We start from the raw sequence: 72,089 nt of genomic DNA on the forward strand, positions 1-72,089 counted from the left end.
GGTCCCGGAAGAACTATGGACAGAAGTTCGCAACGTTGTTCAGGAGGCTGCAACAAAATACATCCCAAAGAAAGAGAAAACCAAGAAGGCAAAATGGCTGTCTGCTGAGACACTAGAAGTAGCCCAAGAAAGAAGGAAAGCAAAAGGCAACAGTGATAGGGGGAGATATTCCCAATTAAATGCGAAATTCCAGAGGTTAGCCAGAAGAGATAAGGAATTATTTTTAAACAAGCAATGTGCGGAAGTGGAAGAAGACAATAGAATAGGAAGGACAAGAGACCTCTTCCAGAAAATTAGAAACATTGGAGGTAAATTCCAGGCAAAAATGGGTATGATCAAAAACAAAGATGGCAAGGACCTAACAGAAGAAGAAGAGATCAAGAAAAGGTGGCAAGAATATACAGAAGACCTGTATAGGAAGGATAACAATATCGGGGATAGCTTTGACGGTGTGGTCAGTGAGCTAGAGCCAGACATCCTGAAGAGTGAGGTTGAGTGGGCCTTAAGAAGCATTGCTAATAACAAGGCAGCAGGAGACGACGGCATCCCAGCTGAACTGTTCAAAATCTTGCAAGATGATGCTGTCAAGGTAATGCATGCTATATGCCAGCAAATTTGGAAAACACAAGAATGGCCATCAGATTGGAAAAAATCAACTTATATTCCCATACCAAAAAAGGGAAACACTAAAGACTGTTCAAACTATCGAACAGTGGCACTCATTTCACATGCCAGTAAGGTAATGCTCAAGATCCTGCAAGGTAGGCTTCAGCAGTTCATGGAGCGAGAATTGCCAGATGTACAAGCTGGGTTTAGAAAAGGCAGAGGAACTAGAGACCAAATTGCCAATATCCGCTGGATAATGGAAAAAGCCAGGGAGTTTCAGAAAAACATCTATTTCTGTTTTATTGACTATTCTAAAGCCTTTGACTGTGTGGACCATAACAAATTGTGGCAAGTTCTTAGTGGTATGGGGATACCAAGTCATCTTGTCTGCCTCCTGAAGAATCTGTATAACGACCAAGTAGCAACAGTAAGAACAGACCACGGAACAACGGACTGGTTTAAGATTGGGAAAGGAGTACGGCAGGGCTGTATACTCTCACCCTACCTATTCAACTTGTATGCAGAACACATCATGCGACAAGCTGGGCTTGAGGAATCCAAGGCTGGAGTTAAAATCGCTGGAAGAAACATTAACAATCTCAGATATGCAGATGATACCACTTTGATGGCTGAAAGCGAAGAGGAACTGAGGAGCCTTATGATGAAGGTGAAAGAAGAAAGTGCAAAAGCTGGTTTGCAGCTAAACCTCAAAAAAACCAAGATTATGGCAACCAGCTTGATTGATAACTGGCAAATAGAGGGAGAAAATGTAGAAGCAGTGAAAGACTTTGTATTCCTAGGTGCGAAGATTAGTGCAGATGCTGACTGCAGTCAGGAAATCAGAAGACGCTTAATCCTTGGGAGAAGAGCAATGACAAATCTCGATAAAATAGTTAAGAGCAGAGACATCACACTGACAACAAAGGTCCGCACAGTTAAAGCAATGGTGTTCCCCGTAGTAACATATGGCTGCGAGAGCTGGACCATAAGGAAGGCTGAGAGAAGGAAGATTGATGCTTTTGAACTGTGGTGTTGGAGGAAAATTCTGAGAGTGCCTTGGACTGCAAGAAGATCCAACCAGTCCATCCTCCAGGAAATAAAGCCAGACTGCTCACTTGAGGGAATGATATTAAAGGCAAAACTGAAATGCTTTGGCCACATAATGAGAAGACAGGACACCCTGGAGAAGATGCTGATGCTGATGCTAGGGAGAGTGGAAGGCAAAAGGAAGAGGGACCGCCCAAGGGCAAGGTGGATGGATGATATTCTAGAGGTGACGGACTCGTCCCTGGGGGAGCTGGGGATGTTGACGACCGACAGGAAGCTCTGGCATGGGCTGGTCCATGAAGTCACGAAGAGTCAGAAGCGACTAAACGAATAAACAACAACAACAATTTGCTGTCTTACTTTTTAAACCTGGAAAACTTTAGCAGTGCACTCCTGGGACATTTTGGTTAATGTGAGCCACTAAACTGCAATCATTACATTGATTCATGTCATTCGGTATTTATGTTGAAATGCATTGCATATCCAAGCAAGTGTGAAATGAATATTCAGCTTGGAAAATCAAAGAAAATATTTCGATTTTATGAATTGTTCAAACAACTGTCCATTAAATGCAGGAAGAGTTTTCTTTAAAATATTTTAGAATTTGTAGTACTTCTTCTTATATGAGAAAAGCTACAGTACAGAAGTGATAGAAACACTATGACACCTAGTGGTGTCAAGATATGTGTGCAAGAGCATATGATACTCATGTACCAACTATTGTATTTATTCAAAATTTTGTACGAATAAAGTTACAATATGGAAGTGATATCTATTTTTTTAAAATTGTTATTCTCTCACTTAATTCAGCCATTTCCTTTTCTACAAAAGTGCAACAAATACAAGTCAATTTTACCCAGAGTAATCAAATTAATTACTGTTTAGAACTTACTTGCACATTGTATGAATTATTTTGATAATGGAATTGCAATTGCAATCCAATTCTTGAAATAACTGTAAAACAAAAAGCCAGAAAAGATCTTCACTCTGTGGCTGGATTCCTACATCTCACTATGCCATGATGTTTTAATAATGGTTTATTGGCTAAGCCATATTGGCTGAGTTAACATACAATGCTAAACTACTGACTGGTTTAAAACACCAAATAGTTCAATTAACATTTCTTGCTCAGCCACAGGAAAACCACACTATGGCCTATAACTTTTCCTTATTTTAAAAAATGTATTTAATTCTTAAGTTGTGGAATGGGGAATATATAGGCAGTTGCAGGATGTGGGTGGTACTGTAGATACATTTAAAGAATAAATAAATATTACCACTCATTTAATCAGAAGCACAGCTGTGTTCACCTTCCAGTGTTCTAGGTAATGGCTGGGCTTTATAATAGACATAATACCCATGTATTTTTCTAGTTGTCCTTATCAATTATAGTAAAAGTGATTGTGGTTATCTTTTTTCAAGCTGTACTGACCAGTAGCTGGGTTCACACACTGCATCTGGAATTTTGAGAACACATGTTCTGACAAAATAACTGCTACAATGGCATGGCCAGTAATCAACCATCCGTGTACTAGGAGACAGAATAATGAGGTTGTTTCCCACCATTCCCTCTAATTGTCTAGGATGTTGTTTACCAAGTCAGTTTATCTTTTCCTTTTTACTGGGTGGGCAGTCAGTTTCAAAAAAACACCAGGCTGCATTATTTTTATTTTGTATGACTACCTCTAGATTATTTTGTGGGGAGAGGGTGAGAGGGCACAGAAGCATTTTTGCAAAGAAGGACTATACTTGAGATAGTCATTTTGCTTCCAGCAAGCTACAGTCCCTTTTTAAAACAAACAAATACATGGCTTTTAGTAAAGGATGAGCTCTGACCAACGACCTCCTTTGATGATGAGTCTCAGTTTCGTGTCACAGAATGACAGAAAAATAGCTGTGTGCTATAATTCATTTTATAGAAGCAGCCATGACTTGTCTCTCTTAAAGAGTTTGTAGTTGCTGACCATTATCACATTATTTTTTTTACAGAAAAATGCTTTTTTTGGGTCTCCATTTAAATAGTGTGGTATTTTAACATAAGATTTTACTTTGCATTTTGGAATTACTGTTAACTGTCTGATCCTGAGGAATAAAATACTTTTAAAAAACCAGTATTTTTTGAAAGCCTATTGTTCACTTAAATCAAAAACTTTCCTTAGTTGAGGCAATGGTATGAATCCTAAAATACTGATATCCTAAAATAATAGTATCAATCCTAAGAAAGCCAGTCTGCTCTCTTTTCTGTGATTGTGGGATACGATCATAGGCATTCATGTACAAGGAGGGAGGAGTAACAAGAGATTCATTTTGACATTATGATGCAGCTACTTGTGTTTGGTGTCATTTTCTTGTCATTGCAGTGAGCAGCAAATGCCAATAGATATCTTATAGTTGTGACAAGAAACTTTTATTCTGTTTTAAGTTCTAAGACCAACTTTAAGCAATACATCCCATAACAGCTCCTAGTGCACTTTTTGTAAGGGCTACTTGATCCTTTAAGGATGCTTTAGGGAGGAGGGAGGGGTTGCAAGGTGCAAAATTCAATAAAACTGTTTTTCCCCTGCTAACCACAATGACATGAAATAACAAAACATACATTGTGACATCAAAATGGTAACCTCGTTTTTGTACTTGCATCCTGACATCAGATGCAAGTCATAGGGTTTGCATTGTGATCACACAAATGTATGGACCTATTTCCTGGAATGTGCAAAGAATACATGTGGAACCTCAATTGCAAGATCATAGATATATTTAATAAAGGGATTTTTAAAGATGAATGTTTGACTTCCCATTTGGGATTCTGCCTGATTTGTCATCTGAAGGTTTATCCTCTGGCATAAGGTAGGTAAAGGTAAAGGTTTCCCTTGACGTAAAGTCCAGTCGTGTCCGACTCTAGGGGGTGGTGCTCATCTCCATTTCTAAGCCTTAGAGCCGGCGTTGTCCGTAGACACTTCCGGGTCATGTGGCCAGCATGACGACACGGAACGCCGTTACCTTCCCGCCAAAGCGGTACCTATTGATCTACTCACATTTGCATGTTTTCGAACTGCTAGGTGAGCAGGAGCTGGGACTAGCAATGGGAGCTCACCCCGCCGCGCGGTTTTGAACCGCCGACCTTCCGATCGGCAGCTCAGCAGTTTAACCCGCAGCGCCACCGCATAAGGTACTATACTTTATATTGTTGTTTATTCATTCAGTCGCTTCCGACTCTTCGTGACTTCATGGACCAGCCCACGCCAGAGCTTCCTGTTGGTCGTCAACACCCCCAGCTCCCCCAGGGATGAGTCCATCACCTCTAGAATATCATCCATCCATCTTGCCCTTGGTCGGCCCCTCTTCCTCTTGCCCTCCACTCTCCCTAGCATCAGCATCTTCTCCAAGGTGTCCTGTCTTCTCATTATGTGGCCAAAATACTTCAGTTTTGCCTTTAATATCATTCCCTCAAGTGAACAGTCTGGCTTTATTTCCTAGAGGATGGACTGGTTTGATCTTCTTGCAGTCCAAGGCACTCTCAGAATTTTCCTCCAACACCACAGTTCCAAAGCATCGATCTTCCTTCTCTCAGCCTTCCTTACGGTCCAGCTCTTGCAGCCATATGTTACTACTGGGAATACCATTGCTTTAACTATGCGGACCTTTGTTGTCAGTGTGATGTCTCTGCTCTTAACTATTTTATCGAGATTTGTCATTGCTCTTCTCCCAAGGATTAAGCGTCTTCTGATTTCCTGACTGCAGTCAGCATCTGCACTAATCTTCGCACCTAGAAATACAAAGTCTTTCACTGCTTCTACGTTTTCTCCCTCTATTTGCCAGTTATCAATCAAGCTGGTTGCCATAATCTTGGTTTTTTTGAGGTTTAGCTGCAAGCCAGCTTTTGCACTTTCTTCTTTCACCTTCATCATAAGGCTCCTCAGTTCCTCTTCGCTTTCAGCCATCAAAGTGGTATCATCTGCATATCTGAGATTGATACTTTATATTACATTTATTAATTACTCAACTTGTCTGCTATTGTATGAGATCTGCCTTATTTATTGCATTGGAAACCAGTTTGTCTAGTTTTTGGATATGTTTAGTTTCACCCAAGCCTGTCATTCTCACAGGACCTCACCCTGAATGCATATTAATATATGGTATGTTCAAAGCAATGCAAATATATTTCCACTGGAATTGCACATAGGTAAAACTATCTGGTTGCTTCAAAACTGATGGAAGCTGGGGCTCGCCCAAATAGTCTTTTTATATCTACGGTACATTAAACTGGCTCTCTGTACTTTTCTTTTACCTGTGGCTGTTTTGTATTTCAATAATACCAAAAGAACTTTTAATCTGAGTTCATACACAGCAAGCTAAACCACAGTTTATTTAATCATGGCTGAATGAATAAACTACATTTGCTAGGTTCTGGCACTAAGCCATGAAGTATGATTTACAAATCACCAAGGCTGGGTTCATATAACATATTAAGCTGGTAGAGGTTATTGCCATTTAAGAAGGGTCTTAAACCCTTTTCCCCCAGGCTTTCCAGTTTAGAAAGTCTGTGGGCCTGGTTTTTAATTGTTACTGAATTTTAGACAGTGTAAGCCTCCTAGAGCCAAGAATTCATTTGAATAAATAAACTTATAAAACAACCTCATCCACACGAAATCCACCTTTCCAATACATTGTTTTATTATTTTCTCTGATCATATATATAGTGAGTGCTTGATTGGTCTGATAAAACTCATACCTTAACAGGGGGTTTTTAAGTTCACTCTAGCCAAATCAGCTCTTTACTTTTTCTGGTTCTACAGAAGAGGCAGCAATTCAAACCTCTACACCAGTGTTTCTCAACTTTGGCTGATTTAAGATGTGTGGACTTCAATTCCCAGCAGCCCCCAGCCAGCCAGGGGAATTCTGGGAATTGAAGTCCACACATCTTAAAGTTACCAAGGGTGAGAAAGGCTGCTCTAACCCATCTGCAAAATTTCTGAACCTCAACTTCCAGCAGCCCCGGCAAGGAATGCTGGGAAGCTTAGTATATTGACTCTTGCCCGCTGTAGCTTCCCCACTTAGATCACCTGCCAGGCCACCCGTAAATGAAACTGGAATGTATACCGCCCCCTAAAGGGAAGCATCAGCAAAGCCGAACTCAGCTCGCCGGGATGTCCTTTTCTTTGGTCTCTGTGATTATCCAGCACTTCCGGGTTGCGAAAGAGACCAAAACAATTGCACCGCTGAGCTTCCCTCCAGGTGTGGAAGACTCCAGCTGAGTCATGTGACCCCAAGAGCTGGCGCCTTTAAAAAGAAGGCCGCCTTGATGGGCGGGGCGAGGTTGAGTGGAGTTTGCGCACTATGGAGGGGCGCGGGTGAGATTGTGGCGAGCGGAAGGGCGGGGGGTGCGACTGGAGACGGAAGCGATCTGGCAGGTAACGGTTGCGCTGCCTTCCCTCTCTTGGCCTCGGGGCGTCCGAATGGCAGGAGGGGTGATGCGGCGGGAGTGCGGCGCGCGGAGGAGCGTTCGCTCTTCTCCTCTCCCCTCCGCCGCGAGGCTGAGAGTTCTGGTCCCCCTTTGCTCGCGCCCCTCTGCTTCTCGTGGAAGAGCCTCGCCGCAGGGCTTTCCTTGTGGCGCTGCGAGGGTGTGCTTTAATCGTACTGAAAGAGGCATTGTTTCCGCCCCGAATACGCACTCGCTGTCCCGGTATTATGCTCGTGGCAGTGTATGTCGGAGGAGGGCCGTTACCCCCCCCCCACCCCCGATTTGGGAAAAACTGGAATGGATTTCAAAAGAGGGAAGGGCTCGGCGTTTCAAGAGGGAACGTTGAATAGTGCTTAACCTTTGCATGGCGCTTCCCCGTGTTCAGCGGGCATCTGGTGAATTAACCGGTGCTAACTTCAAATCCTGTAAGCCCCAGCTAGCGTGGCTATTTGTTGCAATCCAGTTTATGAAATCCAAACTATTGGGCAATGCCAGATTGCCTACCCCCGATTCTAAGTCGGTAAGTATGATTGTCTACCGTAATGCAAATCAGCCTTCCTTACCCGCCACCCTCCAGATATTTGGACTTAAGTTCCCAGAATTCACCACAATTTCCTGTAGGCAGTAAACTCAGAAGTGCAAGTCCACATTTTGTCAGCTGGAAAATGATTGAGTTGGGGAAAGCTAATGCAGATGTTGGGGAAGGGGAATTGAGGCCAAACAAGTGGCTTGCTTAATGTCCCCATATCAGTTGGTGTACCACGCTACTGAAATTTGGAGGCATATTTGGTGAACTTCAGCACAGTTTGGGGAATTGAGGTTGGGGATGGGAACTGTTTTCTTCTCAGATGCTTTCTGCGCCCAGTTCCCCTGTTAACCTCCCCCCAAAACAAGGAAAAGGGCTGAAACTTTTTTGTCCTTCTGTTTCCAGAATTGCACTGCCACTGGATGGCTTGTAGCTGCCTCTGAAAGGCCTAGAGGCTGTGTTTCAGCCCGACTTCCCAAAAGTCATCTACTGTAGCTCTACTTTCCAGTGTAGCTGGCTGTTCTGTTAAACAGTACTATATATCTAAAGGATTCTGTAAGACATTGATCAGTACCTCCAAAGTGTAGTTTTTAATTATCGTTCTGAATATGACTGATGATTTAGTGTCTCAATAATTAGGAACATCACTGTCAAATGTTACAGATAACACCTCCAAACATACAGTATTGCTTTTAGTAAGTTGAGTTTCCAATAACAGCTTTATGTTGCCATTTTTTGTTTGTTGATCTTCACCAGAGTTCAAGTACATTAAATTTTTTTAAAAAGCCATTTGTTTCTCTAGTTAAATCTATTTTCTCTTCTGAAATTGCTATTAATTTTTTTTTAATAAGCATGTTCCCTAAACTAGTGCCTAAACAACTTTTGAGGAGGCTGCTCACCAGCTGGGAAGGCACAGCTGGAAAAAAGGATTCACCCTCCTGCATATCCCAAATCTGCTTCAGAAAATTGAGAAATGATTTGGAACAGAATTGAAGGCAAGACAAGAAGAACAAATCCTGCTTGTGCTAGTGGAGCTCTGCTAGCATGCCATTGTATTATTATTATTATTATTATTTGCCATCGAGTAGTTTTCGACTCCTAGCAACCACATAGATTTTCTCCATGAATGTCATTGGAAGCTACCCATTATTAAGTCAAAGTGATCGCAATATATTTGAAGTCATAAATGATAGAGTTCAAAGGGAAAATGTTGGCCAGATCATGAAAACAAACAAACACGGAATTTAAATTAAATATAGTTTCAAAAGGCAAACAAGATTACTAAATAGATTATCAGCATAAGAACGAATGTATATTTAAATACATCAGAAACAGAAAACACCCAGACAATATAGTTTTAGATAACTTAGGCATCCTCAGATTGTTGTTACATTTATTTTGGTAAGCTGAATTTATTCTGTTTTAACCTCTTTATTGGAACAAGGAGTGTAAACTGGTCCTCTGATTTATGTGGCATAAATCTTGTTAGAGAGCCAGTTTGGTCTAGTGGTTAATGCAACAGGCTAGAAACCAGGAGACTTTGAGTTCTAGTCCCACCTTGGGCACGAAGCCAGCTGCTTTCTCTTAGCCCTAGGAAGCAGGTAATGGCAAACCATTTCCAAAATCTTGCCAAGAAAACTGCAGGGACTTGTCCAGGCAGTCTCTGAGAATTGGACACGATTAACAGAGTAAAAAAAAAATCTTAACTAAATAAATGTTTAATAACATAGAAGAATCCTAAGAAAATTGCAAAGGAGCTATAAATGAATTTTTATTTATCTTCAGTGCCAGAAGTATTGTAAGTCATATCTGAGCTATTTTTGCAGAGGGAGAACACCTGAGAAATTACGTGAAATTGATTCAGTTAATATATATCGCCTTCTAACCAATTTTCTGGGTATGGCTTACATAACAATAAAATACACAATCTAGTAATAGTAAAAGCAATAATTAAACCAATATGTCATGAAGCTTGGCAGAATAGAAGAGAGTTCCGCCCACATGAAAAGAACAACAGTGTAGGTGGCAGGTGTGCTTGGAGTGGAATTCCAAGAAAAATACCCTACAAAAAAATTTCTTTCGCTGGTTGCCACTCATCTTTCCTACAATAGTACACCATCTAGAAGTGACTTTTCAAAGGTGATCATGAATGGATAGGCAGGTTAAACTGGGAGTGGGATTCAGGAATATGCAACTACAATAGTTGTGATTAAATGATTAGCTGAAATTTGTTTCCCTGCAATTTCCAAACTCTAATTTGAGTACTGAGTACCTGAACAACTAAAAGTCAGTTTGCGCTGTCTAATACAATGCCCTATCATGTCTCTCTTTCATTGTGCAAACTGATTACTATAGTTTGTGGTAGCTAGAGATGTTTGGATCACAGTAAATACTTAAGTAAAAATAATTCTATCTACTCTGTTTGTGCGGGGGGTGGGGCACCAGTTTTGGAAACTCTTAAGAAAGTGGAACTTAGAAATAAAATGACCAACTTCAACTCAACCCTAGCAAGAAAGGGGTGGCTTTGGGGTTTTGTCCCCCCAGGGTCTGGGGTTATGTCATCCTTGACTTTGGATGGGGTTGCACTTCCTCAGATGGAGGTGATGTGCAATTTGGAGGTCTTCCTTGTCTCCTGGCTACTGCTCAATGAGCAGATGGCAGCTGAAGCTAGGGAATCCTTTGCAGAGATTCACTTGCGTGCTAGTTGCTCCCTTTCCTGGACCAGGAGGCCTTTCTCGTGGTCATTCCTTCACTTCCCATTTGGATCACTGCATTGCGCTCTACATGGAGCTGCCATTGAAGACCATTCAGAAGTTACAACTGGCCCAGAATGCAGCAGTGGGCACAGTGTTGGGAATCCTTAGGTTTGCCCATATTACACGCCTCTTGTGTGAGCTGCACTGGCTCCCAGTTTTCTTCTGGGTGCAATTCAAGGTGCTGGTTATTACTTGTAAAGCCCTACATGGCATGGGACCAGGTTATCTGCAGGACCAACTTTCCCTGAGGACACATGTCTGTTCCATCAGAGCCGAAAGGGTGGGCATTCTCCAGGTCTCTTCCCATAAACATTACTATCTTTGGGTCCTCGGAAGTGTGCCTTTTCTGTTGTAGCCCTTGCTGTCTGGAACACTCACCCCACTGAGATCTGACAGGCCCTCCCTTCTATCCTGGGCAACATTTAAAACTTGGTTCTTCCCCAAGGTGTTGGGATAGGGTGAGGTCAGGGTGGGATGAAGTGTGGGTGCATCAAGGAAGTGTGGTTGTGGCCCCAGCTTTTTCTGTTTTCAGTTTTATTGTGGTTGGTTTTATATTGTTTTATTGGTTGTAAGCAGTCCAGAGTTGTTTTAAGATGGGTGGCTATACAAATGTAATAAATAAAATAATGAACAGAAGGAAGCAATAGAAAAAGATTTTTTCCTTGTCTCTAACTATAAATCAAAATCACTTAATAAGCAGCTGATAGAGCAGACAACAGTACTTATTTCACGTAATGATTAATTTATGGAATTCCCTGACATAAAATGTTGTAATGATTATAAACATAGACAACTTTAAAGTAATTAACTGGGCTTCGATGTGCTAATGAGTCTTAGCCAGTTGCTAAGGGATGAGTAAAATAGCACGTCTCTTGCTTGTAACTTGGCTCTGTACCAGTTGGAAATAAGTTACTGATTTAGATGGATCATTAATCTGATCCCAAAGGCCTGAACATTTTTTTAAAAATTTGTAAATAAAGCCCTCATACTGGTCAGTTACAGGTTTGAGCTAAGATAAAAGCATGAAGTCATTTGGTGGTATACTGAGAATTTAGAATGGACTTGGCAAGCCACTCATCATTTAGAACAAATATACCTCTTTGGCTTTAAAAGAATTTTCAAATCTGTCCTGATTTTTATATACATACTTTTCCTGTGCAATTGTTCCTTCCCTCTCTTCCCTCTGTGCCGCCTTACTAAAACTGCTTTTTGTCCTCAAAGCTATCATTTGCTGAAACAGGAAAATGGCTTAGAAGAAAGACTGAAATCTCATCACTGCAGCACTTGGACTACATCTGGATAGGGTCACTTACACCTGTTGTTTTTAACTAAAGAAATCCAGAGCCTGGGTTATCTCTTCATAATGAATATCTTAGCACATTAGGAAGCTATTTAATGTGAAGACATTTAACACTTAACATTTAACACTTTTTCAGATAACTGTAATCTGACGATTCAAAACAGCAGAAATTCCTTATTTATGTGTTATGTAAACATACTAAAGGGGTAATATGATTCAGATAATCATGTGGGTTTAAAAGCCAAGTCCTTGTTTTTTTGTTTGTAGTGGTTTTTTTAAAGGAATAATTTAGCCTAGATGTGTTTCTGCACTTCCTGGAAGAATGACAGATGACAAAGATGTACTCAGAGATGTGTGGTTTGGACGAATACCAACCTGTTTTATGTTATATCAAGATGAGAGTACCGAAAGGGAAGCGGAACCGTACTATGTAAGTATTTAACTCCATGAAAGACCTATAGTTGAAGAACATCTTGGCAGGGTTCACACATCATACAAAGTCATAATGTGGCTTGGTTTTGGCTTAGTGTGATATATCAACCCAGGGAAATATTCAGTAACTTATGGTTCAGTAAACCATAATGTAACAAGATGTGCAAATCCAGTCACCATCTTGCATATTTGATTTTACTAAATGGTTGCTAATGCATCCCTTCGTTATATAAATCTTTTATGTTGATAAAGCGTTGGGTCCCTATTTCAGGCCAGCATTATTAACATTAAGTTTGGTAAAGGATTTGATTTCATTATAGGGCAGTCTGACTCTGCCGTTCTATCTGGCACATTGTCCCACTTTTCTGATACAAGGCCATATGTTCAATTTCTGTGAAGCTCTATGAATCAATCTTCGCCAAACAGGAAAGGGTAAAGTATAGTAGGCAACAAAAAAGGCTGAAGGAGTATCTTGGGATATTTACATTAAACAAAAATCCATGCTGTGTAATACCTTCTTAGATTAACTCAAGTTTCTGACTTCCTAAGAACTATTCATTTACCATCTTACTTGATGAAGAGTTCTGAGAAACCAAAATGCGTGCACACTGTTTGTACGTTTTGAGTTGGCCTGATAAAGTTATTGACTCTCTTTGTCTCTTCATTCTGTGCTACTTGCCTAGCTTTTCCTTTTCCCTTCCCTTCCCTTCCCTTTCCTTTTGAAATAGCAGTATGAAAATATGGGGTGACTTATTTCCTATTTTACTTACAAGAGTTCATTAATGACATGAAAATTAACCAATTTTCACTGGTGTCCTGCAACTGATGGTCATTGCAAGTAACATCCTTCTGCATGTGCATAGAATTCCATTTGTTCATAAAAGTATGTTTCTTACGCAATTATATTTTCTCTATGAGGCCTGAAGGTTTGCCTGAACCTTTAACTAGTATGCGTCTAACTATGCATTGTGGATTGTGTCCTTTAACATGTTTGCCCACAATTTTTAACTTAATTGCTTGAATGTGAGTCCCCTTAAACACAGTAGCTTACTTGCAGGTAACCATAAACAGATTCAGGCTGTTACTATGCAATTGATGCTCATACGTGTGACACAGCAGTATGTTATTTAAAATCATATAACATGCACTGGAATTAATGTTTAATTGGCTAGAATCAGAAGAAGTTTTGTTAAATAAATGCGCATTGCCAAAAACAGGGGGGGGCTTTACATGCAGACACTGCCCAGTAAAGTATAACATTTTTATTTGTACTGTAATTCCTCTGTCTTACATTTCTTTGCGGACTGAAGCACCAATAATGCCTTATTGTTTTAGCAACGTCTTATAATGGTAGAATAGGAAATGTTCCTCTCTCTTTGTCTTTCTCTTTCACTCTGTGGTAATCCCACGCAGTGCATTTTAATTTTTATAGTTTATATTTTAGCCTCCATTACAAATTCTGAATTAAACCCCTGCATTCTGTTTTAAATCAGACAAAATATGCAAAATCCATTTTTTCAAACTTCCTTTTTCAGCTGCTTTTACCCAGGATAAGCTACCTGACACTTGTAACAGACAAAGTGAAAAAACATTTTCAAAAGGTTATGAGACGAGAGGACATCGGAGAAATATGGTTTGAAAATGAAGGCACCCCTTTGAAATGGTGAGTTAGTTAAACTTTTGATGTGTGTCTGTATATCAAGTTGTATAAAGTTAGATCTGCCGGCAGCCATTTAAAAGTCAATATGCCAAAGAAACGGTTGTCATTTTCTTCTTCTCAGTCATGGTCTTAAAGGATTGCATATATCTAGAGATCATAAGTTAGTTCTTCTTTCTATTAAATAAAATTATAATTTAGGGATTTAAAGTTTTAGCATTTGTCTGTGGCATAGGAATAAAGTTGTTATAGTCTTCTACAGAGGTAATTCTCCCATTGCTTAATTCAGGAATGATTGATGAGATTATCTGCATCACCCTTTCTCTTTTTGGAACACATGGAACCTGCTTGAAGGAGCATAAATGTTATGCTGATGGTGATTTCTGGTTAAATGAATGTTTGCTTGTTTCAAATTTTGATTATGCTATCTTAGACATATATCCTGGTTAGTAAACCACTGGCACAGACTAAGGAAGAAATTGCATATAAGTATTTCTTCTGCTACTGCCTGCCCATACTTCTAGGGCATAAATAACCATAACCATATCCATAATTGAGTGGTAGTGATTGTGATTAAGCAAGAATCTTTGCTAATCTCAAATAGGATTTGAAAAGAGCTTGGAATTGTATAGCTTTATGCATACTTAAATATGGTACTTTATTAATGCACATGCCAAGTAATTAGCATTTTAGCAAGGAAGGGGTAGGGCGGAAAAGAAATCATGATCCTATGGTCTTTTCCTGACATAAAGCATTTGCATGCACCTTAATTACTATATTATACATTTGGCAAATAGGGAAGTAGTTACTAATGCAAGCTATCCTAAAATGTTGATTCCATCATATATAATAAGAACAATACAATAACATCTACATCTGCAGTCTTAATATTTTTCAACATTCTCACAGCATTTATGATTTCCTTTCCATCTGTTTCTCTCTGGACATTAACATTTATAGCATTCATTTCATAATTTTTTATTTTTAATTGTAATCACCCTGATAGATGCTCTATGCTTTTCACACACTTTAAATACAATTTTATATTTTCATCAAAATAACTTTCCAACTTCTCTTCCTATTTTAATTTTAACCGTTCCTTGCTCTCCTTGGCTATAATTTTGGCAACCATCTTTTTTTCTCTGTGCATGTTTTACATTCACTTTTGGGGTTCTCTCATACTCATTTTTGGGGTTACCAGTTTCTTACGCGCATTGTTTTACTTGTCCACTCCCTGTTTCACGTCATAAGTTCACTAAGTATCCGTGTTCATATTCCCTAATAGTCAAACTCCACACACTTCCAGGACACTCTGTAAAATATGTTTTTTCTCTCATGTTCCAAGCAGCTTCCACATCTTCTTTCCTTATATCAACTTCTATTCATGCTGTTGGGAAGTACTTCATACCTCCTTGTCCTGCACTCATTTTATTTTCATTCTAATTTTTTTTCTCTTCTTTTTTCTTCCATGTCTTTTTTAAAATCCATTTTGAATGCTATTATTTAAAATCTGTTCTTTTTTTATGCAAGCTTTATGAACTAAGATTAAAAACCTATGACTGATCCTGAAGTTTATTGTACCTCTTATATAAAATAATTTCATTGTATCATTTTCTTCAAAGCTCAGTGATTAAAATACTACTTTGATATATCTCTCCAACAGCTGCATAGATTATTTATGAAAGAGTAGATATCCTCCACGTGTTGAATCCATAGGATTTAAGGTCAGGAATATATTACAACTGCTGCTATGCCAGCTTTGTAAAATTTGTAGTTCCTAGAATCTGGGTCGATGGGGAAAAGAGGGAGATTTACCTTTCTTATCTCAATGTTCTGGGGCTTTACCCGTAGTTATGAATGGCAGCCTCCAACCACACAGTGCAGCTCTTCGGAACACTAGTAGGGAGACAGCCTGCTCTTGATAATCATACTTATTCCCACTTACATACTTACCCCTTTTTTCTCTTTAGCCTTTTGTGGGTCATCTTTTTGGGCTATGCTATTGTATACACATAGAGTTTTTTCTGTGAAGACAGTTCTGCTAACTATTTTTGATAAGTTTCTTGCAATTCTTCAGTTGCACAATACTGGTGTCTCAGAAATATTTCCTACTTGAAAGTAATGAAACTGAAAACTACTCTTTTTGTGGTGTTTTTTAGTTGGTTAATAAAGCTGTCCTACCATCTTAGGACATCTGTATTAAAATCCAGGTATGAGTTTGCTTATATTAATTTCTAGTAATCAATACTAGCATAGTATATTATTTGAAAAAATGGTGTGTTGCAACATCATATTGAAGCCTGACATTTTTGTGGCAATCATGGCTTATGCCACAATAAATCATTTAGTCTTCAAGGAGCTGAAACACTCTTCCAACTTTTTTTTTACTATTCTAGACTAGTACAGGTACCTTCCTTGAATTTGAAAACATTGTACTGTGGCTCAGAAAAGGCTGCATTAAGTACGTGAAGCTTAACACACACACACAAAAGCAAAAGCAAAAACCAGACTGTTGAAAGCATAGCTATTGGATGCGTGTGTTGATACCAGACTTTAGTTTATCATAGCCAGCAGATGGTGCTAAATAACTGCATATAGTACTTTTATCATATATGTCATGTTCAGCTTTTCCTGTGCGTAATAGGTCCCTTTGATCACACAAACAAGTCAAATGTATGAACTATTTTACTAGGCTGAAGTTGATAAATGATGTCTATGCTCCATGATTAATATTGGATCCCCAAATTAGAATGGAATTCTAGCTTGTGCTTTGTTATTGTAATTTTATATTCCTTCCATTTTAATGCTAATGTTCAGTTATTGTATTGTTAACAAGAATTTTATGGATGAATTGTGGGTTTTATAACACTCAATATATTTTTGAGGATATGACCAGAGGTGCAGATCTGTCTAGATCTCGGCCATTTTGTTATGGAAAGAACAATCTTTCATATCACTCTTGACTTCAGAGTCTGTTATGTGCATATTCATGCAATAATAGATCCATTTTGGTGAACGATACCATTCACTTTTTTAAAACTCCATGATGCATTCCTATTCTGATCATTGTTATTCTTTCTGCCTTACAAAAAGTTATTTGCCTCAGGTTTGACAAAGAGGGCTAGATTAATTAAGAAATCCCACAACTTTCAAAATTCCCCACAGTTAGTAGGGAGATCATGAAAAATATGCCTACCACAATAGTAGCAGTTTTACAACTATGAAATTACATGCAAAATATATGACCTTAGAAACTGTGTGTTGTCAGTTTTTTACTAAAGTAAAAGTTTCATTGTTTTATAATATTAAAATAGTATTACTTTATAATAATAGTACAAAAATATCTTTATTTTTGGAGGAGGTATTTGCACATCCTAACATTGCAGCCTTATGTGATTTCTTTTGTTAAGATATTTACAAGAGCAAAATTAAGGTCTTTGAATAGTAATAGGATTTCTGTTGCAAATCTTGTGTCTAATAGTGTATCTTGCAGCTTTAGAGAGTCCATCTCCCTACTTTTTCCGTTTAAGTATTTATCACTTTTGACTTCTGGTGGGGACAGGGCAGACTGAACAGCTGTGCCTGCAGGCTCAGCAGGCAGAACTGATAGTGCGGCAGGTTTTTACTGAAGCTCAGAAGTGTTTTTCTGTAAAAAGCAAAACACCTAGAATCACCCCATCTGTCTTCTGGACAGCTGCTTGCAGCCAGAAGATTGCAAACAGCGTTCGTGCTCAACTGGTAAGAGCTAGCTGGGAGGCTGGGACGTCACCATTTCCAAGCCGTGCTGTAGCCTTAAAGGGACACTAAGACTGGCCACCCCATTTCTAAATCACTAATTTGTTTTTGTTTTTTTAAGTATATGTAACCCCAAGAGAGTAAGGGGGCGTTGTGGCTCAATGGTTAAGACGCCAGGCTTGTCGACTGGAAGGTTGCAAGTTTGGCGGTTCGAGACCCGAGCGCTGCTTGACAGAGTGAGCTCCCGCACTCACCCCAGCTCTTGCCAACCTAGCAATTTGAAAGTGTGCAAATGCGAGTATATAAATAGGTACCGCTTTGGCAGGAAGGTAACAGCGTTCTGCGACTGTCATGCTGGCCACATGACCGTGGAAGTGTCTTCAGACAACGCTGGCTCTTTGGTCATGAAACGGAGATGAGCACTGTCCCCTAGTGTTGGACACAACTAAATGGGAACCTTTACCTTTTACCCCAAGAGAGGCTTTCTACAGCAAGGAGAAGCTGGTTCTCTTGGTGCTTATTGTTATTTTTTCGATCAATTTTTTAAAAAAAAATCTTTTTAAGTTTTGGACTTTGTTTTCCATCCAAATATTGAGGATTGAGAGTAAATAATTGTCTTCCTTTTATTACTAAATTTAAAGATATTAGTATTTTCCTACATGTTGAATCGGCTGTTTTGAACTTTCAGTTTTCTGCTTCTACTTTCCCTGGGGAACTGTCTGCATATCTCACTTTTGCTTGTGTAAACACATTCCGGAATTCTTTCATACCTTCGACTTTTGTTGGTTAAGCTCCTAGGGGGCACCATAATCTACTGCTTGAGACATGGAAGATTTTAAACAGACTTTCTCTGACTTCCACTGAGATTTTAAACAGATTCTTTCTGATTCCTACCAAGTTTTTATGGTAGGCATTATGGAAAATATGAGGTCTAAAATGTGTCATCTGGTTGGGGATGTCGTGGATGAAACTGAGGAATTTAACAGTGACAGAAATGTCTCTTCTAAGAATGAGATTGGGACTTCTGTTGAAATGCTGGATGAATATTGAATAGTCGAGTTGGAGAAATTAAAGGGAGAGATTGAGTTGTAAGCCATAAGTGAAATTGATCTTCTGATGGAATGCCATGGAAAAGAAGGGGTTATTGCGTATGGGAGGTCTGCTGAGGAGAAGTTGGAGTTCTTGAGCAGGGCAGTTGGGCTGTTTGATTTTTTTAAGAAAAAAGCTCTGTGCGCATTGTGGGGATATGTAAATGCTGTGGTTTATTTTGAAGCTGGTTAGGGGTTTAAGAATATTTATCTGGATTACTTTTAGGGTTTGGCTGATTTCATTTATCTTTAATGATTTGGATTAAGATTATTAAGGTATAATAAAAAGTAAATGTCTGGTTTTGGGTTTAATATGATTAAAATTATTAAAATTGTTGTATTAAGTACAATGGCAGACAATTTATTTGTTTTTTAGTTTGATTTTGATTATAGTAGACAATGTATAGAATAGTAGTAGGAAGGAAATAATTAAATGTTATCTTGGGGAAGTTGATTAGGAGGTTTATATATATTTTTTCTTTTAATATAAGAGGAGAGAGCAACTGTATTTAGTGGTTTTTATAATGTGCCAATGGAATGATTTATAGAAATAATGTGATTTTGGTTTAATATAGAATAAGGGATTGATTATGGAAAATTGTTGTTTATCCTTGCTGTTAAAAGTCGGAAGTCACCTCTTTTTGTAATTTGGAATAATTTTCTCTTGGGTTTCTACACTTTTTTAGTTTTTTCTTTCTTTTTTTTCTTTGTAGTTTTTTGTTTTTCTGTAGCTTTTATCTTTGCTTGAAACTTAAATACTTTTTTTATAAGAATTTTATTATCACTTTCAGTTCTGTCAGCATCAGCCTTGAAGTTTGACAAGAGCTACCAGTAAAACTTTCAGAACATGAGGTTAGACATGGGTTGGAATTTTTCATTTGACCACTTTCTGAAAAATCTAAATGACAGCATGACTCTTTGGAATTAAAGGTTAATTTAGAAGAAGCCTTTGATTTACTTTACTTTGTCTGTATATGTAGAGGAGTCAATTTTTTCTTTTTTTAAAAAACCTGGGTTCTTTTCTTCTATATAGCCATTACAAGTTTTCCTGTACCTGCAGGATTTTAGCTAATCTAGTAGTTTTTTTCTTTTTTATAGTGGTTGATAGAAGCCTAATAGGACACACATTTGTTCCACTTTTGCTTTACTGAAAACCGAAAGGACATAAGTAAAGAGACATAAGTAAAGAATTCTCTCTGATGAAATGGTGCTGTAAAATAAAGAAGTGGTTATTTTTACCAATCCAAATCTGATGCAGCCTTGTAGCATTGGTGGTGGTTTATGTATACAATTATGGATCTTGCATATTTTACTATGGCTGCTGTAAGTAACTTCAGATTCTTGACACCAGACCCCTGAGATTTCTCAGTAACTTACGATAGCTGTGCAGTTGTCACTGCTGCAAATCTTGACAAAAACAATTTTCTCACATAAGACAAGTGATGTAAAAGAATTTTCAAGGTGGTACAGTGAGCAGTGAGTTCTTCCCTCAGTGTGACGTGGATAGTCTTTGTTTCTGGGTTATTAATGTGTCATAGACTAAACTACCTTAGAAGATGGATGGTATGTGTACATCTGTAGCTGCTTTTGCTTGTGTTGCTACTTCCCCAAAGATTGCCACTAAAAAATATGAAAATGTTATTGCCTCAATTCATATTTAAAATATATATTGATGTGTGTTCATGCATATGTCAAATTTGCTAATTAAATTTTTATCTGGAGGTACCTATCAAGTCATTTTTTATCTCTTATCATTCAGCTTAATTCTGTGGTTAGGCCTATGATGTCAGTCTGTTTGAAGGTCTGACATCTTTGGAAATGATGGAGAGGAGGTGTGGTTATTTAGCACTTTATTAATATACCTAGTTTTCTGCAAGAGTGATGTCACTTTATCTGATTTAAGCAAATGAATTTTACTGCCAACTAAACAACAGAACGTAGCTTATATTCAGTTGAGAGGATGCATATGACCTTTCCTTTCTGTTCAAACTGCTTTTGTTTATTAAAATGATCAAACCAGGAATGTCAAAATATGTGTAAATATAGAATTTCTGGTGTGTCAGAGAAATGCATGCAAATTCTTCTTTTCATTTTTCACATAGCATACTTTTTTCATTATGACCAATTTGGATGAAAAGTGGTTAATTTTAAGTACACAATTACAGCACACTTTCTGAATCTGAATCCCTTCAGGAGTTTGTCAGCTATTATCAGAACTAGTTAGCAGGGCTGATGGTCAAGAATAGTATAGATCAAATAGCTGAAGGGACACAAATTGGAGAAAGATGATTTAAATCATGGTTTCTGATCCTGGATTATTGTCTTAAACCATAGAAAAAATTAAGCACAGCTCCAAGCTTGCAAATAATAAACAGTTGAAAATCAGAGCAGAAACTTCCAATTCATAGCTGTGCCAGAAGAGAATTCAACATTTATTGCTAAAATGAATTTGGCTAATGCCCTGGTTAGAATGGTTTTCCCAGAATCACTGGGGTAGCTGCCACTGGCAGCAGCCATGATACTGAATAGGTGAGCATTTGATCTTTAGTCCATAGTGGATCTAGGATGTGATTTGATCAGGATTCCATTCTGTGCACAATGATTATGTACTGGACTACAAAGTAGTTGATGAACATGGCTTTTAATTCAGGCTATTTGTTTTAAAGGTTTATGGAAAATGTTGAACTATTAATCTTTTTGTGATGGGATTGCACATTTTTAGCAGTTTTTTTCACTATCAGAGCATAGCATGATGGGGATTGTGATGACACAATGACTACAAAAGGAAATGGAGTCTAAGCATTCAGCCTTTTACACTGGAGGGGATTTTTTTAATAAATAAAATTAGTGTGCTAGGTCTGATTTGCTTGTCATTTTCAGGGGCTCCAGGCACCATAAAACATTGTACTGTTACAATTCTTGCAGTGCAGCTTATAATTATCATTGTTTTTTCTCCTTTTAGGCACTATCCCATTGGTTTACTATTTGATCTTCATGCTTCAAATGCAACCCTTCCATGGAATATCACAGTACATTTTAAGGTATATTTGCAATATATCTTTTTAATGTATACTTCAAAGCTATATATTAGAAGCAGGATTTGGGCTTTAATTTCTGGAATTATAGGGAAGTGGTAAATATCAATAGATAACAAGGAACATAAAGTAGTTGATGAACATTGCTTTTAATTCAGCCTATTTGTTTTAAAGGCTTATGGAAAGTGTTGAACTATTAATCTTTTTGTGATAACAAGTAAAAGTTTTGTATATTATTTGTTTTCAGAGTAGCATGTTTTTATTGCTCTCCAGTCTCACTATCATTTTAAAAAAATGTAGCTATAATAGCTATTTGGGGGACGGAAAAGAAGTGCATAAACATTTCTATTAAAATATTTTTGTCAGAACTTGCCTACCCATTTTCATGCATACCACATGTAGTTCAATTGCACTGAAATGAAGAATAATTAGGAAACCTTTCAGGCATACAGAAAGTTCCAAGAGTAACATGTGGAAGGAACAGAATAGTGGTACAAATTACGATGAAGTAAAAACATAGTTTGTTATGTAGGCAATAGTATGTGTGATCAGGACAACTTTGTATGCATATAGAATCCTACCATAAGGGAAATACTGAACAAGAGTGGTGTGCCTGAGAGGATACCAAACAGCAAACCGTTGTTCTCCAAAAGAACATTACACCTAGAGATCCAGCAGCCGATTGGAACAATGTTCTAAAGACAGATGAGATGAAGATGGAACTCCTGTTTGAAGAAAAAGAAATACTGTATTCCAACAAAATGATCTCATCTCAGCCATAAACTATGGTTTGGGGTGCGTGGCAGCCTCAGAACCCAGAAGATTGAGGGAATAATGAGGTCTGAATTATATCAAATTGTCAAGGAGAATGTCCACAAATTGACACTTTAACAAATGTGGGTCATGCAGCATGGCAGCAATCCTGAACATACAGATAATGGCTGAAGTGGAAAAAATTTTGTATTTTGCAATGGCAGAGTCAAAGCTTGATGTTAACCCAATTGAAAATTTGTAGCGTGACCTGAAATGAACAACTCTTGAAAGACAGCTCAAAATACTAATACACTAAAGCAATTCCATAAAGAGTAGTAGGCCAAAATACCTCCAGGCCAATATGGGATTGCTGAATAGGTATAGGAAATGTTTGCTTGAAATAATTGTTGCTAAAGGAATTGCCCACAGTTATTTAATCTAAAGCTTTACAAGCTTTTCCTGCCACAGATAGGGAATTTTGGTTCAGTTTGTTCAACAAGATAGTGTACTGTTTTGGGTGTTGTTTGTTTAAGAAGAGTATCTTTATTAATAGGGCTTAGATGAAGCTTAGCTGACATTTTAGGTCAGAGTATTGTAAAAGTATGGGTAGTTCTTAAAGGTACACAAACTTGCTCTCATCACTGCAGATAAGCTTTGAGATAGGAGAACCGTTAGCCAAGCTTAGCATGATATTCAACCATGAGATGGCTTCATCAGCTCAGCCAAGAAGAAAGCAGAGAATGGAATCCTTAACATACTAGGAGCAATTCATGGCTTTCTCTGATAAGCCATAGTCCTGCATACTGACTTCAGGATTGCATACTGAAAGTTGGCTCACCAATGAATGTATAGCTCATTAGCCATTCCTCCATGTTGGAGGCCAGTTGGTGTGAACCAGTGTGTTCATTGCTGAGTTGTAAGTCTGGTAAAGTATGACGTCTCCTCTCCCTCATTAAACATATTGTGTCTTAATATATTAAGCCAAATTTCCACTTCCCTAATAATGTTCTTTGCTCTCCCTTTGCTCCTCCAAATTACTTATTTTTGAATATCTTTTGAATTTTGATTATAATTTCATATTTCTAGAACTTTCCAGAAAAAGATCTTCTGCATTGTCCCTCTAAGGAAGTAATTGAAGCTCATTTCATGGCTTGTATAAAAGAAGCAGATGCCCTGAAGCATAAGAGTCAAGTAATTAATGAAATGCAAAAAAAGGATCATAAGCAACTTTGGATGGGGTTGCAGAATGGTAAGAGCCACTTCACATATTTGAATCTATGTTCAACCATTTAAAACACCTTGGGGCTAAGGGAATATTGTCAAGACATTTCCAGTTTCTGTTATGGGGATTGCTGGTGAAGAAGAGGGGGGCCCTCTTCTTCACCAGCAGTCTCCATAACAGTTTCTGCTTGTACTTCAGGAATTCAGGAAATTGGAATGTAAGATATTCATTTTATAATCAATGTCCTAATAAGTTATGCAGACATAACTTTATAACAAGGGATCCACAGGTTAACTGTTTGCTATCTTCTTTCAAGTCAACTTTTGATTAAGGAATGATAGATCATGGCAAATAAACTTTTCATCTCTAATACCAAAATGCCAATCAGATAGTGAGATGTTGGTAGATCTGGTAAAAAATCGAACTTGCAAAGCCTGATAGATCATATGCTACAGGAAGGCAGATTTTTTTTTAAATTGAGAGCTTTATTGAGCTCTATTGAGAGTCATTGAAAGTTGGGCAGCATAAAATAATTTCTCTTAGTGAAAGTATAGTATGTATGGGCTTATTTATCTAGGAATCAGGGATAGCAGTTACTTCCAGAAAGAGGGGATAATGGTGAGCAGAGAGAAGGAGACAGAAGTAGGTATGTGTGGCTTCACAGGCCCAATTGAAGGGCAGGCTGGTTATAGCATAGTTGCAAACTCCACAGTGTTTTGTGGTTGCACCACAAATTTTCAAACTCATCTGTGTTATCTGGCGAAGCAGTGGTTTGCGGAAACTTGGTGATGGGCTGCTGAGATGAATAAGAGTAACTGATGGTATTGATCACTTTGAAGCAACAATCAATCACACCAGGTTGCAGAGGACGGAGAAGACTGAATAGCAGGATGAGCAGAGAGGCCTTCTCAATTAGTAGTTCTGTTCTTCTGATTTTAATCTTTGATAATGGTCTAGGTGCTGTTTCTTATAAGACAATTTTTATTTCCAACCATGCATTATTTAATTTATTCTCATAAAATATCTCATATTCTCAGCAAAATTAGAATTGTTGGAATTAATAATAATCAGTATTTTTTTCATTAGAAAAGCTGTGTGGAGAGAGGGCACTTGAAAGTATTAATTAAATGAGTTGAACTGTTTAGGGTTTCAGTGCTGGCATTGTTTAATCAGTTTATCTAAGACTTTTGATACTAAAGGTTTGAAGCAGAAGTGTTGCTTGCCTTGTTTGGGAGAACTTTGTGGTAATCCAAGATAAGAGGTTGCCCAGAAATGTTGGTTTTATAGGTTTCAATGTGTGTCACTGGAAACTGCACCTGTAGAACCCAACAGATAATATTTTGAAAACTTTCAAAGGCTAATTTTGTATTTGAGCCATTAGTAAAAGAGAAATAAGAAAAACTTATGAAACCAAGATAACTTTTTAAAATACATGCTCTATCTTTCAGTATGGCTTTCATTATATATGGGATGATGTTAAACTCCTCTGTGAAACAATATTCATGACCACAAAAAAGAAAAGAAAGTAGCAGTTGTTACAACTGCCTGATGGTTAATGATACATCTGCAAGTTGCTTTTTCTATGAAACATTGTGCATTTGTCTTTCTACCTATACTGTTCTAGTACAACTCGTTGCTTGACATAACAAAAATTATGTCTAAAATTCCTTTTTATTTTACCATTTTCCTGAATTTGTAGAGAAACTCTTATAAGTGGTGGGAGTTTACACAGCAAAGACTGATGTAAGGAGACTGAAATGGCACTTCACGTTAATTGCTTTGCTGGTTTACTGTTCTGATAGAGTAAGATGTGAATGACATTAAAAACAAAAGGATTATAGTAATACATAGTAAGTTTCACCCTTGATAATAGAAACACCTACTACACTTACTTATTCTGGATCTTGTGTTGAATTACATTTTCTTCTCTTAAAAGAGCCTATTTGGAAGTATTTTAGAAAATATACATTGAGCAAACTGGTAGTATATAACGTGGAGCTTCAATCCTTTTCATATTACCATGGCAATAACCTCTCTGAAAATGAAATTTGTAGCATTACACTTCATCTCCTTCAACTAATGAGAAGACATCAATAAACTGAGGTGGCACTACTATAACATCTTTTTGATTTACAATAAATTGTGTTCTATATCGGTAGGAAGTTCAGGACCAGATATGTGGTGGTGGTACTGTATATATGTTTTTAAAAACATAAATGTGTATCAAAGCCATAATATTAAAATGCAAAAGGATGAAAGGTGATGAGATGGAGGCTTAGCTCCAGCTACCCATTGCTTCCCCTCTGCATTTTGTTCCCTGAGATTCTTTTTGCCTGTCAAAAATATTGTTACTGGAAGTCATTCTTGTAGGGAAAATGTCACTAACAGAACAGAAAAATAAAAGTACTATTCAGCACTACCATACACAGCCATTTTCACCTATATTACTTCTTTCTTCCACTTTATATAGGTTTTGGGCAAATATCATGTTTAAAGGCTACCTATCTACACCTGATGCTTTTAATTTAAATTATAAAGCTTTAACGTGCCTTGAAAAATATGAAGCCAGAATGATAGTAAAGTAGCATTAGATAATTTTTTAAATGAGCACATTACACAGTTAGGATGCCAATACTCATGAGGTCTAATCTCTGATTCTTAGCTGATTATCTCCAAAATTTGGGCATGTCTGGAAATATTAGTGGACAAGCCAATAGTCCTGTATGAAGTGACTAAAGTTTACTTATCAGAAGTTATTCAGGCCATGGAGGCAAATTATTCTCATTTTCTTTAACCAAGAGGCAATGTGACTTGTCTCAGTGAAGCTCTGGGTGGCCTCAATCTGCTTTGGGCTGGTGCTGCAGGAGAAGGCTCTTTCCACAGTCCCATCACTGACTGAAGTGTTTCCAATCTGAGCTGCTTCTCAATTGCCCACAACATGTCCAGAAGCTGCCCACTGTAGAAGAAAATGAGTGCAAAAGTGTTATAAGAGAGTGGGACCCTACCCACCTTCTCAACACACATGAGCCAAAGTTCCTCACCAAAAAGCAGAAACAGGTGGCACTATAAACTTGCCTCCCATGAGATTTGCTGGCCAGGAACTTAGGCTACCTGGTATGGGGAGGCACAAAGGTGGGGCCACTACCTTACCTTCCCCTGCATCTGTTGGCAAGCCTCTGGGAGCTCTGAGTAAGCTTCAGGCAGGTTGTTACCAGTGGAGACTGAAGCACACCCCCAGCCCACACTGGAGATACCTAGTGTGGGAATTCCCTTGGCCAGCACTGCAGAAGAAAGCTCCTGTCATCCTTTCAGAATGTGAGCTCTCCATTTGATTTTAGAAGCATGAGCTCTCTTGCTTTACAAAGCAGCTTCAAGGGAGTGCTTTCTTCAAAGCTTTGTTGAAGTGAAATAATCCTTTGAAGCTTCACACAATCTTGTAAGTCTGTGCACTTGTTATCAATGCACTTGTTATGTTATTTGTAATTTGAAGCACTGCCTGTTCTAAGTTAAGTAATGCATGCACTTCAATATACATTAACTAATGCAAAGTACATCAACTAAGTTAAGTAATGCACACATTTAATATATTTACATATATTACATATATGCAATACCTATAAGCCTCAGGGAAAGATTATGTCAGGGTATTTCTTTTGTTTGTGCTACTTCACCCCATAACAAAAATGTCTTGGGTGGACTACAGAGTTACTTGAAAAATTCTTAAGTTTCTGAAATACCTGCAATGGCGGAGTGGATTGTGAAGATGGTGGAATTTGCAGAAATGGCGAAACTGACTTGTTTCATCAGGGATAAAACAAGTATTTTTTTTATAAAAGTCTGGAAACCCTTTATGGAATTTTTGCTGAAAACGGAAAAAAATGAGTTGGTGATTTTTGGATTTTCTGATTAAAAAGGGTTGAATATGGGAAGGGAATTATGTAATATAATCTTAAAGGTGGACGAGAGACAATAAGTTTCTAATTGCTGTAAAGAATATCAGAAGTTGTTTCTTTAAATATCTTTTTCTTTTTTTTTCTATCTGTATTGTTGCTTACATGTTTTCTTTTATCTTTCTTAACTTTTCTTTATATATTTTTCATGTTTATCTTATTCATGTAAAAATCTCTAATAAAAAGTACATACATACACACACACACAAACTGTGTGTGTGTGTATATATAATGCATATATTTTATTTTTATATTTCAAATTTAGTCACTGCCCATCTCAAAGAGTGAATCTGGGCGGTTATTTATATTGTGTTCTGTTGTATTATATTAATTTTATATATGTATGTGTGTTATATATGTTATGATATATATGACACACACACTCAACACACACACATATATCTAAAAGAAAAATTCAAAGTTTCTAAAAACGTTTTTGAAAAACCAAAAAATAAAATGTAGTAAAAGAAAAAGTATCTCCTGATGGCAGGAAAAAATGGTTTGCAAAATGGCTGCTGGGAAGCAGTCTTGCCCATCCACAAAATAGCTGCCATCCTCTCATTCCTGCTTATCCTTTGCCTGGGCATGTGGGCACAGTTACTAACCATTGGGTTGCAGCCAGCCACCAAAGTTATGGAAATCATTTGGGGCCACGAAACATTCTTAGAAATAAAGGCAAAGCTGGATCCAGCACTTTGCTTTGCTGCATACCAGGTTCCTGGGCTTTTTAAAATAGGAGGAAGAAGAGTAATAAAATATGTGGTTGAAAGCTTGATGGGTACCAGAGAAGGTATTTATATGCAACTTGGCATCATGTTTGAAGCCACAGATTTAGTGTAAACTGATATAAATGCCTGTGAAAACAATTCCTTTTTAGGATGCTTAATTTGAGATTATTAAGGCTGCTAGAGACAAATTTTAACAATAAACGTATGAATTCACTATGCATGTTTAATGATTCATTCTTCTATTAACAGGTTCATTCAAATATTTTCATAGCTAAGTGTTAGGGCATCTTCGTCTTATTCAGAAGATAGGTTAGCCTAGAGAATTGACATAAATTTTGTGTTCCAGAACTTTCATTTTATTTCTCACTTTTCTATCTAAATAGAAAATATTTCTAATTTTTATTTATTTATTTATTTTTGCCACTGCCCATCTCCACCCAAAGCGGGGACTCTGGGCATTTTTCAATAAAGATAAAAACATTAAAATACCATAAATATAAATAAATATCAGATACAAATATAATGTAAGCATAATGTAAGCATAAATACAGTATAAAATCCAGATGACGATGATAGTTGTGGTACCGCTCATGTATATCTAAAGGGCCATTTTGGGCACCAGCCATCTCCAGGAGTGATTACTTCCCTTCTCACCCCAAGTGAGGTGGCAAAACCAGGTCTTGTTTTCAGAAGGCCACAAGAGATGGAATCTGTCTTATCTCTGGGGGAAGGATGTTCCAGGGGGCGGGAGCCGCTGCAGAGAAGGCCCACTTCCTGGACCCTGCCAGATGGAATTCTCTTATAGACGGGGTCTGTAACATGCCCTCTCTGCATGATTGGGTGGGACGGGTTGATACAGTGGGGATGAGACAGTCCCTCAGGTACCCTGGACCCATGCCATGAAGGGCTTTAAAGGTAATAACCAACACCTTGAATTGCACCTGGAAGCAGACTGGTACCCAGTGTAGCTCACGAAGCAACGGTGTAATATGTGCCGATTTAGGGGCACCAAGAATTGCCTGCGCGGCCACATTTTGGACCAGCTGTAGCTTCCAGATACTCTTCAAGGGTAACCCCATGTAGAGTGCATTGCAGTAGTCTATATGGGAGATGACCAGGGCATGAGTGACCATGTGAAGGGCCTCCCAGTCCAGGAAATTAAAATGTAAATTATTTTTTCTCATATCACCTGCATTATGAAAGTAGTACATACTGTTTTAAAAAAATAAAATAAAACAATCTTGGAGTGAATCCTAAGCATTGTTAAATATATATGAGGGAAACAACAACAAACCTGCCCAATAAACAGCTAATTATCGTAAGTTGAATCATACGAAGAATACAGAGGCAAATATGGCATCACAAAAAGTGGCATATTAACTGGCTACTCGAGGTAAATCGATCCCAACAACTTCTGTCAACCTCTGCAATTATTTACATATTTTATCAGCAACAATAGACTAGGACCACCACATTACATTTATCTATGAAAAGCTCTCTGAAGTGTTGTTCTAACTGGTTTTAAAGAACATATTTTAATATATTTGATGGCAGAAGGATAAAATCCTAAAATAATTCAATATGATCCTTCCATTCATAAGAATATGGATTTAATATGAAATAAATGAAACAATAGTGTAGTCAGATTGTTTATATCTGTTTCCCTTTATTTCTGTACATAGTTGTTCGGAGTTTTGTAGTTGTTTTTGCTAATCCTAGTACTCCCTGTTTATTTTCAGACAAATTTGAACAATTTTGGGCCATAAACCGGAAACTCATGGAGTATCCTGCAGAAGATAATGGATTTCGCTACATCCCATTTAGAATATACCAGGTAAGGAAATATATGAATATTGTTTTTAATAGAAGTGTTGCTCAGCCTTGCTGTTTATGATTTGCCGAACAGTATAGCCATTGAGCAAATTCCTATTACTTTGCTCTGCTTTGAAAAGCTTTATGAAAATGCATGGTGCTAAGAATTGTATGGAAGAGGAAACACTAACTTGCTCCCTCTGGATGTTCTTGGGAAGTGTGATATTGATGTGCCCCTGGTACAACTAAGTCCAACCCCAAATATGTTCTACACTGGTTTCATTGGCTGCAATGCTTTTTATTGACTTAAAATGTAATCATTTAGTTTTAAAGGATCATTTCCCCCACAACAGTTTGTTTTGGCTTTAAAATAGTGATAAGTTTAATTAAGGTGTTAATTTGCAACATTTTTATTCATTTATTCAAACTCATCTAAATGAGTTTCATTTAGATTATTATCTGAAGTTTAATGTCAAGTGCTCCTTCTGTAAGATTATAGCTTCTTACGGCTTCTTTCCTATCCCTTCCCAGATTTTTATACAAATCTGCACTGAATTGGATTTGAATTTATTTCTTGTAAAACCATTTTATACTATAGAACTACCATTTTTAACAAAGGAACCATTAAACAAAATTAACTGCTTATTTGTAAGAAAAAAATTATCATGCATTTAATCATTGTAGTACAACTATAGTGCAGATTTTGCAGTAGCAAAATATGCTTGCAATGATTGAAACTGAATTTTTTGACTCCTTGAGTTGTAATGCTGCTTTCCCCTTCATTATTCTATGTGCTCTCTTATGAACATATTTTTTAAGTGATAAAGTGCAGCCTGATTTCAAAACCAAGTTGTTGTGGCTCATAGCATTTGTCCCACTTGGTTGTAGGGTTCACTTGATTTGCGCTGTGCCTGCTCTCAGTTTCTTACAGCGAAGCTATCAGTGCATGATATGACAATCAGACATTTGTTGAATTCAGACAGAACATCACATAATGATAAGGAAAAGTTATCTTGAGTCTGTTTTGATAAAGTGTATACACAGCCATTTTCTTGACTCTAGAAGCTGATGCACTATAAAGAATAGAACCAAGCCACCAGAGTTCAGGGAGGTGGAGAGCCTTGAAGAGGGACCCCCATGGGTAGAGCAAAACTAATCTGGAATGCTTCCTGTCCCTTCCTCATTTGCTGTTCAGCCTCCTCTCTTATAAAGGCTTTCTTGCCAGAAAAGTAGAGGAACTAGGCTTGGAAAAAGTGTTACATGTGGGCTAGATTGCCAATTTATGAATGGCAGAAAAATCCCCCCCTTTTTTTGTTTTTTGTTTTTTGAGAGAGAGAAGACAAGGAGATTCAGGTGTCTCCTTGAATTATTTCAAACAGTTCTAGGAAAAAAATAAGGTGGGGGGGGATAGCCAATCACCCACTCTTGAAAATATAGAGAGAAATATAGGGAGAAAGAGAAATAGCATTTTACAGAATTCTGGAATTGATTTAAGTTGGTTAGGAGTGGGGTAGCCACCACGATGGCTGTAGCAGTCACCCACACATGCATTCACACTCATCAGCTCCCAATATGAAATCCACAGTCAGCTGTGTTTTGCTTTTCTTGTTCTCCTCCCAGTTCCTTTTGAACAGATAAAAAGGCAGTGGGGCTTAAAAATGTACTATTCCTTATTGAACTTTCAGTTCAAGAATTATCTGGCATTTAATTGGCTGTATCTGTGGGCAGCTGTCGGAGGCTCTTTCAGGTTGATTGAAAACATTTTCTCTCTGCTGCCCATATCCTGCTCCTCCCTCTTTTCGGGTGTGGATTATGCTTTGCTGAAGAGTCAGGTGTGTGTGTTGCGGGGGGGGGAGGTACGACAGGGAATTGCAAAAACAAAACAATATCGATAGTTTAGGGAAGAGACCAGAACGCCACACAATTTCCCAGTAATAATTTGAAGACCTGGGGTGCCATCTACAACTATCCCAAACCCCAAGTTGTATTTTGTTATGTCTCAGTTCTACATACTGTCTGATACAAGAAATGATAACTGTGTTTGAGGCTGGATTATGCAAGTGCAGTTGTCCTAATAGAATTCTTTCTAGAGTAACTGATACATTTTCCTTCAAGAGAGCAAAAGAATTCAAATTCTGCTCATAGGTGAAATATGGTTCATCTGCATATTTGTTGTAATGCTGTGCCTAAGGCAACTACACTGTTTTGGAAATGATGCAAACATTTAGGGAAAGAAACAGGCAACTTAAACTATAAATAAGGTTTTTGGGGGGTGGGTAGCACCATGAAGGAGGTTTAAGAGATTCACAAGCAGTCTGTGTGGGAGACTCAGTCTAAACAGTGGCCACAATTTTTTCCTCATTCCTGAAATAATGCTGCTCTTAATCATGTAGGAAATCAGGAAAGTTCCATTATTCCTTACAACATATCCTGCCAAATGAAAGGATGTGAGGAAGACATGGGTTGTTGCCCACATATGATTAGGAAAATTGTCCTTAACTATTTGTGACCAAAATCTTTGTCTATTGTCTAGACAAAATTGTAATAATCCTTACTATATAAAAATAAATAAGTCTAGCTCTTTCATTCCAGATGTGTGTGTAATTCTAATGGCTGCCCTTAATTTAACCACAGTCTCTGAGACATTCATATTATTTACCTTAAGTATCACTGACATTGCTTTGATACTGTTATAGACATAATGATAACATTTTACTAAATAACAGACCGTGGCAATTGAAGGTTTCCGTTACAGATGCACTACATGTGTATTTGTTTCAGATTCCTTTAGAACTGTATAATTATTAACTTTCAACAAGGAGTAGTGCTTCAAAGCTCCTTAGAACTAACTTTAAAGTATGTGTATATAAATAATTACATACACATACAACAAACTGACATAACATATGTAGCAAAGCCTTTATAGGTTGCATGAAGGCTGATAATTTCCAATTACGTGTAATATTGTAGGACAATTAAATTGACCAAGTTGTTGCCATAAGTTATGGTGATCACCACCTACTGAGATTCTTTTTTAAGCAGGAGATTATATAAATTCACAGAAAATAAAACTACTAATCGTGGTACTGTATAAATCTTCTATCTGTTTGGAATGAACAGTGTCATATGAAATCACTACTGCAGTACTATAGGATGCAAGAGTTTAACAGTACAGTTATAACATAAATTTAGTTTTACAATTTTATTTGCCATGATTTTTTTTTTGTCAAATAATAGTTGGTGAGCTGAGACAATAAGAAGCTGTTGAAAACGAAGAATTAGCATGAGATATAAATAGCTGCCAACATCAATTAGCCTGAAAATTAGCCACTACTTGGGAATTAAACTTTTTTTTTAAATACCTAAACGGTATTTTTTGGTTTCTTTCCTTCTTTGCCTAGTTATTTTTTCTCCTGACCTCATCGGTATGCAGTTTTGTTCCACTCTTTCCCTTCATGATAGTTATTCTTCCTCTTAACCCTATCACATCCTTTTGTAGTTGTTTTGCTGTTTCTGCTGGAAAAAAGGGGTAAATGGGAAATACATAGTATGTACAATGTTTTCTGGGTGTGAAGGAACATTGTGTATTAGTGGTTGCAATATGCAAATGGGAATCAGTTAATGTTGTGAAGAGGATGCCTTGTTTATAGGCAATTAATTTTAATTAATAATTAATTTAACTTAAATTGTCTTGACTCTGCCCGTTTTGGGGAGTGTGGCTTCTGGAAGGTAAATATAGACACCTACATTATTTTGCAAATACATAATATAGGTATATCATATTTATTCAATTCTTATTTTACCGCAATCTCATGACTCTTAGCAGTTACAAGTAAAAGTAAAACCAAAAGAATTAAAGCAATATAAATCCAACTTGCAAAAACAAAGTAGGAGAGAAAAAACAAGAAAGGCTCTTCAAAAAAGCATGTTTTTAATATCTTCCTAAAAGCTACCAAAGAGGGGTCCAGGCTGATCTCAGTGAAGCCCATTTCATAGCCTTGATGTGCTACAGAGAAGCAGTGTCTTCTGGCTTCAGCTCTCCTGACATCCTAGAAATGTGGGACTACAAGAAGCCCCTCCCTACATGATCTAACAGGCCAGGCTGAATCCAGTTAGACCTGTAGGTACCCAGGAGCCAAGCCACAAAGGGTTCAATAGGTTGATACTGGACCTTTAAATTTTACTTGAAACTGAACCAGCAACCAGTGCATGCCCACAGTATACTGTAGGTAGGATATGTTGCCATATTCTGGAGTAACTATAATTTTGGGGTAGTTTTTAAAGGCAGACCTATGTAAAGTACAATGGAGTAGTATATGGGGGTGGTGATGAGAGCATGAGTTACTGTTGCTAGATCCTCTTGCACCAAATAAGGATGCAACAGGCAATATTCAAGCAGGGGCCACAAGCCCAGAAGGATCCCCAAATCATGAACCTGCTCCTGCATGGGTAGTGCCTGTTGACTAGGAATAACAGTGGTAACAAAGGGGAACTCCAACATAAAAACAACTTTATTTTGCTTGGATTCTCTTTTGAGTCTGTTCTTTCCCATCCAGACCCTTCCAGCTTCCAGGCACCGGGATACAACATCAACAGCATCTCTCCCACAAACCAGGATAGCAATATGTAGTTAGGTATCATCAGTATACTGTTGGATGACCTCCCACAGGGTTTTATGTATATGTTAAAAAGCAGAGGGGCAAGGAATGATTCTTACAAGCGAGGGGACACTAGGCTAACCTCTTTTCTCTGACTAAAACAGACTGAAACCATGCACAAAGGAAGGAGTGGAGCCACTGTGAACCAGTATCTCAATCCCCAGCTCTCCAGAGAATACTGTAAGATGTCATGGGCAATAGTATCAAAAACCACTGAGGACAAGGAGAGCTGCACTATCCCCATTCAGATCCTGACATAGGTCAGTGTGAGAGAACAACAAGTGCCATCTCAGTCCCATATCCAAACCTAAACATATATTGAAAAGGTCCAGATAACCTGCTTCCTCTAGGGTGCTACATAGCTGATCTTCCATCACCATCTTAACAACTTTATCCCAGAAGGGAAGGTTGGAGACCAGAAGATAATTATCCAAGACCACAGGACTGAGAGACAACCTCCTCAGCAAGGGATGCACCGTGACATTCTTTAAGGCAGCCAGGAGCTGCCCCTTACGTAAAGAGCATTGACAATCTCACAGGTCCACATGATCATTCCTGCACCCATTCCCTGCAGCAGCAAGGATGGGCAGAGGTCCATCCTACATGTGGCAGAGGAAAGTCTGTACAGCACCCTCTCCACTTCCTTAGAGCTCAGAAGTCATAGAATCCCAGATAAGAGGGCAAGACAATGTTCTGGTCACCACTACAGATTCTGCCCATGTGTAGTCAAGACTGTGGCAAGTCTGGGCAACTAGGTCAGGAAATTGCTATGCAAAATGGTCATAGTGACCATTTATTTACTGCCAAGAGAACTGCAGAATTGATTTCAGTTGGACTGGCAATCCTGCATTTATATAGAATGGTGCTGCTAGGCATCACACAGAATTTTTTTGTGTGTTTATAACTTTTTCTGTCTACTCTTTTTCAAGTGAGACTTTACTTTTTTACATGACTTTGGGGGAGAGATTGTTCTGAATTCAAAACATCCTTCCTTTTGAATAGATAGGTTCTTATCTAGATTATTGCTAGTGGTTTTGTGTGGGTATATAATTGATTTAGGAAAGTAGCTGCCAAAGTGACAATATCATGTTTTAGATAGCTGCATTTAAATTTTTACAATTTGAAATGTAGAGTTTATAAACGTACACTAGATAAGATAAGCAGGCAGAATGTGGCTTCTATAATTCTTTCGAACCACTATATCAGCAGCAGCCAAACATTTGTGTGGCATAGAGAGATTTTCCAAGAAGTCGGATTGGGTTGAAAAAAATAACAGCAAGGTTATACAATCCTGCTTAGCACTCTTTGCGTTAATGGGAAGATAATTATTAATGAACAATATGTTTTAAGATACTTGCCTGTTTCTTATTCTATCTGGCTGTAATCATGGGAATTCGTCTGTTTGCTTAGTTGGCTCCACCTGCATCCTTAATGTAAATTTCACTATAAAGACATTGGTAGCAGCTTGAAGGGCATAGACTGGATTTAAAATCTTCTCTTTGTATCCTCATTCTTTACCTTTTGATAGCTTCCTATCCCAAGCTGCCAAATCTATAGTGAAATAGCTGGGTCTATTTTTATCTGTCAGTGGATTGATACTGCTGGGAGAATGTATGTATTTGAGAGGGGGAGAACGAAAGCAAGAGGTAGACATTGTTGAAGACTTAGTCAACCTGCTTGTTAGTATCTATCAGAAATTTGAGAATGCAAAACACATTGTGCTTGTAGGAGTTTTTGTGATAAACAGACTTGAATAATATAGTTATATTTTATTTCCAAGGTGCTAAGAGTGAAGTTAAATGTGAAACTGTGTTTAACTGAAAACCAAAGAAGCCTTAATTCTCAGTACAAGAAGGCAAATATGATGTAGTAGGTATGGAATATAGGAATTCAAGGATATAATTTACTAAAAAAAATAACAGAAAGGGCAGAAGAAAAGTACAGTTATCCACACTTGCTCAGAAATGCAAGTGAATAAATTTGGTAATGTTAATGAGAAACTTTGGGTTTAAAAAAATAACTAGAGAAAGGAATAAAAGCAATACTGTGATTAATGCTGTGATCAGGCATAGAGAAAATACTGTGTTCTGAAAGAAGGGCTTGGCAACACCGTAGCATAAATGAAGCCTCTCTCTTCCAGTGGCTAAAGGAGATCTGTTTTTTCAAGGCTTGTGGGATTGCTTTGAAAGCTATTCCCTGCTGTCTCCACATGCAGATGCAGGCACATCTACTTTAGTCTTTTCCCAGTACCACAAACTTATTAATATAGAGAGAGAAACACCTCTTCCAAATGCTTTTCACAGCCCTACTGGTCATTTTAGTTCCTGTTGACCATTCAACCAAAGAGAAGATATTTATGGTATTTTCTAAAATCATGTTTCTTTCAAGTAGACATGAAATTTTAAAGACATTTTTCCTGACATTGGTTGTGAGATAAGCTTTCCAGGAATATTAATCCTTAAAATTAAATCCCATTGGGGGAGAGGGGCAGTAATATAAATCTGATAAATAAATAAAATAAATAAATAGTCTTTCCAGGAAATTCCTTTTTCCTTAAAATCATTACACTGTCACTTTCTCTTGAAGTTTCAGTGCTTCTACTTCCTCAGCTAAGCCAGTTAAAGTTAAGTAATGGATGGTTTTGGAGAATGAGTGTAGTGCCTAATGATTATTGGAGGGAAAATATCCCAATATTTGGAAGGATAGGGAGAATCTGGGAAACTTTAAATTGGTCAGTCTGTCATTGATATCTGCGAAGAGACTAGAACTTTTCATAATGCAAGGGATCTGTAAGCATTTTGAAAACATGCAGTTATTATTTAAAAACCATCAGCCATCACATTTATTTGGTTGAGTAAGTTCCATAATAAATTATGGTAATGCTGTGGATATAGTGTATCTTGATTTCAGCCATGTTTTGGACAAAGTATTCCTCCACCTTTCATTTTTGAAACTCCTTAAGAGAGGGCTAGATGAAATGATTTTTGGATCTGCAGCTGGTTGTAAACGTATGGTCCTTTTCAAACTGGAGAGAGGTATTGAATGAAATGCTCTGGAATTTTGTAATGAGCTGCTACTCAACACTTTTGTTTATGATTTGAATGACAAGTTGGAAGAAATGCTTACAGTGAGAAAAGACAAACAAAAGTCAAAAGGTTCACAATAAATTAGAAAATGGTATGAGCATAACAGGTGAAATTTAAAAAGACTACTTCCTTTAAAGTTCTTTACTTGTAATAAGGAAGCTAGCTGCCCATGTAAAGGACGAGAATACCTAGCTCGGTGGTAATATGCATGAATAATAGTCATAGGCTGAATAAGATCCTGCATATGCAGATAGGCCACTTCTGCAGATATTCCTTTTATCTCCATTTTTTAAAAAGTCATTTTGCACGCCCTATTGTCTGGTATGTGAATAAGGCCTACCACAGCCTAGTAAAAGGATTAAATCAATCTGAGTTTCCAATTTAGTAGTTTTATTACTAAATTCATCAGAGAGAAGTTGATTTATTTATTTAAATATTTGTATCCCATTTTTATTCTAAAAAAATCTTAAACTGGATTGTGATAAAATCAATAATATGCAACACACATTAAACATACATTATAAATATAAAATATACAATTAAGATATAAAATAACAAAACAAGAAAAGCAGCAGCAATAGAAGTTTAAAAATAGCAGCAGCATTATTAAAAGACCTGGGAGAAAAAAATAGTCTGTGCCTGGCACCAGAAAGATTACCAAGATGGTAGCTGGAGAGAACATTCCAAACTCAGGGAAAAGGCCTGTTCCTGGGTAATCTCCTGCCGTACCTCAGCCTGGAAGGGGGCACCTCAAGACCTTCTGAAAATGGTCTCAAGGCACAAAAATGAACATATGGAAAGAGCCATGCTTAAGATACTGTGGTCCCAAGACATAAAGAGCTTTCGGGATTAAAATCAATATCTTGAATTGGGTTCAGAATCAAATAGGAACAAATGAAGATCATAAAGCAGTGGCATGATATGTTCATGTTGCTCTGTTCCAAATATTACTCTTGTTGCAGCATTTTATTCAAACTTGAAGTTTCCACTCTGTCTTCAAGGGCAATCCTATGCATAATATATTGCAATAATTTAATGTTACCAGAACAAGTAATCTTGTTGCAATGCTGCCTCTGTTCAGCTAGGGCTGTTGACAAAGTTGCTGGACTTTAGTGAATTCAGCTTCAGTTTGCTGGCTTTCATCAAGTCCATTACTGTGGGCGGGCATTACTTCAGCAGTTTCACTGCCTCACCTTGAGCCAATGAAAAGAAGGGTGTTGAGTGGTCACTGACAACGTTTTACATATCCAGATGATATCAATTTCATATAAAAGTTAAAAATCATGGGGGCTGAAATTAGAATGTAAAATGCCACAGCATAAATGCCATGACATTGAGCAAAACTCCCCAGCATGGTATGAGGGGAATCACTGTAAAGTTGTTTTATCCACAGCCTTCCCAGAAAGATACCATGCTTGTTGGCACTGAAAGCTGCTGAGAGATCTATGTTGGAAGGTGGGAGAAAAAGACAGGAATTTTACACACATACTCACACACACAGCATTCTTCTTTATTTAACATATATGCTATTTAATACATACAGTACAGTGGCCTTAGCTTAAAAAGCTATACTTTTACAGTTTTATACAGACAATTTCAAATGGAGTCTTAACCTGTTTCACTTTGTCCCATGTTCAGCTTCTATCCCAAGGAGGAGAACAGGAAGAGGGAAAAGAATTATTTTTAGGCTTCTTAGGTTCCAGCACCTTTGTCAAACTGTTCTTGCTGACTTTTTCTGAAAACTGCACTCCTTCCCACTAGCAGATTTCTCTCTTAGGTCCTACTTGTTCCTGCTGGGTCTCCAAATGCAGATTCCTCCTCCTTGCTACACACAGTATTGCTAGTCCACACTGTACAAAACCAACTCCAGAAATGCCAACAACCTTCCCCTCCGTTACTTAATGCTTCAGCCCTTTTATATGTTTACAGCTCTAATGCAGCTGTTTTAATTAGGCATGAAACTTCTTGGTGTCTGTGTGACACTGAGCCTGATTTTTGCCCATAGGAAAAACCCCATTAACCTTGAGACCTTTGCATCCTCCCAACTCCATCAGGGCAGCTCACCCTGCCATAATCCAGAACAATCAACACAGCGCACTCCCCATTTCACCTGCAAAGTTCATTCAACAGGACAACCACAGCCAAAATCCTATTTGCAGCTGATCTAGAAAATTTGTTTTATCCAAGTGCATATGAAAAATAGGAGGAGGAGGAAGTATTAGGTATGTTTGCCGCCTTGAGTTATTTATAGCAATAATAAAGGCAGGATAGAAAATGGATGGGTGGATGTTCATTCACCACATATTCAAGCACATTGCCCAAGATATGTCTGTTGGACTCTGGCTTATAGTTATTTAGACTCAGGAGTGGTCTCACTATAGCCTCCTTTAATGAGGTTGAGACCATTCCTTCTTGTACAGAGGAATTTGAAACCTCCTTAATCCTGGAAGAGCATCCCGTTCCAGATGTAATAACCCATAAGGGACAAACTGGTTGGCCAAACTTGCTGAAGCACCTTGTCCTATGTCATTGGGCTTTGAAACCTGGAATGCTTCCAAAGAAATCTGACCAAGCAGTGCCTTGGCCTATTGCACCCATTGACCTGCTGATACAATACAGTCTAATAATGTTGAATTCAATCACTTTTGTCCTTAAACAGTCCCAGATCTCTCCGAAAATCTCTGCTGGGCAACAGTGAAAAGACTCAATTGCTTCTTTTGCTTCAGGGTACATATGCTGATGAGCTCTTACTTGTGTTCACTCAGATTCAAAATGAGTTTTCTTCCCCCTGAATTCCAGTTGTCTGCCAACTTGCTTTATTGCTGTTAGATGAGATGTATGCCAAGGGGCTTTTGTGTCACAAGTGAGCATGTCAGTTGCCCCAGTCATCTCTGTATTCTACAGGGCAGCCAAATCATCAGCAGATAGAACAACCATGTTGTTGTTGTTAGTTGCTGTCAAGTTGTTTACAACTCATGGCGACCCTATGCATAACAACAAAATGCTGTTTGGTCTTGCACCATGTGCCTGACTGTTCCAATGTTTGCATCCATTGTTGCGGTAAGTGTATCAATCCATCTCATTGAAGGTCTTCCTCTTTTCTGCTGGCCCTCGACTTTACCAAACATGATGTCCTTTTCAAGTGATATGTCTTCCCTGACGATGTGCCCAAAGCATGAGAGTCTAAGCCTAGTTATCTTCACCTCTAGGGACCATTCTGGTTGTATTTCTTCTAAAACTGATTTGTTTGTTCTTCTGGCAGTCCATGCATCAATTCTTCTTCTATCTTCCTTTTTTAATGTTCAACTTTCACAGGCATATGTGGCAATTGAGAAGACCATGGCGTGAGTCAGACGCACCTTTGTTTTTAAACTGATGTCTTTACTTCTGAAAACTTTAGATAGGTATTTGATGGCAGATTTTCCCAGTGCGATACGTTGTTTGATTTCTTGATTACTACTTCCCTTGGCATTGATTATTGATCCAAGTAGACTGAAATTGTTGATGACTTCAATTTCCTCTCTATTTATTGTGACATTGTTTATTGGTCCATTTGTGAGTATCTTTGTCTTCTTCACATTCAGGTGTAGTCTGTATTGCTGACTACGATCTTTGATCTTCATCAGCAAGTACTTCAAGTCTTCTTCACTTCCAGCAAGCAAAGTTGTATCATCTGCATATCGCAGGTTGTTTGTGAGTCCTCCACCAATTCTGATACCCCGTTCTTCTTCGTACATTCCTGATTCTCGAATTATTTGTTCAGCGTACACACTGAATAAGTAGGGTGAAAGTACACAACCTTGCCACACACCTTTTCCAATTTTGAACCACTCAGTATCACCGTTTTCTGTTCTGACGACTGCCTCTAGATCTGTGTATAGGTTCCGCATAAGTACAATTAACTGCTCTGGAATTCCCATTCTTCGTAACATTAACCATAACTTGTTATGGTCCACACAGTCAAATGCCTTTGCGTAATCAATGAAACAGAGGTCAACATCTTTCTGGTATTCTTTACATTCAGCCAAGATCCATCTGACATCAGCAATATCTCCTGTACTGCGTCCTCTTCTAAATCCAGCTTGGACTTCTGGTAGTTCTCTGTCGATGTAAGGCTGCAAATGTTGTTGAATTATTTTCAGCAAAATTTTGCTAGCATGTGAAATTAATGAAATGGTTCGATAATTTCCACATTCTGTTTGATCTCCTTTCTTTGGAATGGATATGAATACGGATTTCTTCCAGTCAGTTGGCCAGGTCGTTGTCTTCCAAACTTCTTGACATAGAAGAGTAAGTTCTCCCACTGCTGCATCTGATTGTTGAAATATCTCAATTGGTAATCCATCAATTCTTGGAGCTTTGTTTTTTGCCAATGCCTTCAGTGCAGCTTGAACTTCCTTCAGTACCGATGGTTCTTGATCATATTCTACTTCCTTAAAAAGCTGAACATTGACTAACACTTTTTTATACAGTGATTCTGTATATTCCTTCCATCTTCTCTTAATACTGCCTGCATCACTTATTTATTTATTTATTCATTCATTCAAATTTCTGTTGCCACCCATCTCCCCTCAAAGAGGAGGGATTTAATGTATTGCCCATAGAATCTTTAAGGATAGCGACTTGGGGCTTGAATTTTCTCTTCAGCTCTTTCAGCTTGAGAAATGCTGATCATGTTCTTCCTCTCTGATTTTCTAACTCTAGGTCTCTGCATATTTCATCATAATATTTTTCCTTATCTTTTCGAGCTGCCCTTTGAAATTTTCTATTTATCTTTCTTACTACATTCTTTCTTCCATTAGCTTTAGCTACTTGGTGTTTAGAAGCAAGGTCCAGAGTCTCATCTGACATCTGTTTGGATCATTTTGCTTCCCTACCTTTTTAATGATCTTTCACTTCCTTTGCATGTTATGTTCTTAGTGTCTTCCCACAACTCTTCTGGTCTTCGGTCATCAGTGTTTAATGCATCAAATTTATTTTTGACGTGATCTCTAAATTTAGGTGGGATATTTTCTAGATCATACTTTGGCACTTTTGTAAAAGGTGAAAGGTCCCCTGTGCAAGCACTGAGTCATGTCTGACCCTTTGGGGGTCATGCCACATCAGCAAATGTAGGTCCCGGAGGCTTTACTCCATCCGCGTCATTGAGGTTGGCTCTACTTTGAGAAGCTCTTCCCCAGTAGCATATTGAGTGCCTTCTGACCTGGGGGGCTCATCTTCCAGCACTATATCGCAAAATGTTCTGTTGTAATCCATAGGGTTTTCATTGGCACGTTTTCAGGAGTAGATTGCCAGGCCTTGCTCCCTAGTCTGTTCTTTGTCTGGAAGCGCTGCTGAAACCGGTCCACCATAGGTGATCCTTTTGTTAGTAGAACTACTGGTGGCAGAGCTTCCAGCATCATAGCAACACACAAGCCACCACAGTACAACAGACTGACAGACAGGTGGTGGATAGAACAACCATACTAACTGGAAAATCCCCCCGAGCCTCTGGGGACAGATCATTCTAATAGGTTCCCCATCCCTATAGAGAGTAATCATTCCTGCAAGCCTTAATCTTAACCGGAAGTGATAGAATCATGGCAAGGGAAGAGATCTAAATTCTCCATTTTTAGACAACCATCCTACTGCTTAGTGGAAAAAACCAAATCCAGAGTGTGACTGTGTTGGGCCAATGTCAAGTTGAGTCAGACCTATGGTTTTAATGGTAGCCATGAAGTCCTAAGCAGCCCCATCTAAGGCAGTTGTGACATGGATGTTGAAATCCCTCAAAACTACATTCCAGAAGTCAGTACCAATTCCAAGATACTTACTTGATTTGCCACATTTCTAGGCCACCCACTTCCATACGATGGTGGGTGGCTTCACAAACTAAAAGCCCAAATACATAAAATGATACCCAGCATAAAGTAAAATAGGCATATAGAGGGAAACCATAAAAGATGCAAGATATCTCCACTTCCCCTACTGCTAAAAGGAGATCTGCCCAGACCACCTAGCCCAGACCTGGAGGTTTTTAAGATTGCTTAAAGGCAGGCTAGGTGTGGCCATGTGGATCACCGAGGAAGGGGGGTGCAGATGTTGAAGTAACCTCTCCCAGCTCGGATAAAAAAGTTACTGGACAGAGAGGTATGTGGTACACTAGCAGAATCCCTAGTCTGTCTCAGGTACCCAAACTACTAAGTGTTCTCCAGGTGAACCTTGAATGCCTAACCTCAACTTGGCCCTTGGGAGTTGTGTCTTGCATGTTTTTTGCTCAGATGTGTTCTGGCAAGGAAGGAGGTTGGGTTTTTCTTTCTGTAAATAAATAATACACACTTAATACATCAGTAATTCAATTTAAATAGCATTAAGTAGACCTGTTTTGTAAGAAATTGATAGTTTGCTCTTTTGAAAAGCTTGGAATAAAATTTAAACCATAGTGTAACAATGTTGAATGTTGTTGCTGTTGGATATTTTATTTATTTAGAAGCAACACAATAAGTGCTCATAATCTGATATTTTGGTACACTGAGGAGGTAATGGAAGAGGAACTTCAGTTTTTATATGGCTAAAATATTGACATGTGGAAATCATAAGGGTTATTGTGTGGGTTTAACATGTAAGGCAATTTGCTGTGGTTTAAATACAATTAGGAAATCCATTCTTTTATGTAGATGTAAAGACTAGTAAGTCTGTTGGCTCTCATTTCTTAAGAATTATAATTTGTGGTTTATGTTTTTTATGTTATGATTACATCCTGTATAAATTGTTTGGCTTATACATATTGCTTAAAAGCCAGTTAGCCAGTGTTCTTAGGAAGAAGACTAAGTCAACTTACCTATGGAAGAAGTTATTATGTAATGGTACATGTTACTTTGAAATAACAGTAGGGTTTTTTTTAATCTACTGTATCTGGCTGAAGTCTGAACTTTGCCTCTTTGATACTAGCTTTCAAAATAGATCAAGGCTCTTTTGTTAGGAAGCTTCAAAACAAGTAAAATTTCTCACACTAAATTTGTGAAGCTATTTTTGTTTGATGCTCCAAGTTTCCATTTTCAGGATTCTTAAGGTATTATCGGACAAAAACAATGACCTTCTGTCAAAAATAATATATATGCGATACCTAAAATAATTATCAAGCAACTCAAAAGATGTGGCCAAGTGCCCTGACTCCTTAAGAGCAAAAGGCTAGTAGCAACTCTAAGGGAGGCTTTCCATTGGGGATATGTATCAACCAAGATTCAGTTCAAATTTGATTTGAAGAGTTGAGTTGATATAAATCATTTATTCATATTAACGATCTAATCTTGCAACCACTTCAGAATTACCTAGTGTGATTTAACATATCAATGTATTGCACATTTGTGTTTGGATAATTTCACTGAATTGCCTTTCAATTAAAGCTTCACACAGCCATATTTCCCCCCCTCCTTTTTTTTTTTTTAATCAGACCATTTTAGGATCTTTTCTGTCAGTGGTTAGATGTACTCATACTGAATAGATGGTTCCTTAGATCAACGGCTTTCAAACTTAGTCTTTTGTGGGCAGGGTTTCTTGTTCCCTTAGTCCATTGTAGCCACTCAAGACTTCAATACCCAGTTTGAAAACCCCCACTATAGGATAATCAGGCCTTATATCACTTATGGCTTTAAAAGTTAAAATAGCACCTTCAAATTGCATTAAAAAAAACCTGGTGCTGTCTTTCAGCATAGGCATAATGCAATCTCTGTATCATGAACCAGCCAGCAGTATAGCTACTATATTCTACAATTATCAAAGCTTCTGGATGCTCTTAAAAGATATCCTAATATCAAGCTTGTTGATTTTTAATTATTGTGTAATTAAGGCATGGGTAACTTGCCAAACTCAATATTGTGTGATATGTAGTTGATAGATTACTTTGGGACCAAAATAAAGTTGATGTTGGAAAATTTCTTAAAACTACAGCCTTCTCCCCAACCCCCTTCCAACTGTTAAATGAAACATATTTCATGTTTAAAATTTCCACCCGATCTCCAAACAATTGTCTGGAAAGTGTGATAGTTATTGAAATTAAAGATTCGTGGTGTGGCTTAGCATGTCTAGATCATATGGAAACTTCATGAAGGTGAGGTTTTGAGGTGTTTTCTAACCTGCACAGGCACTTTTATTATACAATTTTGCAGTATTCTTTATTTTAAAAGCATATGCTATACAAAAATTTTTATTTTACCCCTCATGCTCTTGTGAAATAATTATATACAGCTATTCTAGTTATGCTTTTACTAATATTAACAATTTATTGCTAGACAACAACGGAGCGACCTTTTATACAGAAGCTCTTCCGTCCTGTTGCTGTAGATGGACAGCTGCATACACTGGGTGATCTCCTAAAAGAAGTTTGTCCTGGTGCAATTAACTCTGAAGGTATTCTGTTAAAAGATAAAATGGAATATGTTTTCTTGCTTGTAAAGTGGGCTTGGAAAAGATTTTTTGGGTTGTTGTTTTTTTTTACCACCTCTTGGTCTGGACAGCTGCAGTGTTAAACTTAACCTTTGAAGTGAAGCCAAAGCATAATGAAATACACATGATAAATAGCAGCAGCAATAGAATTGGATTTTGGATTTTTAATTGGGCAAGGATTGAGCTTTGCAGAGCCTATATAACCTTTGCTCCTTTTCTGTGTTTGGCAAGATCAGAATACATTGTTTAATTTGCAGGTTTCAAGATTTTGTTATATTTAAGGATGAGAGGGCAAATCAGGTTCAGGAGGATGTCTAGCAACAAGTAGAGAATACATTATTTACATTATTACCTTACTGTGTTTAGAGTCAATTGATTCAAACAATTTCACATTTATGAACTCTACCACAGTTTCTTGCGTGGAACTCAGGGATGGAATGCTTTAGCGATTATTGACATGGGCGTGGGGAGAAGAGTTTTCACTGATTTCCTTTTGTATCCCTGAAAATCTGTTCCTAAAGTTGCAGGGACATTTTGAAATGGTATGTATATGTGTTGGGTGATTACAAGAGGAATAAACAGCAGTAGCTTATGGTCATCTATGAATAGAAAGAATGCCTAAGACCCAAGTATATTTCCTGAAGAAGCATTACTTAATTTTTAGATTAATATCCTTTAATACAATTCAGAGTTTGTCATACAATCCACAATCTCTTGTGCATAATTTCGTATACCTGATTCAAGAATTACTGTGATGATTGTTGTTAGCTGGAGTTTTATTATTTTATTTTATTATTTTACAAATGTATGGAAGCACAACCAGGAAAAAAGAGCAGAAAAGAAATAGAAAAGAGATTTACAGGATATATAAAAGTGAATAAGGATTTTGGAAATAGCATAAGATTAGTGCAGTGTGCAGAGGCAGCTTATATCACTTTATCACTTTAAAATTATTATTAAAATAGGATCAATATTTGATAATTAAAAGAGGCAGCCAGTATAATCATCAGTCAGAACAAACAATAGGAGTTTCCATGTAACCTGAGAAAGTCTGTCATTATTATAACAAGTGTCAGGGAAACAGGCCAAGAACCACGCTGAGCCGATACCTCCTACTCTAGTTCTTTACTGTTCTTAACATACAGACAGAATCTTGCCAGACTGAAGGTGCTCTAACTAACCTAAGTGTAAATAATCAATGAGGCTCTAGGCTTGGAGCTTGGTATGGGAGGACAGATTTTTCCTTTCACTGTCATTGTACTTTCTGAGGTGTCCAACAAGAACTCAAGAATTCCTCCCAGTGTTACTGCTGGGGAACATAAGGATCCTTTCCTGTAATTGGGCCGTACGGCTGAGATTCAGAGAACTCCAAAATACAATACAGGTTATAGGGCCAAACTCTTTCTTCTTATGAATAGTAAAGTGGATGCGGTTTGGTCAAGTTGCACTTGCCAGAGGGCTATGGAACACATCCTGTGGATTGCTTGGGTAGTAAATAGGAAAAAAAAATGCCTTGCCACAGGCTGATGTGATTTAAAGTAATTATGGTGAGCTTTTCCTGTGGTTTCTGTGCTCATGAGCCAAGGTCCTCAGCCTGAAATGGCATGAACTCCACAGCAAAGTATGCTTTATTTCAGTATTGCTGCTACTTCTGTTTATCAGGAGTATCTTTGGCTTTATATTCTGAACGTTGCTGTTTGATTGCATCCACCTTTATTTAGCAATTAACTATCTTATGTTTTAAAGTAATGATTAGCATCCACCCAAAATGAGTTTTGGGTGCTGGAGTCTTGGTATCATATGTTGTCAGTTGACTGCAAGCATGGGAAGAAGTATTTGGGTTTGTAGTATTTGTATGAATAAAGCTTTCCTTCTTGTGATACAAGGCTTGTATATGCACATTTTTACTGCTGCATCATGTAGCGTGTTCTCAAGATTGAGATCTCATTCCCCAGGAAGTGTTTTTGCCTAAGATTAATTGCCCTTTTAAAGTTAGTGTTTGATGCATTCTCTCTGGCTGGCCATATCCTGACTCCGTTAACCCTCTGTGACCTGACTCCACTGACTGTCACCGACATGGCTGAGACAGACATCTTTTAGCATGTTCTATGCTGGACAGACTCTTAAGCCAGAGGCTTTTCACAGAGTGGATTCAATTAGGCAGATTTTTACTAATCCACAGAAAAGAAAAATGTGTTTGAACAGATTCCAAACTTATGAAAATACTTGAATGGCTCTTCACCTAGCTGTCAGCTGAAATAGTTAAAAATACTGTAGGAATGCATAGTTAGAATTGGCTAGAATAGTGGAAGGATGGATTATAAAGGAGAACTGTAATCAAACTTTCCAGCAATTATACCTCTCTTTGTTTTAGTGTACAAATATATAAACATTTAATTGTGCATTGCTGTTATTTATGTGAATTTCTTGAATTACCTAGATCTAATATAGGATTCTTAATAAAGTTAAGGATTTATGCTTAACTTCTTAGTTCAGATATCAGTTATTACCACTAGCACTGCTCTCTTTCCTTGTTAAAAATCTTAATCAGAATTGTTGCACACATGAGTGTGAATATTTGGAAAATAATGTGCTGTTGTTTAGTTAATGAAATAAGGCATTTCTGATGCAATAGCATTATATTGCTTTGTATTGCCTTACCCCTTCTTCTGCTTCTCCTACCCTTGCCAAGCATAGTCATTTTTTTCTTGTTATTATCTACTTGCTGCATATGCCCAAAGTAATTTTTATTATCCAGGTTAAATCAGTCCATGGTACTCTTAGCAACCATCTCCAAATCTATAATTTGAGGGTACCTATCTTATTTCTCTCATTGGTGTCAGCTTTTACAAGCGTGTGTTACCACTAGAAAAAATGGCTTTGACTATTCTGATCTTTGTTAACACAGAATATCCATTGTTATCATAAATATCCTTATCTCCCATGATCTTGTCTAAATTTGTCATTGCCTTCCTCCTAGAATTAATCTCTTGTTTACTTTTCCAGCACACTGTCCATCTTCATCTGTTCTTAAGTCCAAGAAAATAAAATTATCTGAATTTTTTGCTTCATTGCTATTAACTATGAGTTCACTAAGCTTGCTGGTCTTCTTAATATTTAATATTAACCCAGATTTTTCACTTTCCATTTTTACTTTCATAACAAGCTCTTCTAAGTTTTCTTTAGAAGTGGTATCGTTTGCTTATTTCTAACTGTTGGTGTTTCGACCTCCAATTTTGATTGAGTCCGCCACTCTGATAATACATTTCCTATGCAAGTTACACTAATATGAGGAAGATATACATACTTCTCTCTCAAGCACTTCTTATTCTGAACTATTCTGTTTCCCCAAATTCAGTTCTTATACTAGCTTCTTGTTCATCTAAAGTTTCCTTAGAAGAATATTCCTGTTTTCTGGTGTACTGCTTAGCTTTAATAAAGTATATGTTCTGGCATGATCCACACAGTCAGAGATCCTGTCATAGTTAATAAATGAAAGATAAATTTATCTCGTTCACTTTTATCATCCTTCATTACCTATCAGATATTGTATGTCTCTGTATTTTCTGAGACCTGCATTTAACATTTATCCCTTTATAACTCTTTAAAAGTTTATAAAAGTGGAGCCAGAAATACCTCCTTTTTAAAGGAATTTTATAAATAAGGGGAAGGAGAGAAGCACCACTGAAGTAATTGTTTTGGAAAAGCCCAAACAGATTTGTGAGGTATTGATAGGCTTTCAGCTATCTTCTTGCTACATCTAGGATCTTGACTTTGATATTTTGAAGGAGGGGAGGCATTGGCCTTCAAATGTCTACATGTGAGGTCTTTAAATATCAGTATTCCTTCTTTAAACTCTTTCAAGGCTTTAGAGGGTCTCCTGAAATAATGGGGACACTCTTGTTTGCTGGTCTGTAATGTTATTAATACTATTAAGGTTTGAGTACCTATTGCTGCCACATAGAACTGTTTAATACAATTGCGGACTTCCGGTGGGTACATGGCAGACTGAGCAGCTGTGCCCGTGGGCCCCGGGGGCGGAACTGATAGTATGGCAATTTTTCTCAGGCTCGGGCAGGTTTTCCTGAGGCCCAGGAGTGTTCTCTGGATGAAGGAAAACACCAGGAATCACCCCATCTGCCCTCCGGACTGCTGCTTGCAGCCAGAAGATCGCAAACAGCGTTTTGCGTTTGGCTGGTAAGAGCTAGCTGGGAGGCTGGGATGTCACCATTTTCCAAGCCACACTGCAGCCTTAAAGGGACACTAAGACCAGCCACCCCATTTCTAAATCACCATGTATGTATGTATGTATGTGTACCCTAAGAGAGGCTTTCTACAGTAAGGAGAAGCAGGTTCTCCTGGTGCTTATCGTTATTTTTGGGATTACTTTTTTTTTTAAAAAAAATTAAGTTTGGAATTCATTTCCCTTCCAAATATAAAGGAGGATTGAGAGTAAATAATTGTCTTCCTGTTGTTATTTTGGTATTAAATTTGAAGATATTAGCATTTTCCTACACGTTGAATTGGCTGATTTAAACCTTCAGCTTTCTGTTTCTACTTTCCCTTGGGAACTGTCTGCTTATCTCACTTTCACTTTGTGGAAACTTCAGAACTTTTTCATATCTTCGACTTTTGCTGATTAAGCTCCTAGGCGACGCCATAATCTACTGCGTGAGACATGGAGGATTTTAAACAGATTTTTTCTGACTTCCATCAAGATTTTAAACCTCTTTTCTGACTCCTATCAAGTATGTATACAAGACATTCAAGACATTGTGGAAAATATGAGCTCTAAAATGTGCCATCTGGTTGAGGATGTAGTGAATGAAATTAAGGAATTCCACAGTGATAGAAAGGTTTCTTCTAAGAATGAGATCAGGATTTCTGTTGAGATGCTGGATGAATATTGGATAGTGGAGTTGGAGAAATTTAACGGGAGAGGGATCTGCAAGCAATAAGTAAAATTGACTGATGAAATGCCATGAAAAAGAAGGGGTCATTCTGTATGGGAGGTTTTCTGAGGAGAAGTTGGAATTCTTGAGGGGGGCAGTTGGGCTGTTTGATTTTCTCAAGAGAAAAGCTCTGTGCACATTGTGGGGATATGTAAATGCTTTGGTTTATTTTGAAGTGGGATGAGGCTTGAATGTTTATCTAGATCACTTTTAGGGTTTGACGTTATTTGTTTTTAAGGATTTGGATTAAAATTATTAGGGTATAAAAATATTTATTTGGATGGTTTTAAGAATTTGATTTAAGGCCATTGTTTTGAATAGCTTTTCTTTTTCTGGGTTTATTAAGATTAAGATTAAAACTGTTGTATTATTTAGTATAATGGCAGACAATTTATGTGCTTATTAGTCTGAATTTTATTATTGTAGACAGAAATGTATAGAATAGTAGGAAGGGAATAATTAAATGAGTGTTATTTGGGGGGGAGTTGTTTAGGAGGTTTATATGAATTTTTTCCCTTTAATATAAGGGGAGGGAATAACTGTAGTGATTTTTTATAATGTGCTAAAGGGGAATGATTTATAGAAATAATGTGATTTTGGTTTAATATAGAGTAAGAGATTGATTATGGAAAAAATTTGTATATCCTTGCTGTTAAAAGTCAGAAGTCATATCTTTCTGTAATGTAAATATTTTTTCTTTGTGTTCTCACACTTTTGTAGTTCTTCTCTTTGTAGTTTTTGTTTTTTCATAGCTTTTATCTTTCTCTTTAAACTTAATAAAATTTATAAAAGAGTGAGAAGTGTTTAATACAATTGCATTTCAAACTTTTGATGAAAGTGCCCACAATTGTTAATTTTTCCCAGAATCTGAGGACTTTCTCCTCTTAAGGACCTCTCTTTGATGTGGGATGTTCATCTAAATTGTTCCAATAAAACAAATCCATCTTGAAACTCCCCAACTGTGAAGCTGCTCTTGGAAAAATTGTCTCCAGTTATCATCCTGAAACTCTATACATTATTTACTCAGGAGTGCCTCTGAAATATGTATGTAGGTGTACAGATTACTCACAGTCTTTTACAGCTTCACCCGAAATTACAAAAGCACTTTCATCCCCCCATATCATTCTGAAAATATTTTTAAAAATCATCCCCAGAAAGCAGAGCTGTGCAAATTCCATTTTTGAAAGATCCCAAGTACTGTAGTAATTTCTTCTCTTTTGCTAAACATGTTAATAAAAATTAAAAGACCCTTGCAGCTTTCATTTGGAAATTTGGTAGGCTTCATTTTGATAAAAATACAACTAGGTCTATACATTTCATCTAGATTTACATATACACACATCTATCATTTATTTATTTAACCAATTTATGGCTACCCATCTCACAAATATGACTCTGGGCTGCTAACAACACAGTAAAACAATTTTAAAAAATGACAGTTCTTTCTTTTTTCAGTAGCAATTTAAAGATACTTAGCACATTGTATTTAGTTGAAATATGACCTGTGATCTCAGGAAAGCAATTTAGCCTGCAAATCTCATTCATTTAGAGAAAGCATTACAATCAGTTGTTTTCTAATGCTGGTCAATGAGGGCAATGAGATTTGGGTTTTCTGCAATAAGATTTGAACCCAAATCAAATTTGCCAACTTTGGTATCTGCCCAAGCCAAATCAAGCTCGTTTTTGGAATCTCTGAACCTTGCATTGATATAGACCTCTATTATTTGTACACATTCCATTTCTATGATCTGTACAACATTGGACCTAGCTTAGTTGTATTCTATAGTAGATCCACTGAAATCTTGATGAACTGCTCCAAATGATTTCAGTGAGTCTACTCTAAGCATGGTTAATCTGGATCCAGTTAACGATATCATAATTCTGCACATACATTGTCCTTTTGTAAATTACTGCCACTCAAATGTATGTGCAGAATTATGGTATCAAACCTTTGAGAAATCATTTGAAGACTGTTATATTTACTTCAGTGTGCATAATGAGAGAAAAGTTAGTGTATTAAGATTACAGTGGTTTAAAAAAATAGCTTCTTGATAGTGCTATGAAACTTTTAATTTAATAGAACTTCCAAATACCTTTAAAACTTCATTTGAACAGTAGCAAGATAATCAGTAACAACAAAGCAAGGATTCTGTAGAACTTTACCATGAAACTGAGTATATATGCTTCTAAAATAGGTGTTGTTTCTTTTTAAATCTGACAAATGTTTGATTAGCAGCTTCTCTCTCTCTCCCTCTCTCTGTGAATTAGATGGTACAAAGAAGACTCAAGTGGTGATTCATGGAATAGAACCAATGTTGGAGACACCAATACAGTGGCTAAGTGAACACATGAGTTATCCTGATAACTTTCTACACGTCAGTATTATTCCACCATCTGCAGATTGAAGTGTCATCATGTTTGTCTGAGGATCAGCCTTTGATGGGGACAGCAAAATGTACAGCTAAGTACAATCAGGCTTGGTGGGGATGACCTGACCAAAAATCTTTGCTCCTGCAAGCTGAACAGGAAGAAAGATCCTTCATATGATAAGAACCGTTGAGCTGGCCAATTTTTGCATTAGCCATTTTTCCTCCACTGTCACCATTAACTCTGAATGTGACACATGAAGGCTCCTGCAAGTCGTCTTTTTTCTAATGATATATATGAAGTGGAGGGCATGAGGAGTAAGTGGAACTATATGCCACTTTGTATTTCTTACTAATCAATAAAAATGGGTATTTTCCAAAGTTGCAATGACTTACCTTTAAAATAAAAATCTGTTTTATTCTAGAAAATTAGGTGAATATCCTACTAAAATTAATGTTCAGTATCTCTTTAGAAAACCATGGCATGCTAAACTCCTTTCTCTGAGATTTCATATACAACATTTCTTTCAAATTTTATACTTGGCAACTGAATTTTTAAGCAACCACATGTTTTGTATTCCACAAATTACATTAGTGACCCTAAACACATTACTAGCATTAGTAATCTTACTGGCATTAGTATGCCTTCGTTCAAAATAATGCTGGTAAGTTCCTTGCATAATTTATATGTGCTGCGCTACTGAATGTGCCCAGATAAATGTCTTATTTAAAGCAAACTGCAAGACGGTAGGATTGGGTTCTCTCTCAGCAGAAGAGCACTACAGGTGGAAGGTTCTCTCCTTTCTCCCCAGCAGTTTCCTGTGCAACCCACCACCTGCTCTGGCAAGTCAAAGGACTAGATTTGGTATCAGGGTGGATGAATGAAGGGAGGAGGAGGAGGGGAAATCCTGTTCTATGACCAGATGTCTGGTGAGATGGCACTGAGTAGAGCCCCTTATTTACTAGACTTTTTTTTAAAAAGATCCAGAAGCGTATTGTTCTCAATTGAGGGGTTTCATATGCAACAAAAAAGTTTGACAAATATTCCTTCTAAATAGTTTGTAAGAACTTGGAAGTTTCAAGGGTTGGATTTTCTCAATTCCCAAAGTAATGGGATAGACAGCACTGATAACATCTCGAGTGAGCCCAGGCCCCAGCAGGAGGCAAGTGCAGGAGTCCTGCTGTTTCTGGCAGGACTCTTCTGCCAGCTTAGGACAACTTTAGCACATTCGTTCTGGGCATCTAACATGAAACAAGGCAGATAGATCAAATAATATCATACATAATCAACATTAAAAAAGCCTCCCAAGATCAAAGCAGCTCTTAAATTTTGATGCCACAAAAAAGCTATTTTTAATTTGTGTTCTGTGCCACTAGGCCTACTGGAGTTTGGGATTTTTTTTAATATAATCAATGACTTAAAATTGTATTTGGAAATATTAGAGATTCCTTCACACTTTGGCCAACACTTGTCCAGAACTTTTCAAGAGGAGCTGAGAGTCTTGCTACTAAACATACATGCTGACTATAATGGAGACTTACCAACAGTAGCAATTGCCCCCTTTGTTCCACTAGTAAATAAAAGAAGTAATGTTTGGTAATATGAATGTATGCTGAATTCTTGCCTAACTGCCTTGTATCATCATCTAAATAAGGTTTTTTTTCCAAGGCCATTAGCTATTATAAAATGCATAAAGTTTTCTTGAAATAAATTAAAGTTTGCCATTTCCTTCCTAGAATTGTTTGCTTTTTAAATATTTAACCTGTGTATAAAATATTGAAATAGCTTGGTCACAACTCAAACTGCACTGTGATGCTAAAATGACTTCATGGTGTTGATTAAATGGAGAAGTATTGCTTAAGCATTCTGTTCAAACATCAGCCTGATTTGCGCACCCACAATGCTTCAGATAACTGAGAGAACAATGTACTCTCCTGCATTTTGGAAGTACTTGTGTCTGATTCTTAAGCACAGAGTGATGTCCAACTTTGTGCAAATGAGGTTTGCTCAAACATTCTCCTTACATCTACATGTGCAGAACAGAGGAGAAAGAATCTGTTCTGCTGACACATAGTAAGAACATTGGCTTGTATCTCTCTGCTATCCCTCTGCCGATAGAACCCTTCATGATCAGTAGAACCAGGAGAGAGATCCTTTGGTGATGCTTCCTGCAACTTTTCATAAATGCCCAAATCTGTTGCCGGCTTCATAGATTATGCAAGGTGGTATGTGAGGTTACAGGGAAAAGCAGGGGAGTTGCTGAGTTGGCTTATTCTTTGTACAGCTGATAGTCTCTTCTCATTCAAGACATTCATACCAGCATGAATCAACTAATTCAAAATAAGCATACTGTAATACCTTTCACTCTTACATTTATGAGCAACATGTACATACAGGCATGGTCCAATTGTCATTATTATTTATTCCTAGAATTCAAATTATCAGTTCAGGGACATTGTCCTCTGGTATATGCAGTTTACACTAACAGACAAATAGCATAATAAAGACATCATTGTTAATCACATTTTAATAACCACACTTTAGAATATGAATGGGAACTTGCAGCACCAGTCTCCTGCAGTTTGGAGCTGCTGGAGTTCAGAAATAACATTAGAGGGACATCGGTTCCACAATCAAAGCCAGGAATGAACAACTAATGGACTGCTTTTATCCCTGGAACTCCCAAGATTGTGCTGCTAAAATTCAGACAGAAAATTCAGACAGCAAAATAATGATGTGCAGCTTTTGGCTGGAAACAAGTACTATAAGCCTCTGGTAAACTTAATTAATCTTATTAATGGTTTTTTTTTTTTTTAAAGATACATGTAATGATTGCCTAAACCCAAATACTCAGTCTCACAAGCTCGGGCTTAAAGATAACTGATTTATTAAAGGAATAGTATGCAAATACAAAGAAAGCTGAGAATGAGCAAAAGCGCGCCAAATACAAACTTAAAAGCCTTGCTTGTGGGCAGGTCCCGCCCCGTCGCCCGTCAGGACGCTCCCCCTCCCAGGTGCTGAATGCCGTTAGACGCGCCTGGGAAAGTAACCTTGAACAGGAGCGCAAACCCAAACATGCATTCCAAGCCCTCAAAACAAGGGAGGGCAACAGAATGGAAAAACCCCGGGTGAAGGGATAGGGAACAGAGAATGACATGTGAAACGTTACAATGTTAACCAGACATTAGAATGAGAACATGACATATTGCCCCCCCAAAAGAAATCAGGGAGCCGGTTTGTCAGGATAGGCAGAGTGAAATTGGGCTACGAGACGAGGAGAATGCACGTCTGGAGCAGCAACCCATTCAGGATGAGGGAAATGTTTCCAGCGAACGAGGTACTGGAGAGTAGAGCGCTGGCGTCTGGAATCGAGAATAGATGCCACTTCGAAGTGCTGCTGGTTGTCAATCATGAGGGGAGGTGGAGGGGTGGGTTGCGGATGCCAACGGTCCGATGACAGGCAGGGTTTGAGTAAGCTACAATGGAAAACAGGATGTAAACGTTTAAGGTTGTGAGGTAAATCAAGTTTAAACGTAACAGGGTTGAGCTGAGCAACAATTGAAAAAGGACCGACAAATTTAGGACCAAGTTTTTTAGAGGGCTGTGGGGACTTGATAAACTTAGTTGATAAGTAGACTTTATCCCCAACTGCAAAAGATGGTTCTGGGGAACGCTTTGCATCAGCATGGCGTTTATAGGTAGCTTGGGCATGGTGGAGAGCGAGTAGAATATTAGACCATGAGTCTTTGAGAGAGTCTGCCCAGCCAGCGAGGGTGGCTGGGAGTGGTTGAGGATGAGGAAGTTCAGGAATCGGAACGAATTCACGTCCAAAAACTGTTTTAAAGGGAACTTGACCAGTGGTTTGATGAATGGAATTGTTGTAAGCGACCTCAGCAAATGGGAGTAGGTCGACCCAGTTGTCTTGCTGGTAGTTAACAAAAGCTCTGAGGTATTGTTCTAATGTAGAATTAACCGCCTCTGTAGATCCGTCCGTCTCCGGATGCCAAGCAGTAGAAAGTGATTGTTTCGTACCCAAAAGCTTCAAAAATGCCCGCCAAAATTGTGACGTAAATTGTGTGCCTCTGTCACTCACCAAACGGGCGGGGATACCGTGGAGGCGGTACACGTGGATGAGGAAGAGGCGTGCCAGCTGTTGTGCGGTGGGGATAGAAGCGCATGGGATAAAGTGAGCTTGTTTGGAGAAAAAGTCTTTGACGACCCAAATGACAGTTTTGCGTTGACTAGGGGGTAGATCAACGATAAAATCCATGGAGATATCCTGCCAAGGGACAGATGGCGTGGCCACGGGTTGAAGGAGACCCTGGGGCTTGCCCGGTTTGCGCTTTATTGCCGCACATACAGGGCACGCAGTGACATATTCCTTTAAGTCTTTGAGTAAAGTTGGCCACCAGAATTGGCGGCGAACGAGGTGCAAAGTTTTGACGTAGCCGAAATGCCCCGCTAGCTTGTCATCGTGGCAGCGCTGGAGGATGGTTTTTCGCATTGCTTCGGGTACATAGAGACGATCGTTGCGCCAGGCAAGATCATCGGTGAAAGTCAACATGTGTCTGTTGGCTTGCAACCAAGTATCCGTTTTAAGGTGGGAGAGCAACTGTTGTTGCAAATCGGAGGGAATTGACAAGGGAGGCGGGCTGCTGGAAGGCTGAGCGGCTGGAGGCGGAGTCGATTGTGCTTGGGTCTGGCTGCGAGTCACTGCTGCCAGACTTAATTGTTTGTCGGTCCAGACGGTGCCTTGGACCGTTGGCCCTGGGCCAGCATCTTGGGGTCTGCGCGAGAGTGCATCAGCCAAAAAGTTTTTCTTTCCTGGTATAAATTTAAGAGTGAAGTCAAAGCGGCTGAAGAACTCAGCCCAGCGCAGCTGTTTGGGACTGAGTTTTCGGCTGGTGCTTAGAGCTTCCAGGTTTTTATGGTCAGTCCAGACCTCAAAAGGGTTGGAAGTACCTTCCAATAGGTGTCGCCATGTCTCTAAAGCCGTTTTTACAGCAAAAGCCTCCTTTTCCCAAACGTGCCATCGTCTCTCTGTTTCAGTGAATTTGCGAGAGAGGTAGGCACAGGGTTTTAAAGCGCCAGATTGGTCAGATTGTAACAAAATTGCGCCTATGGAAAAGTCAGAAGCATCGACTTGTACAACGAAGGGTTTAGAGGGGTTTGGATGCTGTAAAATTGGTTCTGTGGTAAAAAGTTGTTTGAGCGTTTCGAATGCTTCCTGACAGGCTGGAGTCCATTTAAGGAGCGCGCCTGGGTTCTTCGAACGTCGCGTATCCCCCTGTCCTTTGGTTTTCAACAGTTCAGTAAGGGGGAGGGCGATTTCTGCAAAATTTTGGGCGAATGCCCGATAGAAATTAGAAAATCCAAGGAAACTTTGTAATTGTCTCCTGGTACGGGGAGGCTCCCATGCCACAATAGCTTCTACTTTTGCAGGGTCCATTTCAATGCCCTGAGCTGAAATTCGGTAGCCTAGGTAATCAATTTGCGACTGATGAAACGCACATTTTGACAGTTTTGCGTACAACTCTGCTTTTTTCAATTTAGTCAATACCTGACGCACCAAGTGGATATGTTCTGACATGGTTTCAGTATAAATCAATACATCATCCAAATATACCAGTACCCCCTTAAATAGGTGGTCATGCAAGACCTCATTGATTAACTGCATAAAAACCCCGGGTGCCCCAGATAACCCGAATGGTAAGACTTTATATTGGAAAGCCCCAAGAGGACAGTTGAACGCCGTTTTCCACTCATCCCCCTCTCTTATGCGAATGCGAAAGTAAGCTTCTCTCAAATCCAGTTTTGAGAAAATTTTGCCTCTGGCCAGATGTGATAACATATCTTTGATCAGGGGCAAAGGATATTTATTTAATATTGAGACCGCATTGAGCCCGCGGAAATCGGTACAAAGCCTTAATGACCCATCCTTTTTTGGCCTGAATAGGACAGGAGCTCCTACCGGGGAATTAGCCGGCTCAATGAAACCCCTAGCCAGATTTTTGTCAATGAACTCCCTTAGCGTGGTAAGCTCTTTGGGAGACATGGGATATATTTTTGGGTGCGGCAATTTTACATTTGGTAAAAACTCAATGGCACAGTCCGTTTTTCGGTGGGGTGGCAAGCGATCTGCTTCCTTTTCCCCAAATACTTCAGCAAAATCTTGGTACTGATTGGGTAGCCCCTCAAGAGGTTGAAGCGTTTGCACAGTGGTATACGCTACCCCTCCACCCTCCATGTCCTCCAATAGGTCCTTTTCGGGTACTTTGTAAAATCCATCTGCAAACGTCACAGTTCTATGCAGCCAGTTGATGAAAGGGTTTTGTTGCACAAACCAAGGCATCCCCAAGATTACCAGAGGACCCCCCACTGGAGCTACCACAAATGGCAGTTTTTCCTGATGGGAGCCCATCTGCAAGGCGACCAGTCCCGTGGAAAGATTGACTGCTTTCCCTCCCGCCATAGTTCCATCCAACTGGGTGAAAATCATGGGTCTTGGCAAAGGGAACGTGGGCAGTTCTAGAGCCGCTACGACATCAGGGTGCATTAGGGAACGGGAGCAACCCGAGTCTAGCATGGCCCACACTTCCACCGTTTTGGTTTGTGAGCCCAGTTTAACTTTAACAGTCAGTGTGGGAAAGTTTCCACTCACCGAATCATGGTTACGCCCGGTTTCTTCCACCTGCCCTAGGGCGCCCTTCAGGGCAGGTGGTAGGCTTTTCCCGCCGGTTGCTCGAATTGCAACTCTTCCTCCTCTTCTCCGAAGGGTAGGTCTGGGGGGTCCAGTTCCGCGAGGGCTGCCTTCAGTTTTCGCGGTGGAGCAGGAGCAGGCGTCTTTATCGCGGGTTTCGTCTGTCGTTCCTCTGGACGGCGTCTCGGGCACGACGTGGCTCGATGCCCTTCTTTCCCACATCGGAGGCACTGACCCTTGGAGAACCGTTGCTCCCTCTCTTCTTCCCAGGGTTTCGGTTTGGGGCGGCTGGCAAGTCCAGATGTGCGCGCTCCTCTAGCGAGACGGGTTTGTCTAAGCTCTTTAGTATGGGCATAGGTTCGTAGGGCATTTTCTGCGCTTCCCGCCAACTGAATCCACCCATATAGCGTTTTGGGATCATCTCTGCCCAGAGCCCATCGAAGGATTTCGGGCTCAAGCCCCTGCTTGAACAATTCGATGATTGTTGGCTCGGACCAGTCTTCCACTTTTCCTGCCAAAGCTTTAAACTCCAACGCATATTTGGCAACTGAGAGGGACCCTTGGTAAAGTTTCCGCAGGTCATTTTTGGCCGTTTCTTGAGCTAGGGGGTCTTCGAAATGCTCTTTAAGTGCCCACAAGAATTCATCGAAGTCCTCTAACTCAGTGGCCTCAGCTTGGCATAGTTGCACATACCAATCCGCTGCCTTTCCTCTCAGCTTGTTGGCAATGAAATTGACCTTGCCATGTTCAGACCGAAAATTTCGACCCCAATCTTCTATGTAGTGCTTGGCATTAGTAATAAAGAAGGAGAGCGTGGTGGGATCCCCATCGAACTTCACTCCAAATGGTGGGAAGGGTCTTGCCGGCTCAGCTGGCTGTGGCGGTGCCGCTAATGTCAGCGTGCGCCGAGCCCCCATGGGTGGTCGATCCCTAGGAGGTCTTGCCTCTCGCTCCCCCCTTTGACGGGCTGATCGAGTCTTGCTTCTCCCCCGGGTCACCATGGTACTATGCCTGGGGTACTGTGACGGCTCTTCCTCCCAATCCTCCAGGGTGGGCTCTGCCTCTTCGGGTAGATCCTCTTTGGGTAGATCCTTGAGGATCGTCACTATTAAATCCATTTTATCTTCTAATGCCCTCATACGGGCCGGAGTGACCGGCTCCTCCGAGGGTTGGTTGGTTACCACCACCTTCGGTGACAAGGGGACTTCGTGCTCCCAGGTCAATTGTGGAGACCCCCTCCCCTGTGCTCTTTCCATGACAGTTCTATGTTCACTCCTGAGACTCTCCTGCATGGATATCAGCAGCTCGTCTAATTGGATATCTCGCAACTGCCGACGGGCTGCTCTTTGCGCTCTCGAAGTTAGCACTGGCCGGCTTTTGACCGCCTCCCGCTCTTCTTCGCTTCCCTCACTCGCGCGAAGTTGAGGTTCTGTCATCGCTAGCGTTCCCTCTTATCCAATGATTGGATGGGGCTAGCGGAAAATGGATAAAATGATTCTCAGCTTTATGTAATGATTGCCTAAACCCAAATACTCAGTCTCACAAGCTCGGGCTTAAAGATAACTGATTTATTAAAGGAATAGTATGCAAATACAAAGAAAGCTGAGAATGAGCAAAAGCGCGCCAAATACAAACTTAAAAGCCTTGCTTGTGGGCAGGTCCCGCCCCGTCGCCCGTCAGGACGCTCCCCCTCCCAGGTGCTGAATGCCGTTAGACGCGCCTGGGAAAGTAACCTTGAACAGGAGCGCAAACCCAAACATGCATTCCAAGCCCTCAAAACAAGGGAGGGCAACAGAATGGAAAAACCCCGGGTGAAGGGATAGGGAACAGAGAATGACATGTGAAACGTTACAATGTTAACCAGACATTAGAATGAGAACATGACAATACATTCAAACGGGACAGGCCAAAAATGCCATCCTTTTCCCCATAGATGCTGATATATCACTGCCAAGCCCTCTACAGTCTCAGTTCCCTTTCTGTTTTTTAAAAGTGTAACTGTTAGCTTTTAAAACACTGCATGTCCTGCCCTAAACGTTGATTTTGGGGTGAAAATCATGGCAATCATGGGTACAGATTGTTGGCCTTTATTTTCTTTGCATTTCCATTTTTATGGCTCATAATTGTGGTTTGCTGATTGCTTTATTCACTGAAACATACTGTCAATTGTCTCAACTAGTATACTATAGTCCAGTCTTCCACACGTTGGCTGGGGCTGATGGGGCCTTTGGTCCAGTGCATCTAGCAGTCTCCCATGCAAATATTATCAGGTCTAATGGAAGAGGTGAAAAAGGTTCACCTTTTTCAAAATTAGCCAAGGCTGGTTGTGTGACCAGCAGAGGTGTCTTAAAATAATACAACATAATTAAAGGCTGTTACATAAAAAAGAATAGAAAAAAAGTTCCATCATAAGAAAATGTAATTCTTATTCTGCTGTCCTAACAAAAATATTAGCTCAATGACATCTGATTTATTTCCATTCAGACAGTTCTTTTTATCAACATAACATGAGTATCTTCAAGTGGACAAATTACCTTTGTGATGCTTTCTGACATGTTTGTATGAATGATTGATGAAAATAGTCAAGCCAGTTCTCTAACTGAAAATAGCGGAAACAACTTTTTCCAATAGCTGTACTTATTCATATAGGGTTGTCTTAGATTCCTTAAGAACTGCCCAGTTAGTGAGACTTACTTTTGAGAGAGGTGAGTTTATGTGGGGCTGCCCTACTCACAGTTCAAGAATTTCCAGGTATGTGGAAGATGTCAAATAGTCGGCTTTTTGCTTTTTAGTACATTTGGAATTACTCAAGGCTAATTACATTAATTAATTTCAAGGTAATCTTTGAAGAACATGACCACTTCAGAAGTGTGCAATCTGCAGAATGTAATGTTGAGACTTGCAAGATTGATGTTAGCCCTTCAAAGTAGTCCAGGCAAGAAGCACAACCATGAGTATTAACTGTTATCTCTGTTGTAAGATTCAGTTAACAGAACCTTGCAAGTCTGAAAGTGCCCCTCCTGCCCCTTACTTTTATTCTCCCCAAACTAGGGAGGGTCCCTTCTGAAGATGCTTTCTCCACCCCTCCTCCTTTGGATTCAAATTTCGTTTATCAGACCATTGTCTAGGCTGCTGCTCTTCCTCCTGTCTCCCAAGGTCATTCCCACTGAGGGGCAACGTTCCCTTCATAAATGAATGCTTTTCCCAGTCAGTCAAGTGTTTGTTTTTTAAGCAGATGATATAACTGCAAATAGATTGTTGTCATGAGATACAGGTGTTAAAAGACAACTCTGTAAGAGGACCTTTGGTTTTAGAATGTTATAAAAGAAGTCACGAATGGTTCTTGACTAAAGATGAGTTTACTAGGTAAGGAAAGAAATGGTTAGTCTCTCTAAGGAAAATATTGTTACGTTTGTCATTTCTCAGAAGATCAGCGATAACAATGTTTTGTTTTCTGTAGACGAGGGCTCTAGAGTCTTACGTTTCTGTTTATATGTAGCATCTTGGAAACATACCTGACAAATCATACTTTCCAGTTTGGCTCCTTGGGGTTCAGGAACCCGATTGCCTTGTTTGTACTACACGCTCAGCCAGATTGTCCTTTCCTTAGTTTTGGTTCATTATTTGGTATGAACCCAAATATTTTTCAAATCACAGTTTATGATTGAGCATGTTGGGCAGGCCTAGCCAACTGTGGTTTGTTCAGTCCTGACTTTATGTAATAAACCATGCTTAAGTATAGCTCATGCAAAGTGATAACCCACCCAATGCATTTCTCTTACTACATTCAGTCACAATAAATCGCAATCATGATGTAGGAAAATATGAAAGTTGTACAACTGCAGGGAAACCAAAGCAGATTTTATCATAAATTTAGTAGTAAGCAAGATATTCAAATGAGGTCATATTTTGTATGGAAAAAATTAATCGTTAACCTGCAGGATGAGAGCTATCCATTTCATAATACTGAGTGATATATTCTACAGAGTAAGGTATTTAGAGCTACATTTTAAAAATACTTTGTTTCCCAGGCCCATAGCTGTTATTGAATAGAAGAATGGAAATGTTCCAATGAACTCAGAGAGTTTGGTCATATGTGAAGCTCTTTTAAAAGGTCAACAAAGTGTGTTTCTACTTTTGGATTCAGTACACACTTGATTTGGGGTTGTGGCCAGACTTTGCCCATCACTGTCTGATGTAATACAGCACACTGGACATCAGCAACAAGGGTAGTTGAATGTCTGCACTTGGTGTGGGCACCGGCTTGCTTCTCTGCTTAATCTGATCAATGTCAGAACAGTTTATTATACAGGGTTATCTTGTTCAAATGACTGTGTGTGGGTGAGAAATATATCCAGAAATGAAGTTGAAGTGCCAAATGTAAAGACAATGTCATGTCTTCATTGACTACTAATTTCCCTTCCTCACAAAAGCAAATATAATTGTGGTTTTCTTTCCTTGATATTCTCCAGTGTTACTTTGTCTTTGAAATAATTCCTATTCAGTTATTGAAAACGTTCAAGTCCAGCAGCACAGCAGAAAATAAGTATGGATAAGTAGAAAACACTGACTTTTAACTCCCTACATTCCAAGGAATGACATCTTGCTCCATCTTGATTTATAGATCATTTTAGTACAGTACAATGTACATAGTAGTTCAAAGGTTGATGGCATTACAGTATGTTTTAAATATACACAGATTTCTTTATTGACATGTAAGACTATCAGTTTGATCTTATTTTGAATTCCCTTTCATTTTCTGGTTCTCTGAAGCCAAACCTGTTATGCCAGCTGTTGTGCTAAGCAGCAGCTCATGGTTGTCTGACAAAAGCATGCAAGTGGTGTTTTCATGAAGAAAGGAATTCCCTTTTCTGCATTTTGTTTCTGGCATGCCTACCCAACATGAGGTAACTTCTCACAGCTCCCAAAACATTTTGAGAAGGTCTTCGGACACAAAAATTGGTCACTCCACATTTCCAGATGGTCAGCCCAGTTCAGATAAAAGCTGAGGTTGAGAGCAGAGGAATGGTTTTCAACTGTGAAACTGCACTACTCCTTGCTGAGCTGGTAAATGGTTGTGGCAGACAAGTGGTCTTCCTTAAATAAAGGGGCAAGTGAATCATGCACAGTTGGATTAGAACATTATTGTTAATTGTTATTTTAAAGTCAATATAGCTGCCCACTTCCATAGACCCTGGGAAGACGTGCAAATGATTTAATGAACAGAAGGATTCTAGGAGAACTCATCATGAGAGAACATGGAGGCACTTTGTAAATGTAGGATATGGAAACCTAGAGCACCCTCTTTGGCGAGATGTGTCAGTGCCACCACTAGACTGAAGAAAGATTTATTTTAGGTTAATAGCCATCCTTGAAGTAGCTTCTCAGAAAATGTCTGCCTAGACATGTTTGCTTTATAGGTTTTGAGGAGAGAACTGAAATAAAAGCATGGGGAAGGGCCCATAGGAACCTGAGATTAATCAGGGTTTGAATCATTCTTCTGAAGAACAGATGAGAGGAAGAAAAGGGAAAGATCTAACTGCAGAGGAAGTGGAGGATAGGGGAAGAATATATGATTCATCAATCTGATACAATAGAAAGTGGAGTGATTGTAATTAGGGTGGCACTGAAATGCAGTGCTCTTGCTCACCGGGTTGAAAAGCGCTTTAGCTTTTCGTAAAAATGCCATGGAAGGAATACATCCTGGCACATCTTTTATGTGAGGAAAAAAAACATTTTGGCCAACAGTTCCAAATGGTTTGTAGTTTTGCTTACATAATAACACACACACACACACACGAGCTTGCTGTCAGAAAAGGATGGGAAAACATGAAAAAGCTTTTTTTCCGGGACACTTGATTCACTATTCCAAACCAGGCTCCCACCTCCTTCCATAACAGTTCTACTTTGTGCAAGCTGGTGAGACGTCCCTGTTAAGTACAACCTCCCGTGGCTGCCAGCACATATGAACAGGGCTCTTTTGATGCAGCGTAAGAAAATAAACATAAGTGTTGCTCATATTGCTCCTACATTCATTGTGGGCTCTGACTGTACAGGGTTCATGATAACTGTCTTACTTTCTCTGTCTTGTATCATCTTGCCTAGAAAGGTATCTTGGATTTGAAAACTTGTATATTTGTCTGAGCTTTGTTTTATGGTCCAATACAGATTTTGGCATTACATCACCTATTGTCTCAAAATGTGGACAGGAGTGTGCTAAATAACCACACCCTTTACGTTGTGAGACTGGCTCTTCTCTTTGTGTTAATATGCACAACTCGGATGGGGCTTTCATGAAACCTGGAACCTGTACAGTCAGGTTCCAGAAGGTGTAGAAATCCTCAGGAATATAACTGAAAGGGTGGCAACTTTACCCCAGCAATTCTTTGTGCTGCACACCTAAATTTCAAGGTAGGGATATTCAGTGTGTGTAATGTTTGGAATGTGGCTTCTTTTCCAATTCTCTTGTATTAGGATGGCATGTAAGGTTCACATTTTCAATTGTTGGATGCACTTACCCCAAAATAAATCATTTTAAATTAAATGGATACCATTTAAAAAAAGCTTTGGAATGAGCAAGGTGGGGCCTACATCTGATTAAACATGCATTAATCAAATGATATGAATCTGGTTTGAGGCTTCTTTATTCTCATTTCTCCCAAAGTATATGTGTATCTTCATAAGAGAAATAGCTAAGCAGGTTATTTCTGTTTTCTCTGCTGCTGGCTTACCTTTCTGATTTAAGTTTTTATTACTTTGGGTGTATGCGTTAACAAACGTAAATTAATTTTCAAACAAAATACCCACTTAAGTATTTTTGTATCCTTTCTTGAGCAGAATGAAACCTGAAGTAAACAATACGTAATTCTATCAGCACTAAAATAAAGTTGGATAAACACTTAACTCACATGGCAGCAAATGAAGAATGAAGCCATGAGATTCTGCTGCTCCACGGCTTCATTCCTGAATGGCTTTTATCTTAAACAAGAATATGCTGAGAAGGGGGTGCGGCTGGGCATTTGAGGGGAGAGGCTTCCAAACACTGCAGCAGAAGTGTAGTGATGCCCAGTGGGAGGCCTCTTAAGAAGTGAGTGTGGGCAATGATCCAATGTGGGCTACACAGCAACTGTCTTATCTATATACAGTCAGGACCAGAAATTTGGAACAAGGATAACTGTTTTGGCATTTGGCCCCTGTACACCACCACATTGAAGTTGAAAGGAAGCACACCCAGATGGGAGCAAAGTCAGGACTTTCAGCTGTAATTAAAGGGTTAGTACTTCCTGAATGGTTAGTGCCCCACTTTTGTCAAACCCCTTGAATTACAGCTGGAAGTCCTGACTTCGCTCCCATCTGGGTGTGTTTCCTTTCAACTTCAATGTGGTGGTGTACAGGGGCCAAATGCCAAAACAGTTATCCTTGTTCCAATATTTCTGGTCCTGACTATATAGACCACCCTTTGATATTATTGCTTTCAAGGAGTCTTGTAAGCAAATAATACATATTAGTGATATTTTTATATATCTGATTCTTTTAGTTTAGTATTGCTATCCAATTAATAGCAGGTGAAGACTTTGGAGCAATTCCTGGAGATCTCATGAATTGGAACTGGGGCCTTGTCCATGTAACACCTACCCTCTTACTGCTCAGCACTCGGGTTAGATGACATCAGCATTCAGGCAGGCTCTGGGCAAAAGCGCCCCTTCAGGGATCTGAAGCCCTGGTTCTACAAAACTTCAAAAAGGTAGGATCTGCATCTTGAATGATGCATAAATCATGGATGATACTGTTGCAGAGCTGATGAAACTTAGTACTATGGACCCAGAGACAAGGAGAAACCTAAGTGAGTCAAGCTCTTCCTCCTCCGCCTTAATTCTATATTATAATTTATGAATCAGAATTAATGTGAGAAGAGATTGGCTTGAAATCATTTTTCAGTAGACTTTTGAAATTCAAAGTTATATCAGCTAACGTGAAGATTGTGTGTTCTGAAAAGAGTTCTTTTAAGTAAAATTTAAATTATTGACCAATTCTGCATTAAATTCTGTATTTAAAATGTGAGATTCTGGGATTTTCACTGTGGTGCTAGCATTATCATTCCCATCCATCTAGTACTGTTTTGCCTCGGAATAAAAATGTGCCATTATTAACTATGGACAAAACCAAAATATTCTGAGCATTTCTTGTTTTGAATGAAGAGCAGATACAACAACATTCATTTTAGTTTCACTTTATTCTTCTTTGGTCAGATCTTACCGTATTATGTCCAGTTCTGGATATCACACTCTATGGAGGATTCAGAGAAATTGGAAAAGAGTCAGAGAAGGACAACAAGGAGGTTCTGAGGTTTAGGCATCAATTTGTATGAAGAAGCTGAAGCAGCTGGCAGTGTTTAACACTGAGAAAAGGTTATTGGTGGGGAGGGATAAGTGATAACACTCTTCAGATTCCTGAAAGGATGTCATATAGAAAAAGGTCAAGGCTTATTCTCCTTCATTCCAGAGTGCAGGACATAGAATAATGGATTTAAAGATGGCTGGTTCTGATTGTTTAAACATTAAGAGCAGTTCAACGTGGCTAAGGGACAGAGAGCACCCCTTCACTGGATACTGTCAAGCACAGACTTAAATAAGGATCCTATGCTGTGTAGAGGTTGGAGTCAATAGCCTAAATCGCCCCTTCCAATTGTGTAATTCTCTGTCTACCTGTAGTAACACAGCTGAACCTGTGGACTGAGAGGCTGTAAGTCTCAAACTTCATTTTCCAGAAGCCCTCTGGTTCTAGATACCTTGTACCCACATCCTTGCCTTGGTATAGCTGCTCGGCAGGTCCTGCTGTTATCATCTACTGTGTATTCTGGGGTCACCTAGGCTGGTGTCCTCCCCCTAACCCCAGTCTGAGAGAGAGAGGGCTCCCACAACCTGGCAAATAAATGTTTTTTTTTAAAGGAAATAATTCTGTAATGCAACCTCCTGATCCTGCAGCATAAATGTATGTGTCTTTTAGCCCTTCCTTCTCCCTTTCAGAGAGAAGACATTCTCACAAGAGATAAAATCAAGCTTTGTTTTTTTAAAAAAACCCTCAAAAGGTATATAAACCCAATTTATAATAATATATGTGATGCTCTTGGCAGACCACAAGATAGGTTTGTTATAAATAGTGATCTCAGTAGAGAGATGACTTTCTCGTTACATCAACTTCCAAGACATTAATAAAAAGAAAAGTACATCATGAACTCAGTCTGAAATTACACAGAATGCCCTACTTGAACGCAGAATTACGAATGAGACAATGTTTGTAATATAGGGAGAAAAAAAATAAATTTAGCATCTAATAAGAGTAGTTAACTTAGACATAACCTGAATCCTGAAGCAAAGACCCCTGCTTCTTTGATCAGGACCTCCGCTGGCTTAGGATAATTCCGGCCATTCATCAGAGCTGTGGGATGATGGTACATCTGACCTCAGGCACAGTATCTTTTCGTTCCGTATTTCCAGAGAACTGTTTGCAGTCTGCTCAGAGTACCAACACTCCTATTCCTGGAGAAGGACATGGAGATATTGGGGAATATCTATCTTTCGCTTAGGTGCAAAAGCCCATGCCCAAGACGGGAGGAGCATTTGGTCTGTCTGAGTCGGTCTGCCCAAGAGGCTGTGAATGTCGAGCTTGAAGCTGCCTAGGACTATACCACCAAATGTTAGTGCTATTGTTTATTACCCTGCGTCAAAAGTAGGGGAGTCTGATACTAGTTAGTTAGGTATAGTAGCTTGTCTATAGATTTCAGCAGTGCTTAACTGCAAAAATTTTAGCTAGACCTGAGGTTTCTTTATATTTACAAGCTTAACAAGCACTTAGTGACTGTAAACATAAAATCTCCAAATTAAGTTTGACTCCTGATCGCTACAGAAACACAATCATGCTGTTTTTTCAGATCAGTTAAGGTTACCTAGCTAGAGTCACCTACTATGACTTGATTTTGTGGCCACATTCCTGTTGCCTACAGACCTAATATGGCCTGGTGGTCTCCCATTCAATTACTTAATCAGACCTTAGCCCTGCTTAGCTTCAAGCCCAGTCGACCAGGTGCCTCCACCTGTTGAAATGAGAGAATATAAGAAATTCTTTAAAATAACCCCCCTCCCCAAAGGAGCAGAATGTAATTGGGTAGAATTATGCCTCAGTTGAAAACAAAACACAAAAGTGAATTAGTGACAGCCTATTTATTTAAAAAAATTTTTTTTCAATATTTACATGGAATTAGGAAATTTACAGTGCAATCTTGTACTTGAAATAAGTCCCATTAAGTTCAATTGGTTTAGATTGATTGATTGATTGATTTGATTATGTGCTAGTTGGTGTTGACTCTTAGAGATCACATAGATAGATTTTCTCCATGATGATCTGTCCCTGGTCTTTCAAGTCTTCCAATGGTGCACCCATTGCCACTGTAACTGAGTCCATCCACCTGGAATGCTTAGATAGTGGATTGCAATCAATAACATCCATCCATTGACTGAAAGGCTTCCCCCAGTGGAATGGTCACCCCTCTATATGCCTTTGCTCATCTTCTATATTTGGCTGAAGGGAATAGATTTATGGGGTCTATGGGGAGTATAAAGGAGAAGCAAACATGGGGAAGTCTGCTTATGGAGTACTGGATGTATGTCATAGAATTCCATTATTAAATTTATTTCTTGGGTTGCAGATTTGTGTGGATGACAGAACGAGAATTAATGTGTGTGTGTGTCCATGTGTTGAAAAGGATATGATACAAAGAAAAATGAATCATGATCATGACTAAAAGAAACTGGATTACTTTATTACAACCTTTAGTGACTTAGCACCTTTATATGTTGATAGAACTTCATTTTTAATTGGTGGGAAGGAAATAACACCTTATTGAAGGTATCCAATGGTCCTTGAAACTTGATGTGATAGTTTGTCTGGTCTTATTGCTAGTATTTCATACTTCTGTATATATCTCAACTGTAATGCACAAAAATCAGATGGAGTGTAACTCCTCTCTAAAGAAATCAGCTGTATCAGGTAGACAAGCAAGATGGACATGTTGCACTTGAGAAGTTAAAAATCAGGCAGAGAAAATGGGAAAGGAATGAAAAAATAAAAGCAATAGAGATGGAAAAGGAAGCAATATTCAAAGAGACATAAATCTTGGTATGTCCAATGGGGCTTATGCTCAAGTACCTTATCCTTTATCTGCTAAGTAAAATTTATCTCTGTAATGGTAAGGCTGGATCTGTAAATTGAAAGATTGGAGGTCTCAACCCTCCTGACCCAGAAGCTCTTTGGATCACCAGATACTGAACTTATTTTCCTTCCTAGGTGTAACTGGCATCTTCCCACTTAACCCCCGCATGTGATAGATGTAGACTCCCATATCCTAAGTGCCTAACTGGCAAGAAAAAGGAAAATGTTGATCAAAAGGACATAATTGTATTTCCTGGCCCTATAGCATTAGGCATGTGACAAGAAGAATCAACCTCTCTAGTCTCCTTTGGAAGTTAGATCAATCTCACAAGGTATAAACAAAATTACCTTTATTTTTAAAGATGAAGAAGAGTAAAAAAATAAAAATCACTTTTCAACTTAAGTAGTCACATGCAAACTAATCCATGGTGGATGAGATAAAAATGAAGTAGCTCAAATCAAAAATGGCAACATAAAAGGTTATCAAATAGAAAAATTATAAAGGACAATATAGGCTATATGGGTAAAAACAAGATGGTATTGGTCTGTCCCTAATATAGAAGAACTCTGTTGTAAAAGTATTCTAATT

The 72,089-nt window shown here is 38.7% G+C and overlaps 1 protein-coding gene across 1 annotated transcript; it reads left to right on the top strand.

The window, feature by feature from the left end:
• The first annotated feature begins 6,918 nt into the window (after nucleotides 1–6,918).
• On the top strand, nucleotides 6,919–55,330 carry ATG5 (autophagy related 5). Its single transcript, XM_063311591.1, has 8 exons — nucleotides 6,919–7,061; nucleotides 11,961–12,123; nucleotides 13,661–13,788; nucleotides 21,568–21,646; nucleotides 23,480–23,642; nucleotides 30,033–30,127; nucleotides 46,120–46,237; nucleotides 53,494–55,330. The coding sequence occupies exons 2-8, from the start codon at nucleotides 12,016–12,018 to the stop codon at nucleotides 53,628–53,630; spliced, it is 828 nt and encodes a 275-aa protein (XP_063167661.1). The 5' UTR covers nucleotides 6,919–7,061; nucleotides 11,961–12,015; the 3' UTR covers nucleotides 53,631–55,330.
• The last annotated feature ends 16,759 nt before the right edge of the window (nucleotides 55,331–72,089 follow it).

The sequence above is a fragment of the Candoia aspera genome, chromosome 1 (genome assembly GCF_035149785.1).
Source record: "Candoia aspera isolate rCanAsp1 chromosome 1, rCanAsp1.hap2, whole genome shotgun sequence".
NCBI lineage: Eukaryota > Metazoa > Chordata > Lepidosauria > Squamata > Boidae > Candoia > Candoia aspera.

What these genes read in the sequence shown, in the direction of transcription:
- ATG5 (XM_063311591.1), top strand. Translation starts at nt 12,016, where the DNA reads ATGACAGATGACAAAGATGTACTCAGAGATGTGTGGTTTGGACGAATA. An exon ending in ATATCACAGTACATTTTAAG is followed by an intron (nt 21,647 to 23,479) that starts GTATATTTGCAA and finishes TCATATTTCTAG; the next exon opens with AACTTTCCAGAAAAAGATCT. An exon ending in TCCCATTTAGAATATACCAG is followed by an intron (nt 30,128 to 46,119) that starts GTAAGGAAATAT and finishes ATTTATTGCTAG; the next exon opens with ACAACAACGGAGCGACCTTT.